The following is a 72,089-nucleotide window of genomic DNA, read 5'->3' as shown; positions in this document are numbered from 1 at the left end:
AGAATAGGCATTTTATGCAAAAAACAAAACTGCAGAGGCTCTGGAGGGTATCATCTTCTGAAAAAAACAGTCACTCTGTTTTTTGGAAGAGAATCCAGAATAAGGGCAGGCAGCCAAGTCCAAGGACTGGCATCTCTGACTTAAGGCTGGCTCACTTTTTGCAAGACAGCTGCACCCCATTCCTGGGGACTGTCCTTTGGGGGTCCCATTAAGAACCTGAACATGGTCATGGCTACTCCGCCTCCTTGGGTCCTGAACTCTAACTTGGTATCCAGAGCTCCAGGAGGAAGTCAAAGACCTGTTTGCCTTTACAGCTTCTTTCTGTGCTGGTGCCCGACTCTGACCTGCATAAAGATTGGCAAGTGCCTTGAGGAAAAACCCTAGGTTAGTAGCAGGGTCCTGCATGTTCCGCCAACCTCAGTGGATCCCAATCATGGTTCTATTTGTGTTTGTTTTCTCCCAAGTCCTGTGACATGCCCAAAATCTCTGCTTTGGGCTTTCTGCTCAGAATTACCTGGTTTCTCTACCTCTAGCCATGAGTTCACAACAGCCTTTAGGGAAACAGAAGTGCGTGGAATAAGTGGCTTATCTCTGCAAGCGTTCCCTGTCTCTGCCCAGCCTCTCTCTCTCTGTCTCTCTCTCTCTTCCTTCCTCTCTTTCTCTCTCCCTCCTTGTCCTTCTTTCTCTCTCTCTCTCCCTCCCTTCTTTCCTCCCTTTCTTGGATCTTGGTCTCTCAAGTCCTGGCTGCTTTGGAAGTTCCCAATGCCTTCAAACAGATTTTATTTATTCAAAAAATATATTACTTATTCACTTATTTATTTACTGTTTTTCTCTGCTTTTCTCGCTTTTCCTTGGGAGTATCAGTCCAGCTACTCTTCTGTAGCCTAACAGAATTATTCTTTCCATGTGGTTTAGCAGAACCAAAACTACCTACCAAGTCCTGGAGATGGAGAATAAAGCACTCTCCTTCTTATCTTTCCCTAGAATCCTCTGGTTGTTTTTCGACGAAGAATGAAAAACTGCTTTTTTATTATTATTATTGGTTTATGATTCCTGAAAGTCCTTCTAAACTTGTGTAATCTTTTAAGAACCCCATTTGCCAGTGAGCTGATAGCTACGTCAGAATAGTAGATCATCAATGGCAAAAGGAAATGTTTTAAAGGCTCTCTTGCGATCAATGATTTCTGAATCAGTCCAGCCTCTTCTGTATTCAAGCTGCCCAATGTGAGCCATGTTCTCTTTGTGCAGGTGCATCCAGCCCCAAAGGTTTGGGGCAGCTGATGCTGTGGGGCTGTTGTCAAGTCATTTTCACTCAGTCCAAGGCCGTGGCTAGACATACCAATCTGTCACCAAATTAAGTGCTCTGGGATTTTTTAAAGGTTGAGTTGAGAGATTAGATTTTCTCCCTTTGAGCTGTCATATTTCAAATAAAGGTGAATTGGCAACTTTCATTTCTGATGTATATTTTGGTCTTCTTAGGTTTGGTTTATGCTGGTGTGAGTCTATGGATATGTGGTTTATGCTGGTGTAGGTTTACATAACGATGTGGTCCCATGTGGTGTGAAGTCAGAGAAGTGAAGAACAGGAGACATGGGCACAATTCTTTTCACTGAAACCTTTTATGTCAAGGTGCAATTACATGTAAGATGCGACCTCCTCTACGTTGGTAGAGTTTATTCACTTAGAGTTTGAATGCCACACTTTATGTCTCGTTGAGTGGTCTCACTATTAATACCCCTTTAGTGTGCCATCCAGGCCCACAGCCAAATGGCCATTCTCCTTTCTTGTCCAGCAATATTCAGCCTCTCTTTCCCTCCTTTTAGAATAATGGGTCTTTGCTAGTCATGTAAGGATGCCATCATTTTCCTTCTGAGACAGGGCAGGCGTTACTAAACACAGTGCTGTCTCTTATATATTAGAGACAGAGCACTGCAGCTCGTGAAATGTTATCGACACAGTGGGGAGTGATTTATAATATGCATGATGATAGGGACATAGAATGGGCTGTTCCCTTTCCTCATGGGCAAGTCGCCGCATGTTTATTCATTGAACTCAAAGAGATACACCTGCATTTCAGCCATGCGCTTTGAGGAGCTTCCTGTAGGTTTCCTCCCAATTTGTATCTTCTTCATATCTGACATTTGCTTTAGAAAGTTATAAAATTTAATGTTTCAAATACACAATGGTCATAGTTCCTACCCCTCTTGTGTTTATTTGTGGTAGGTTTCACAGTGATTTGGATTCACAATTTTTAAAGGATGCAGGGGTTAATAATCTTGTTGAATCATTTAGTACTCCATAACTAGACCCTGTAGCATGGGAGCATATTCTAATAGTACCTTAGTTTAATAATAAATGAACTTTGTTAATCTAATCCTGGGTAATTCAGGAAACAGAATGTCTTCCTCTTAATGTCTTTCCCTGATAATGATGGAGATTTATATTGATAAAATTGCTTCCACGGAAGATGAAGTGCTCCTGATGGCTGCTTTCAATCACTGGAAGGACCATGAAAGTATGCAAGGTTCCTCCCAGTGAATGAAGCCAGCTTACCACCGTCAAGGGCAAGGGATCAGTGTGTGTTCACATGGAGGCCTCTCACCGAGGGAACCCAAGGGGACAGCACAGGAATTGCAGAGCCAGCACCCATGGAATGGGCAGGGATTTGGGTTTCATCCAACCAGCCAGCTGATCAATAATCACTGAGTATCTGTCACCCATTGCATCCCCTCCTGGGTAGTAAGACTAGGCCAGTGCCAGGCACCTGGAAATCCTTACCGTTCTGCAGTTGACATTTTGAGAGGCAAGTCAAACCATATATATAAACAATTAGAATGTCTAATGTGTTTCAGGAGATAAGTGCCGTGCTGGGATGAACAGGAGGATGGAGCCGTTGCTGGGCAGAGAGGCTGATTTTAGGTAAAACCATCTGGGTGCAGGAAAGAAGACCTCAAAGAGGGAATGACATTTGAGCAAAGTCTTCAACAAACTGAACCCAGGAAGAAAACATTCCAAAAGTCAGAGAAAAGAGGAAGTACGAAGGGCCAGAGCCAGGGAGGACATTGGCAGAGATGCAGCCTCAGAAGCGTCAGGAGCCCTGCAGCCACGATGCAGACAGAGAGATGGGCACCATGGAGCATACGGGGCAGAGAACCAGCACCATCTGAATACTCTGCTTAGGCTGTTGGGGTGACAGCTTCTCTTGATACCAAATAGGAGGCTGTGAACATCATCTTGCAGGAAAGGACAGTGGCTAGGACCACAGTAGTCACGGTACAGATGGAAAGAAGTGTCCAGATCGTAGACACATTTTGAAGGTTAAACAGACAGAATTTGCTATGGATTACATGTGAGTGAAACAGAGAGATAGAGAGACAGAGGATAGCTCCAACATTGCTGTCTGAACAGCTGAAGGGGTAGAGCAGGATGAATAAAGTAAAGAAAAGATTGAAATGGAGACAAAGGGCCACTGTAAGTGAGACATCCAGACGGAGCCCAGTACTCCCAGGGGAGCTCGCTTATGGCAGATTCCAGCCACAGGAGGCACCAAAAATGTCTCGTCTTTCATGTATACATGACACAAAATCAAGAGGATAAGCTGCTCCGATTTGAAAGCCACACGTTGTTCCTTTAAGGGCAGGGCTGGGAGAATGGGTTCAACCCTGACTGCTCTCCACCGTCCATGCAGGACCGCAGCCTATGGTGAAGGCTGCACACCCATGCCCTTCCCTGGGTGTTGCTGGCATTGGGGTTGACAGGAATCTGGCGCCCTGTGAAGAGAAGGCTGGGAGGGAGAAATGTTCCTGATGACCTTAGGACACAGCACTTCTCCCCTGTGGCGTGAGAGCCACTGTGGCCAAGGACACTCACAGAAGCTGTCATTTGGGATTTGCTGCCAAGCAAGGCTGTTGATGCGTCGAAACTGAAAAGCCTTCTTCAGCAGCGGGGGCAAGAGGGCGGTCCATGGAGACCCTCCCGAGTATGGATGCACCTTCTCTTAGCCTCACATGAACGGGGGCTCTTTAGGACAGTGGGCTGACCCTGGGAAGAAGCCCCATGGAAGCCTGCTTGTCCCCAAATCCCCCTACTCTTTCTCCTAAAAGACAGTCTCAGTGAGTGAAGTTCTAGCATTATAGATTTTTCCCTTTGTAAGTCTGACAGAATTTTTGGTTTGCGAACATTTTTTATGAGAATGAAAATTACTTTGGGAAAAGTCATTCATTTACCACCCTCACTAGTCCTTCCATGGGGACTGATTTCCAATACGAGCTTGAGACATATTTGGAATTGAGCAAATTCCTGCAGAGGGTAGGAGGACCAGGATCAGAGAAAAAGTGTGGCTGTCCATGCAGGTAATAGGGCCCCACAGGCTCGTGTGAATTACTTGAATTAACAGCATCCTCTGCTGTTGCTGAGGAGAGAGGAGTGGCCTTGGCTTCTCACTCATATTTTCCAGCCCTGACTAGTTTACCTGTCTCCAAGAATTGACCCAAAGTAACACCTTTAAAATGGAATGTATTCTCTCCTCTATTTTAAATAACACCTGGATGAATGAGTCTTTACAACAGATACGACTGGAAGGAGAGACGCTGGGAAACACAGAGGGAAACATGGGTCATTCGCATCTGCACCTGCGCGTGTGGCAGCTTGACACTGGAAGCTACGTTTTTCTATTCAGGAAGATGAAGCTCTCTGTGTCTGTGCCCCATCCCATGCCCCTGGCTACCTATTCACATCTGGGGCCAATTAGTGCTGTTGAATTTATTCCAAAATCCTCATGCAAAATAGAGCTGTTTTTGATTGTCTTGGAGTTGACCTTTCCCTAGCTCCTCTCCACAATGATTTCTTGCTTTTCACTGAAACTCTTTGAGAAGTTCCATTTTTTTGTCACTGGTTAGAGCAGCATTTTACTTTGCATTTCAATTCAATTTTTAGTGATGAATTTTGGATTTTTATGTCCACCTGCCAGCTACTTTAACCCAGAAAGTAGCAGCATTGAGCAGTTCCTGCCAAGGTGGAGGTCTACCAGTTGTCCCACGGTATCAACCTCCATTACCCCTTCTGTTGCATGGTCCTGAGACTGGTGAGCACCTTCACAGCTCAAGGGGCAGTGGCTGCTGCAGCCAGTTCTGCTGTTGGATAAATGTTTAGCCCTTTGAGCTTTACACCATTTTAACAGAAGGTCAAAGAAGCTGAAACAGTAAGTGATGGAAATTAAACTGGTCTTATCTATCCATATTTTAATGACTGACTTGGCATCCTAGTGTGGTAGCAAGAACCTTGGACTGAAAACAAATTTCACTTCACAGCTGTTTGGCTGTGTGACCTGAAGCTTCTTTTTTTGAGATGGAGTTTTGCTCTTATTGGCTGGGCTGGAGTGCAATGACACAATCTCGGTTCACTGCAACCTCTGCCTCCCGGGTTCAAGCACTTCTCCTGCCTCAGCCTCCTGAGCAGCTGAGATTACAGACGTGCACCACCATGCCCAGCTAATTTTGTATTTTTAATAGAGACGGGGTTTCTCCATGTTGGTCAGGCTGGTCTTGAACTCCCAACCTCAGGTGACCCACCCACCTTGGCCTCCCAAAGTGCTGGGATTATAGGCGTGAGCCACCATGCCTGGTCAACCTGAAGCAATTTAAGTGGCCTTTCAAAATTTCAGTTTTCCTATTGGGAAAGTGTGAGTTTGGGGAAAAGTCAGTAGCTTTTACATTCTTTTGTCCTGATGCCCCTTTTTGTAAAATCCAAATGTGGAAGCCATTAGATCATTCTATGGGGCACAGTTTGAAGACCACAGGACTTCATGATTTCTGGGATCTACACATTCTTCCAATCCCAGCTTCCAGCATCCTCTGGGTACATCAGAACCTCCCAGTAACAGAGGACTGTGTTGGCAGCTGCCCTGGGAACGTTCAGCCTCGCTGGGAATGGGTCCCCTCTTACTTGCTGGGTGACCATGAGCATGTTGATCCCATCTCAGAGCCCCCGCTTCCTCCTCCTCTATAAATAGGACCATGGACAGTAGCTGGGAGAATTCAATAAAGTATAGTGTACTGAACACTCAGCACACGCACTAGGAGGAACCAAAAATGAGCAGAACCCTCAATGATGTTTAATGTCCCCTAATTTGTCAAGGGACATTATATTGCATAAGATTTGCTTTAAAGAAAGTAAATTCCTTTCAGGCAAGTTGTTTGAGTCATCAATAGGTTTAAACCAAAGGAAGTTTTTGTCCTCACGATTTTGCATTTTTTAGTGCCTTTCCACAACAAATGTATAAAAGGAGTGTTATTTTTAAGTGTAACTATTTTGGAAACTTCTTACTTAAAAGCAATTTTCTACTACAAGTCAAAGGATTAAAGCAAAAAAAAAAAAAGGTGAATCTTCAGCAGCATATATTGTATATGTTTTCTAGAAATACTTTTTTAAAGAAGGCAGAGAATCCTAAGCTAAAAGCAGAATTTAAATATCTAGCATTCATTCAGCAGCTGTCTCTGTAAGGAGAGAGGGTTGAATTGTGTCCAAGTCAAGCATCAGATTTTCAGGGAAAGCAAAGGAGAAATTAGAAAGTGTGCAGGAAGCAGCAGAAATGGCTGTTAAAAGGTGATAGCCTTCTAAAATTGACGAGACTTCTTGGGTCAGATAACAGACCCAAGGGCTAGAGGTCTGAATTCAGGCATGGTTGGGGGAAGAGGAGGGGAAAGCGTCCAGAAAAAGTGGGTCAGTGCCAAGGGCGTCTCAGCCTGTTTGGGAGAATTCTAAATCATTTAGGTAAAGGGTTAGAGGTCAGAAAAAATGATCAGCACAGCAGTGAGGGGTCATCGGGACGTCCTTGGATGGAAGTCCTTCAACCCAGCAGTGTTGCAAGGCCTCGGGTTCCCGGTACCTGTCAGTTTTTGCAGCTCGAGGAGGACAGCCTGGGATCTCAAGCTTATGCTTCATAAAGTCGCCATCCTAAGCTTTGGCATGACAAAGTCTCTCTCCCTGACAACATTCCTTAGGGCCCTCTCAGCCCTTTTTTCAACGAGGATGCCACGTTGGCTCCCATCCTCGATGGGCCTGCACAGCTCGGTTTCATCTAGAATCCTGCTGAGTCAGTTTCACAAACACGTCCCGTCCTTAATGCCTGATCATCGCAAGCATCTGATCAAATTTCGTACGCCTGCCTTGGATGCCTTATCACCTTGGCCTGCCTTCAGCAAGGATTTGTTGTCATTTTGGTTGTCATTTGTTTGTTTGTTTGTTTTATTGAAACAAGGTGGGTTCTAGGCTTTATGATTAAACTCTATCCACAGGTTGAGGGCCAGATACTCTCTCACCACAAAGCGTGAGCGCATATAAGTTCAGTCCCATGTCACAAACATCTGTGGCCCTTTCAAGCCAGATGTGAAATCACATCTTAACCAAAAACACAATTTTTTAAATGTGAAATTTGGGAGTGCTTTTAAGATTTTATCTTTACCTACCATGACATTCCTCATTGAATCAGTCTCACTCTGCCAACTCAAAGCAACTGTATTTCATGCTTTTAAAAACCATCTAACATGCTACAATGCCCAAACCACATCCAGATTGTTATTGCATTGGGTCATTGCATAATCTTTCTGGCTTCGCATCACTGCCTCCTAAACTTCCCCGGTCACCCGCACAGTCTCTCCAGGAGCACTATGCTGTCCCAGAAAGCTCCTCAACCCATCCCTGGAGGGTGGTTCCTGCTTTCCAAATAGCCCAAGTCTCCTTGATTTCTCCCTTCATCCCCCAGTGCTTGGGGTACCCATATATTGTCAATGGGTATTAAGAAACAATGTCATCTAAAACCCCTTCCAGATGTGATTACATTTTAACTCAGTGGGAAATGGTTTATCATGCACTTCACGTGGAATATGAATTTTGGCATTTTAGGAAACTGTAGCCAGTGAATATGAAATAGAGGCTGCCCAAAGGGCTGGTCATCCAGGGTGCCACCTGCCAGACTTGTGGTACGAGTGTCCTGGGCCAGAGGAAACCCGCCTCTCAAGGGACACAGGAAAAGAACTCATCTGCCATCTTCTGCCTCAAAGACAGCATGGTTATGTAGGAAGATTGAGTGGGGTAAATATCTCCAAAAGAAAACAAAATATAAATAAATAAAACAGAACACCAAGTAGGAAAATATCAACTGTAAGTATACACCAGAGTGAATTAAAATCCACCATGGAGAAGAACACACATGCTGAGATGGGCTCTCTCCTTGGCCCTGCCTTCCTGAAGGCAGCGTGGGGAGAGAAGGAGCTGGCTTTTGATAGCAATATGGACACTCTGGGAGCTGTGCTAAATGTTTCATACTTTCCTTAATGTAATTCCCACAGCATCACCACAGTCATGACTGTCTCTGCTGTACATGGGGAAAAACTTGAGTTAACAGAAGTTAAACAGTTTGCCAGTGATCACACTTACATGAAAAAGCCAGGTATTCTATCCGTCTGATAACTTGAGCCTGGCCATTACATTTAGTTCTATTGTCTTTAAAATGAAAACCTTGGATTAAGCCATCTCTGCAGATTTTTTCAGCACAAAAAATGTTTACATGAGCCATGATCATAACTTTAAGGTGGTGTTTTACCAAAATTTACATGAATCATTATTCCCAAGAAATGTTAATTTGATTTGAAAAACAGAGTTTCTTGATTCAATAACTTAGAGAAACAATGAATACTTTTTCTTCCCTTTAAAAGATTTAAGATGCAAATTAACAAATGAAGAATTCTAAGAAATTTTGCTATAAGCAAAATGGTTTATCTTTGTTTAACCCAGAAATTCCTTAGCAATTCGTAATAGATTTTTTTTTCTTTTTCTTTTCTTTTTTTTTTTTTTTTTGAGACAGCATCTCACTTTGTTGCCCAGGCTGGAGTGTAGTGGTGCAATCTCAGCTCACTGAAACCTCTGCCTCCCAGACTCAAGTGATTCTCCTGCCTCAGCCTCCCAAGTAGCTGGGATTACAGGTGCACACCACCGTGCCTGGTTAATTTTTTGTATTTTTAGTAGAGATGGGGTTTTATCATGTTGGCCAGGCTGGTCTCGAACTCCTGTCCTCAAATGATCCACCTTCCTCAGCCTCCCAACGTGCTGGGATTACAGGCATGAGCCACCGTGCCCAGCCTCTGTAATAGAATTTTTAAAAGGTAGAATTTATTAATTCTTTTGAATAAATGCTCCATAGACATATTTTCAAACATCAGGATCAGAGTGTTAATTTTCGTTATAAAATTAAAGGAATGATTCAGATACGTGAGACAAAGAGGTAAAAAATCTGTATACTTGATCCATCATCACATTTCCTGCACTTGATCAAAGGAATGATTTCTAATGGGGGCATGACTTTGGGCTTTGGTGGTTCCTGGGGAGGGATTCCTTTAGGATTTGTGCTAGTGGCAATCTTGGGGGCTACTGACAAGGGGACGTAGTCATGAAACACGATCATGTTACTATGATTCCCTGCTCCCGGTCCACCATGCTTGCATTCTCTCGCAGGCTCCCCGCACTTCCGTGTGTTCCTCCTGCCTGTAATATGTGTTCCATGTTAGTCTGGCTGTTCACAGGGATGGTACGCTTCCTCTCCAGCTTCTCCTACAATGCTTACTTGGGGCTTACCTCAATTACTGTCATATCAAGCACTGGGTAACTTGATGTAATCTGTAAATAAATGGGACAGATGTGTACAGGTAGGAAACGCACAGGAAACCCTACGCCAGTCACAGGAGAGCTGGGCGAAATCATCTCCCCACGTGTAATGCCTTGAAGGGATACAGAGTTCCCTGCATCTTTACTGCAACAAATAAAAACACTGAGAAAATAGATTTAAATATATTTAAATTGAAGTGAGTTGGCCGGAATCTGAAAGAAAATTTTTGTGATTCCACATCATTGTCATTGTTCTTATTGTAGCTTCCGTTTTACAATGAATGGGGAAATCATCAAAATGATCCAAATATGGAACCCCAAAAAGTCATACCCTATTATATGCTGGGAACGTAAAACAAATTTCAAGGTGAAAATATACACTGATTTCTAAAAGTCATACCCTATTATGTGCTGGGAATGTAAAACAAACTTCAAGGTGAAAATATAGACTGATTTCTTGGTAATCTAAAAACAAATTTCAAAATGAAAATATATACTGATGTCTATGGAATATGCTTTGAAAGACAACTACAGAAACAGCTGAGATGTTCATTTTCTCATTTCTTTCCTTTTGAATTAGTCACACGTTTTATTTTGTGCTCCCCAAAATCACAGTATGTATGTGAACACACATGTGAACAAGTGTGTGAGGACTTGAAATTCTGTTGTTTGCTTTATTCTGATACGGGTAATAGACATGGAAGGATAAAAATACATAATTATAATACATGTAAACGAATCTACCTATCATTGCTATCTATCTAGTCATCCGCATCCAACCATTCATCCATTTATCTTTCTATAATCTGTCAAATTGTATCATATCTATCTAACCAACTCTATCTACCTATCTGTCTATCTATCCTCTTACCTGTCTATCTTTCTATTATTTATCTAGCTATCATCTTTCTCACTACCTGTCTGTCTTGCTAAGTAGAAGATGAGGACACTGGAAGTTGGTTACCAACATTTAATTCTGAGTTTTTCGTGGAAGGGTCGTCAGAGCAGAAACAAAAGTCCTCGCAACATTTTTTTTTTTTTTTTTTTTTTGAGACAGGGTCTTGCTCTGTCACCCAGGCAGGGATTTCACTTGTGTAAAGTTTGAGATTATATTTTCCTACCTGATTTGGATTTTAAACTTCCTTAAACACAGTAATTAAGTAGTATCTCAGAAAAATGTTTACAAGATCAGAATACCTTTTCCACGACACCCATCATCAATTGTTAAGTCATGTACCATTTTGCTTTGTCTATTTTTATTTTGAAATCTTGGGGATCACATATGGCAGATGTGGTAAAACTATAAAGAAATTGTCATATGGCCAGGTCTGACTTATTTTTTTGTTGTACTTAACTTGTCATTTTTATAATTAAAGAAAAATGAGTCTAAAATTATTTCAATTCAGTTTCAATAAGATTATTCTACATAGTAAATGTAACTAGTGTTTTATTTATTACATTATGTATTATCTATTTTTACTATTATACTTAACAATATATTATTCATAAATAATATAACATGATAAATATTAAATAGGATAAATAATATTAGTAAATATATTTAAAGATAATAAAATTAATATCTTATTTATTCTGTATTATTATTTATAATTATATATTACTTATATCACTGGCATTTTATCTTAATTAAATCAACTACCATGTTTCATTAAATATTTAAGAGAAACCTATGTGCATCATACAAGGATTTTTTTTTAGTGAGTAGTTATATTTGAGAAATAGAAAATAAGGTTTGGAGAGATCATACTAAAGAAAACACACAAAATGCATGAATGTCACAGACTACCACAGAACCACAAATTTAACTCAAAATTTTGAATGAAGTCTAGCAAGAAATGCAATTAATTAAGTGATTCAGAGATTCCATGAGGGAAAAGAAAATTACTCATTTAGGAGGGACACATCTATTTTAGTTCACTGGCACATTTTCCCCATGGGTCTCCCTAAAAAGGACAGTGTGTGACATGGTAAACACCGTTGATAAGAGTGTTCCGCCTGGAAACACAGTGGCCATTTCCATCGTGCCCCTTAAGGCAAGGGGCACGATGTCAAAGTGCAGTTCCATAGGAGAAGTGTCCTGGAGGGACAGGCTGCAGAGAAGACCCAGGTGGCTGGCAAGCTAAAGGGTGCTGTCCAGAGACGCAGCTCTCTTCCAGTCTAACTTAGAGCAGCCTGCGTTTCAGGGTGGATGACATACTCCTCAGGCAATAGTCCAATTATGTTTTTCAATGAATCCTTCTTGTAATTAGTCTTTTAATAAATAATGAGCATGAGTTAGTAGCAGGTTAGACTCCCCAAAAATATCTGGAATACAGCAGCCATTCCATGCTCCTGGCTTAAGGTAGAAGCTTGTAGTTTAACAAGATTTACAATCTCTTATGAAACCTTAGGTACCAGACAAGAATATATAGCTACGTACATAGTTGAATTCCCAGCTCACATGAAAAGGACAAAGGGAAGTAGAGCCTAAATGTTCCTGAAGAAGTAATGCGTTAATTCTTCTTGTGTATGGACTCATGCACCTGCAAGAATGCAACATTTTATTCCAGAGTCGAGTATAGCAGTGTTAATTTTCTTAAGTGGGTGTGACCCAGAATCCTCCTCAGCTTTATAAAGATAAACAAAAAGCAGCTTTAAAAACCATTGGAATGTACGGTAAACATTTAATTTGAACTAGAGAGTCCAAGGGAGTCCGAGGTTGCAGTGAGTCGAGATCACGCCACTGCACTCCAGCCTGGCGACAGAGCAGACTCCGTCTAAAAAATAATAATAATAAATACAAAAATAAAACAAAAAATAACAGAGTGCATGAAGTTCCCATGTAAAGCTACTAAGTCAACTCATTCAGTTAAATGTTGAGGAACATAGGCCAGACTTGATAAAGATCATTAGAATAATTCATCTGTTACTTTACATTGTGATAATTATTGAGATTTCAGAGTCAATAGCTTATTTACCTCCCTCCGAGCCTCTGTTGGTACAAGCACCTGGCCTAAGTACACAAGTGTCTTAAATTCTCTTCTTTCTGGCAGATGCAAAGGAGAGACCCGGGGAAGAATCCTCTTCACCTCAAAGGATCACCAAGTTGTCAGTATGCACGTTCATACTAGAAACACTAAGAAAAGGAAGCGAGACCAAGATCTTGTCTTCAACCCTTTGGAAAAATTATTATCAGATCTATGAGTGACCATTTCTTGGACTTTCATTATTGATTGCCCTGTTGTTAAATAGCAGGTCCTTAAAGAAATAATGATAGAGAATTCTTCCTGGGGTAATAGGATCTGCAATGTTCCTGTCTAAATTCCTGGAAAACATGACTGAGTTGGCCACCTGTCCACATGTGCAGCTTTATCACCACACTTCCTCACATTTTGTGCTTTGATAAGAACAAATTGGTTTTCATTCCTGGGCCTCCACATGTGCTTCGTGCATCAGTGACTCTGCAGGAGCTGTTTCCTCTTGACTGGAACGCCCTCCTTCACCTTGTTCATCCTGCAAACCCACCATGTACGCTTCAAGTCACGTCCAGACACCTCCTCTTCCAGAAATATCCTTTCTGCCCTCCTTCAACCCTATGAAGAAGTATTAATTCTGTCTTCCAAGCAAAAAAATTTAAAAGGACTCCTTAATATTTCTAGCAGCAAAATCAATAGGTTTCTAGTAGCAAGGAAGTCTCCCATTCAGTACGAGAGCCTCTCCTTATAATTACACCAGGCTGCATTGTTTCAGGCATAGCTGCATCTAAATCAGATCATATTTTCTTTACGCACTATAAACCAGTCTTAAATTAGAGTCAACACCTTATCACTTTACATCAAGATAGTGTAAAAATTCTCAATGTTTAAGTGTGTGCACTTTACACACAAGGAACTAATGCAAATCCAGGAAGGACGAAAATGCTGATCTTGTCTTTTGGTAATCTGCTTTACTTCTTTATGCCACAATTTTTTTGCACATTTTTTTTTGTCAGGCAGCCTGGTAACACGCTACAATTGATAGTGTAATTTAGTCTCTTCATGTTTCAATTGTATTCCTCCAGAAGGCTCATTTCCTTGAGTGTCTTCCAGCTGGAATTCAGAATTTCAAATGAAAGTTTAGCCAGGAAATTCAAGGGGTACTGAAGAAATAAGTCATTTCTTTTATTATAGGAGGGTTTCTAGGCAGATTAATGAAATGCAGTAACATGGATATTAGTTGTTAATAAGGGCATGGCACTTGGTCTACTGCATGTCATCTATCACCCATTGGATTTGATTGATGGGACACACTGTGTCTAATATGATGTGCATTGAACACTTTCCCTAAAGGATTAAAACACTGACATCTTGTGAATGAGAAGCAGTTTAATATTTCAACAAGGATGTTTCCACTGTGATTCATTACAGGTAAAGCATAATTTTCATACTAGTGAAACCAAAACTAGGTACTATTCTGTATTCAATCTTCTATCCCATATATGCTGCCTTCACAGTACTTCTTAGACAAGCATATCCTGTTTTTTAATTAGAACAAATAATCATCTGAGCCCAGATACACTGAGTGGCAAACAAATATTTTGAAGGATTGCCTGTGAGCATTGCTTCACGGTAGAAATGATTCCACCCGGGGTAATGTTTTCTTTGGAAACTGCTGTAAACTGACCTATCTAGAAAGAAGAGGTCTGGAAAATTGTGTGATGATTAGTATGCACTTAGCTCAACAAAAAGATAATAGGCTGAAAATATAAAGTAGGTCTCGTTTGCCTTAAGTAAATTCTGAGATGACAGGTCTATTACAACAATGCAGTTCAACAAATAGTCCTAATATAGAAGCTCTAACAGCAAGGGAAACATCTGAGAAACACAAGAGGATACTTCCGGGTTTTGTTCACTGTTTTCAAAGTACTGGGGGAGGAATATAATCCTTTTTTGATTCATCTGAATTCAGGAGAGAATGAGACAAAGTTGGGAAAGTATGAGAGGAAAACTATGATCGTGCTTAAAAATAGAAAATAGGAAATAAAGTGCTAGGCACCCAGGCAGACTTAAATACTGTAAAATGTTAAGGCTGTAAGTGAAATTAAAAATACTTTTATGCCATCATTTTTTTCCTATTTTACAGTCAAAGAGAAAAGTGAAGTTGCTTATTTAATGCCACAGAACTAGCTAGACCCTAAAATGGAATGATAACATCGACGGTCTTGCAGTAGTACCATGCTTTTCACACAGCAGCAAGGATCCATCTGTAAATATTAATACTGTCAAAATAATCAGAACAGAGACCAGAAACAGCAAAACACCTACTTAGCCACCACCTTTTAAGTGTAAGAAGTGTAATAATGGGTCCAAAGAAAAAGGTGGCAATTGAGACTAATGTAAGTCCTTATGCACAACTGCTTTGGGAAATTTCCAGAAGGAAAAAGTTTTCAGAAAACCACCATATGGCTTTGTTTTGTATTCATTTACTCCATCCACACTGACAGAATTTGTCCTGCATAAAACATGGGGGATACAGGGCAATGTCGCTGCAATGTCCCTGTCATCACGGAAGGTTCGGGCTGCTTCAAGATTGGCATAAGGTCTAGGTAGACCTCAGAGACTAGATACTCCATCCCTACTCCATCAGGCATGTGAAAATGGACCCAAATACTACAGTAGGGGAAAACTCTTATGCAGGTTAATCTATGAAATTTTTTGGCTAGTGTTATTTCATTCAGCTAATAACTTGGCCGTAATTTCCAAGAAATCCAAGTAACGCACTCTGCACTTTTTTTTTTTTTTTTTTTTTTTTGAGATCAAGTCTCACTCTGTTGCCCAGGCTGGAGTGCAGTGGCTTGATTTCAGCTCACTGAGACCTCCACCTCCCGGATTCCAGTGATTCTCCTGCCTCAGCCTCCCAAGTAGCTGGGATTACAGGTGCACACCACCATGCCTGCTAATTTTTGTGTTTTTAGTAAAGACGGGGTGTCAACACGTTGGCCAGTCCTGGCTCCGTGAGCTCCTGGCCTCAAGTGATCTGCTGGCCTCGATTTCCCAAAGTACTGGGATTACAGGCGTGAGCTGCTGCAACCCGCTGCACTCTGCTTTTAACTCCACAATTAAACCACTGCAATTGGATGCTGGGACAAGAGGATGCAATGAAGTAATTGCACAAGCAGCAGCTCCCTGAGTGATTCAGGGTGACATCAGCACAGGACCCATGGAAACCATCAGCTTCTAGACTGGCCAAATATAAGTACTCAGGGCCCTCAGGCCTCCTGGTGTTTGAATTTACTTTACACCTCTGTGCAGCCTGCTCTGGTCAGAGCTGGGCTCCGGCAGCGCCAGCGTGGAAGCCCGGCTTGGTGCTGTTGGTACAAATGTGGCTTTTATGAGTAACTAAGAATATCCTTCAAAATGTGGTTTGATTTTCCATAGAAAGTGCCCTTTGGGAACAGTTGTACCAGTGGCCACCCCCATATCCTGAACTCTGTGTCTTCACTCTCAGCCTAGGACACGGGTTAGGCGTCCCCATGGTGGAGATGCCAGCCTGGGTTGCTGGGTTCCTTTATTCATTCAACATGGGAAACGCAGCACTGTGTGTCTCTCATTGGCTGGCTGTCCCAGCAGGATCTACTCCAAGCACAGGTGTGGCTGTGATCCGCCTCACCTGTGCTGTTGGAGAGACGCTCAGACCCATGACTGGCCAAGGGTCTCTCGGCATGGCAATGCCATCATATTGGTTGTGACTGTTGTCACAGGGAAGTGGGGGGCAGAATCATGAATTCTGTTCAAGACCTTTTTATACCAAAAGGTCTAGCAAATAACTAAGGGAGGTGTTGAGTTGGCAGAAACCATAATGCTTGTTTGGAAACACAGTTGGTTCCAATGCAATGGTATAATAAGAAATAATTTGAACAAAACAGAAATTCTCAAATGTCATGTTTGCTTATGTCTACGAGGAACATTAGGTCAATGCAGAAAGCTACTCAGATGTACCACGCTAAGGAGGATCACACAAATGCACCCGCGCATTCAACTTAAATTTCTCCCTCATGTCCTGAGCTCACCTCTCCACAGCTGGGGTTAGGACGTACCTACCCGTATCAAATACCCTCTGCCACCACTTCATAACCCTCAGGACACCCACTTCCAAAAGCAAATGGGAGGTCTTTTTCAAAATAAACTGTCAGACTTATCGTAGTTATGTCATCTCCGCCACTTAGCCCATGCAAAACTGTGCTAAAGTCCTCATTCATTTTCTAACTTTTTCACTTGTCACTGATGAATTTTTGAGCACTGGGCCTACCCCCGTTTTCCCTGTAAGTCCTGTGATTTTGACTGCCTGATTTTACTCAAAGCTATGATTTTATTTCAGAACTCACTGTAAAAGTGCCTTGTGCCATAGTGAAAAGTCAGGATGAGAGATGGGAATTTGGGAGTCTGGGACACCAGAGTTAGAGGACGTCATCTGCGGTGTGCCTTCATCTATGATCACACAGTGTGATTTCTCAGGAGCTGGCTTCCTCCCCTGGGAGCACTGGGTCCTGGTCCCCATCTCCACATCTCACCTTCTAGCACAGGGCCTGGCTGTGGGAGCTGCTTGGTGATTTCCTCAGCGAACAGTTCCCGGAACAATATATGCCATTCTTCAAAATCCTAATCATTGTGAATAAAATGGTGTTTGTTGCAACTTTAACTGAGTCTGAACCAAGTTGTACGCAGGAGTTAAGTTCATTTTGTTCCTAAAACACGGGTTCAAATGCTGGCTCTAGCGTTCGTTTGTTTGTTTGGGGTGTGCATGTTTTGTTCCATTTTGGAGGCTCTGTAAAGTTCTCCAGATTCTGTCCCACTGACCCCTCCGAATAATGGAGCAGGTGTGGTCCACCCCATGGCCCTCTCTGGGGCCTCATGACAGTTAGTGCCTGAGCTGTGGTCCATGGCATCCACGGACCCACAGGAAACTTCCATATCTTTTTCACCCCAGTTGTGCCATTCCGGGCCCCATGAGCATCACACCCACATTCTCCCCAAGTCCCCAGAGCATTAGCCCCCATGGCAGTGGGGGTTCAGCTGGTGTGGAGGGCAGTGTGGCTTAGGCAGAAAAAACGAGGTAGAAAAGACAGTGGCTTCTTTAGAATAATGTTCTCTCTCTCCTTCTGTAGCCATCTTTATAGAAGGGAGGATAGGGGATTTGCTCAATTGGTTTTGTTAGAATCACCCGTTTTAGAAACATGTGCAATAAATAACATGGCTGGCACAGCAGTGAGAAAGTCTGAAATCCTCGAAGGTGAAGTTTTAAGCCTTTTGTCACAGCTGTGGGCAGAACAAGTGCCCTACGCATTCATGTCAGAGCTGGTGAAGTCGGGCGGGGAGGGATGTGGGTAGGGCCTTTCCTTACCGCCCTTAAAAACCCCTCCGTGTCCCTGCTAATCAGCTGCTTTCTCCCAAAAAGATTTTCTTTGTGCTTTCATTAAACGTGCTATTTTATCTGAATTATGAAATAGGCAAATGCCAGTAAATAAATGCTACCTCTTGGTGTCTCATAACCCACTCCCTGAAACTGCCCACCACTGCTACCTCCAGGACCCTTCCCAGATCTGGCCCAGCAAACATTTTATGACTGGCTCTCAAGCAGACGCACTTGTGTCCAAAATCCTTAGCAAATGGGCCCAGCTGGCTGCCTTCCTGCTTTGGTACGTAAAATTCAATGTGTGTAAATAATCACACTCCCCTCCATTCACTTGAGGAAGGTTATTGTATTTCACATGCTGTTAAAAACCCAGAGTGTCAAAGTCATGCTTTATAGCATCACCCCGGGCAGATATATCATCGTCAGACATCTCATTCCAATAAAACCTCTTTATGGGTGATAGATTTTATTTGTGAGTTTATGACAAATATCTGAAACATCAGGTATTCATGTTGTAATCACCTTTTATGGGCTTTAGTTTTCTCCCATGGTCAGAAAGAACATGCACACCATTGCCTAGGATTTAGAAAGGCTGAGACTTGGATACTCATTCGCCTTGGGCAGGTTGCTCAATTTCCCCATGCTGGATCTTTATAAAACCTACCTCACACAAAGGTTATGATAATTAATTGGGCATTAATTCTAGTGTCCTCTGAAGATTTAAAAGTGCTCTTTGTGGCTATCACTTCAATAGCTTTATGACTTTGGGTCCTTTTTACTGGTTTTTACTGATTTTTAAAATTAATACATTAAAATTAACTCCTAAATGAGAATGCTCTTCTGTCATTCTTTCAGTTTTGAAGAGGAACTTTTCAGGTTTGGCAATACAAACTGACATAAAAACATGCCAGGATTTGCATTAGTGAGATTTACTATATTTCTTTGTTCTTAATGCTAGAGGATGAGAAACCTACCATGCACACAGGCAGGCTTGAAATATATTCTGCAGATAGTTTGTTCTAAGAAATGCTGAGTGAGTAGTACATGTGATTGGGACGCCATTATACAATGGCACGTCCTGGGTTGTGGAAGGCTTGGTCCATTTCCATAGGGAGGAAGTGAGGACTGTCCAGGCAGCTGCTGAAGGAGGAAATGGCCAGCAAGGAGACAGATGTCCATGTTGTGAACTGTCTTTCTGTACAGGGATGAGGTCAGGCATCTGAAGCCAAAAACCCAGAGACTCATGAGTCCTCCTTTGGACCTGGAGGGCAATGTGTAGGGCCCGCCAGACACAGTCATAAATGCCTCTGGGTTTCTTGAAAGCAGACACTCTGGAAACAGGAACAGCATTTCTCTACCACGCACTCAGCATTGGGATAAACCAGGCCCGCAGATAAGGCAGAGAGGTTTCTAGAAATTGTCAAACTGGTCCTGGAATCTAGTTCTATGCATGCACCTGCTGTGTAATCTTGAGCACATTTTATGAGTTGTCTCATCAGCTGCATCCTTATCAATTGAAAAACAACAACAAAAAAGCATGATCTCTTCTGAGAATGGAATGCATTCAAATTTCAAATTGTGTATTATTAAGTAGAGGTAGGTAAAAAGTTAATTTTTTTTAAGTTGAACCATCTTACGGTGAAAAATGAATGCTTGTACACTGTTGATGGGCGTCTAAATTCATTTAACCATTGTGGAAAACAGTACGGCAATGCTTCAAAGACCTACCATTTGAACCAGCAATCCCATTACTAGGTATATACCCAAAGGCAAATAAATCATTCTACCATAAAGACACATGCACACATATGTTCATTGTAGCACTATTCACGACAGCAAAGACGTGGAATCAACCTAAATGCCCATCGGGGATAGACTGGATAAAGAAAATGGGGTGCATATACACCGTGGAATACTACGCAGCCATAAAAAAGAATGAGATCATGTCCTTTGCTGGAATATAGATGGAGCTGGAGGCTATTATTCTTAGCAACCTAATGCAGACAGAAAATCAGGTACTTCATGTCCTTACTTATAAGTGGGAGCCAAATGATGAGAACACATGGGGAGAAAGAAGGGAACAACAGAAACTTGGGCCTATCGGAAGGTGGAAGGTGAGAGAAGGGATAGGATCAGAGAAAATAACTAACAGGCACTCAGCTCAAATACCTGGGTGATAAAATAATCTGTACAACAAATCCCAATGATGCAAGTTTATCTATATAACAAATCTGCACATGTACCCCTGAACTTAAAATAAAAGTTAAAAATAAAAAGTTGAACCATCTAACATAAGAAAGTATATTTAAAAGGCATACACATTGCACGAAAGTAAGCTAATCATTAAATTAGATTTAGAAGTGGCACAAAATACATTAACTTGGGAAAATAACTACACACTTGGATGCAACATAGTGACCTTTTCCCTCAGCATGTTCACCGTGTCAGCTAACAAGCTTCCTGACTCCATTCCAGAAACAGCAAGCATCCACCCAATGATGCTCTCCATTCTGAACCATATTAAATTAGATACTGTATATTACAACTACGACAAGCAAAAGAAGCAATGATGGCAAGGAACTGCTCCTACATTTCACACACATTCAAAAAATTCAAAGTAAATCTCAGTTGGTTGAACTCCAAATAAGAAAACTCCAACAGTAAAACTCAAATGAATTCTCAGTGTTTAATCTGGCAACTAAGCAGTCATTGTAAAGAACTGTCAGCATTGCTAAAATTAAAAGTGCTACATATTCAGACATGAGGTAATCAATGGATCTAGGGATGAGCTCAGGCTAGGTATAGAGTGTCTACAAAAAATAAAAATTCCCCTCTGCTATTTAATTCTCATCACATTTTGGCCATGGATGAGGAAAGGAGTCACATTTCTTTAAAGCCTAAAACATTTTAATTATACTTTCCCTTTACTTTTTTCCATACTACTTTTATAGCAATCGAGCAGTAAGATTTACTTTGTAAAGTAAGGTGTATCTTTGTACCTGAAGTTTACTAAGCAGAATGTACACACTGACATACCAATTAATTTCTTAAGACCTATCATTTGCTTTGAATATGTAAAATAAAGAGATTCAAATGATATTTATTACTCACAGAGAGCCCTACAGTGTGTTTTAGGGAATGAAAATAAGTGTGTGACTAGAAACAGGTGTACAATGATACGTACACTGGCAATTTAGACAAACAAACAAAATAAAGTGCTTTTGTGTGTGTGTGTGTGTGTGTGTGTGTGTCCAGGCCACTGGAAAATAAAAATGCACTGAATAAAATCCAGAGGGGGATAAGTTAAGGGTGAAATGAGCTAGAGGAAGTCTGATCGCAATAGGCCTGCGCTGCCTTGATGGACGCCCGAGGCTGGGGAGGGGAAGCCGGAGCTGCGGCCGCAGGGGGCGCTCTGAATGCCATGGGGGAATCCGTCCTGGGGAATCCGTCCTGAACTCCATGAACCGTGTCCTCTGCACCACGTTCCGCGGCCCTGCAGCTCACATGCGACTGGAACGTGACAAAACGCAGAGCACGAAGCGGATGCTTTGAAAGCAACTTGGGGTCGGTTTCTTGATGCGAGCGTCATCAAACGTCCTTTGTGCCCAAGCTGCGTAGTAGGAAAGAAGAGAATTCACAGTGAGGAAGGAAATGGCGCTCCCGTGGTGAGGCTGACAGACCCTGCGGCCATCTCGGTGCATCATTTCCAGGTTCACAGGATGCTTTGGGACTCGGGAGTGCTTTAGATCCAAGTCTAGGAAACTGAGTCTGTGGCCTTGCATGGGAACCTTTCCCGTTCCCTTCAGCACCGCAGCTCCACCACCCCAGCGCCTGCGCCCCTGCGCCCCTGCTCCCCTGCTCCGCTGCTCCCCTGCTCCCCTGCTCCCCTGCTCCCCTGCTCCCCTGCTCCCCTGCTCCCCTGCTCCAGAGTCTGTTTCTCAAGGTGTGGTCCAGCAGCAGCAGCAAGCCCCGAAAGGCTGCGGAAATGCAGCGTCTCAGGCCTGACCAGGATTCACTGAATTAGGATATGCATTTAAAAAGAACCATCGGGTAACTACTTGCACTTTAAGGTTGGAGAATGGCCATGGATTAGGAAATGAATAACATTTTTTAAAACCTAAAATGTTTATTTTATTTTGCCTCTACCTTTTTCCATACTGCTATTGGTACATATACACATATTCCATGTACATATACACCATGGAATACTATGCAGTCATAAAATAAGAACCAGGTCATGTCCTTTGCAGGAAAATGGATGGAGCTGGAGGCTATTATTCCTAGCAAACTAATGCAGAAACTCAAATACTGCATGTTCTCACTTATACGTGGGAGCTAAATGATGAGAATGCATGGACATAAAGGGGAAGCAACAGAAATGCTTGAACCTGTCAGAGGAGGGAGGGTGGGAGAAGGGAGAAGATCATAGAAAATAATTAACGGGTACTTGGCTCAAACGCCAGTGTAAAGCCTGGATCCTTTCTCCCGACATTGACATTTGTCATTATTCAAAGCTAAGCCGGCATGGGGTCTGCCCTTCCACGCTACTGCTGCACGCTCAGCATGTGTGCTGGATGGACAGGTGCCGCCTCACCTCTTTTCCACACTGGGCTCAAGGAAGGAAGGAGCCTTGTTTATCTTCACTGTCTGCAGCATCTGGTCTAGTGCCTCTCTGAACAATGCGTTGCATGAATGAGTAAGAAACTTTGGAGAAAAATTCTGTCCCCTCTTTCCAGAGCTGCAGAACCCAGATGGCGTAACTGTGACACTGCAGGCCACCGTTGCAGCAAGCTCAGCAGAGATGGGCAGAGCACAGAAGGAGCTGTAGTGAGCCAGGCCCTTGGGGTTCTCAGGAAAAGGAAGAACTGTCAGTCTGAAGAGGTAACAATACCAGGCGCTCTCGTAGGCAGCTTCTCATTGCCTGAAAATGAAAACGTCATTTCTCAGCTTTATATAAGTCTCCAATTTGACTCCAAGCTACTTTTCTGAGCACTTGCTCCCAAGCCATCTTTTGTCCAATCCGGGGCATGTTTCAGGCGCATGAGAATCCTTGTTGCTGTTTACGCGTGGGCCCTGTGTCTTTCAGCCTCGATGTCTTTACGTTCATTTTCCTCTTATGAACTGAGCCTCCTGACCACACACACCTGCCATCGGCCTACCTTTCTTTCTAGATAGGGTTTTCATCGTCCTTCACCCAAAGAATCGTTCCTTAACATCTATCCAGAACTTTTACCAAAATCATTTGATATCATGATGCTTGCCCTTATCAGAGTGAACGTGGTTTATGATTATTCGAATCTATTAGAATCAGTGACGATCTTCCATGAAAGTTGGAGCCATTTTTGTGACTTCCTACTACCGACTTCAGGGTTGTGCACGTACTTCATCCTCAAAATACTTTCCGTATTACATTGGATAGAATTTGCTTAGTGGAGCAGGTTTGAGACGGACTGTGCTCTGCTAAAACCTTGGGACTTGAACAACTTTGGAGAGGTCTTCATAGGACACTAGAAAGGAAACCATGAATTTCATGTGAACAGGACATATGAAGACTTTAAAAAGTCATTGCAAATACATGTACTTGAAATTCCTCACAAGTGGAACTCCAGTAGGAATGTGCCCTGGACTGGCCTTGTATCTGTCTCCTTCTGTCCATCCCTTCTCTGTGCAGCTTTATTCATTGCATCCAAATGCTCTCAGTGTGTATCCTCTAAGTAATACACATACTAAACAAATAGTTCCTTCTCCTGGCTGCTTGAAGAACTCAGCAGCTCTTTATACTCAACGCCTTGAACAATCCAAAGAAGTATGGCTTATTTGATCAAGTAATTCACACTAATGTTGAAGGGATATAATGTAAATACAGAAGGCAAGATAATAAATAAAGATGCAATCCTGTAACAGAAAGTAGGTTTGTACATTGTGGTGTATTAATAAGTGCTCAATTTCAGACACAAAGTAAGACAATGAAACACAAAAATCATAGTTAAAAAAACACCTTTGGCTGGACATGGTGGCTGATGCCTACAATCCCAGCACTTTGGAATGCAGAAGTGAGGCAAGTGGATCTGTTGAGCCCAGTAGTTCAAGTTCAGCCTGGGCAACATGGCGAAACCCCATCTGTACTAAAAATTAGAAAAAAAAAAAAGTGGTGATGCACACTTGTAGTTCCAGCTACTTAGAATGCTGAGGCGGGAGGATTGCTTGAACTGGGGAGTTCAAGGCTGTAGTGAGCCGTGATGGCACCACTGCACTCTAGCCTGGGTGACCTGAGTGAGAGCCTGTCTCAAAAAACAAAACAAAAGCAAACAAACACTTTCTAGAGCATTAAAATAAATAAAATAGGAAATAAGAAGACCTACCATCCCGAGATATAACTGAATTAACATGTTTTGTAGAAGGCCACTTCTAGCATAACCGAAATAATATAGAAGGTGTGATCTAGAATTGAGGAATCATACTAATTAAACACGATCCTCCCTTTTGTGTCTTGTGGTTGTTCAGGTAAAAAAAAAATCAATTATAATCTAGTTTTAAACTGCAAACTGCACAAACGGTTTCCTTAAATAAGTTCCCATCTGTGTGGTGATATCTCCCTATTCGAATCAGCTAATAGTTGAAGATCTAGTGACTCACAAGTGCCTCACTTTGCTTCTGAAATCCAGGAGAATATCTCACACTTGCTCCGCTTTAATCTTTCATTTGGTTCTTTCACTGTCATGGTTGCTCTTGAGGGGATGGTCCATCACATCTGCTAATCGCTGCTTCGTTAAATGAAATCAGAGGATTCCAAAGAGCAAATGCTGAAAGCATGCCTCCGTGCCCAGGCCTGTTCAGCTCCCTCCCACCAGTGGAGTTGAGTTTTCATCTCTAGTCACAAGGTGTGTCTCTAAAACTGACAGAGGCGCATGGCGCTGAGGGCCAGGGAACATGGTGGAGATGGACGGGAGCTGTGTGTGTTCATCACGGAGAGACCTTCCAAGTTTATTTTTGCAGCTGTGTAGAGTTAGAGAGTGCTGTGGTGTCACCGTGAAAGAGGACGTTCTCTTCCCTCCATTAAGGTAATAATAATAAAATTCTTAAAAAACTAAAATACAAGGTGTATTCTAAAAGGAAATGTTGACAACCAAGCCAAATGGGCAGATCAGTATCGGGATGCATGGTGACTCCAGCAGATTTCCTTCTGTTTGGGGAGATAGTCAGATGCTGAGAATTAAACCAACTTCAGATTTTTTTTTCTTTGCCCAAAGGCTGACAGAAATTAAGCAAGAAAAACTACTAAGAAATTCAATCCTGGTTTTTGTTTTGTTTTCATAGGTTATTGGGGAACAGGTGGTGTTTGCTTACATGAGTAAGTTCTTTAGTGGTGATTTGTGAGATTTTGGTGCACCCATCGCGTGAGCAGTATACACTTCACCCAATTTGTAGTCTTTTATTCCTCACCCCTTTTTCTCTCTTTCCCCTTGGGCCCGAAAGTCCATTGTGTCATTTTTATGCCTTTGCATTCTCATAACTTAGTTCCCACTTATGAGTGAGAACAAACAATGTTTGGTTTTCCATTCCTGAGTTACTTTGCTTAGAATAATGGTTTCCAATCTCATCCAGGTTGCTGTGAATGCCATTAATTTATTTCTTTTTATAGCTGAGTAGTATTCCATCGTATACACATACCACAATTTCTTTATCTACTCGTTGATTGATGGGCATTCGGGCTGGTTTTACATTTTTGCGCTTGCAAATTGTGCTGCTATAAACATGCATGTGCAAGTATCTTTTTCATATAATGACTTCAAGAATCACATTTTCCATCAATTCGGACTTGTGGCCACGTCCTCCCCTAGGGAGTCCCTAGAATGTAGCCATTAATGGACAGAGTTGCACACCCTCCTTAAGTATCTTAGACCAAACAGGCAATGAGGGAAGGTTCATCTTCCACCACTGGGGAGGAACAAGAGTTTGGGAAACAGAGTGTTTTGGACACAGATTTATGACTGCTTTTCAGAAGTATTGAATTGAGAAGTCAATAACTATTAGGAAATATAAATAAAGAAGTCCTATTTTTGCTTACTCTGTGTGGTATTTGGCCTCACCAATGTTTAGGCCTCCTAAATACACAGCAGGAATGTGGTATGGCTTTTTGCCAGAGGATGCAGTCCAAATGTAATAACACACAGTTTCTTTGCTAGGCTGGAGTCAATACATTACTTCATTTTTTTTTAAGAGGTTGGTATAAGTATCATCTATTGATTGTAGCTTCAGGTATGAGATGGAAGGTTCTAGTCTGTTAACAAAATACACTGCCAAACAAAACAAAGCAAAATGTCCACGTTCCTCTGTTTTCAAAAGAATCAAATCATTCTGTGCATCAGAGAATGCCAAGACCAGCTCGGCTGGGGAGACCCTAACCCAGTGGTGCTAGAGGAATTAAAGACACACACACAGGAATACAGAGGTGTGAAGTGGGAAATCAGGGGTCTCACAGCCTTCAGAGCTGAGAGCCTCGAACAGAGATTTACCCATGTATTTATTAACAGCAAGCTAGTCATTAGCATTGTTTCTATAGATATTAGATTAACTAAAAGTATCCCTTATGGGAAACGAAGGGATGGGCCGAAATAAAGGGATGAGTTGGGCTAGTTATCTGCAGCAGGAGCATGTCCTTAAGGCACAGATCGCTCATGCGGTTGTTTGTGGCTTAAGAATGCCTGTAAGCGGTTTTCCACCCTGAGTGGGTCTGGTGTTCCTTGCCCTCATTCCAGTAAGCCCATAACCTTCCAGCGTGGGCATTATGACCATTATGAACATGTCACAGTGCTGCAGAGATTTTGTTTATGGCCAGTTTTGGGGCCAGTTTATGGCCAGATTTTGGGTGGTCTGTTCCCAACAAGAGAAGCTATGCCTGGGATTTACTTTGGAGCATGTACATGGACGTTTGCAAAGAGATTAAATGTGGTGCCCTCAGGAGGCCAAGGGTCACCTTGGAAAGAACATCAGGTTGAGAGTCAGGGACTGCTTGCTTCATGCCAGGGCCACCTACACCAGTGGAGGAGAAACCACCACTACCACTGCAGGAAACTGCACAGGAAGCCTCATTGCTCCTGTGGGACATATAGTGCCCTCTTCCGCTATGAAGATAGCATAGCGATTTCTAGAGGCCCACTGCATTTTTTTAAAAATGCATAAAAACAACATTCCAGGCTGATTGACAACAGTGGACAACTTCATTCAATCAATAGATATCACTTCAAGTACACATGGTATAGACTCAGATAATATACGAGAGAAATAGTTTCATTTGCAAAGCTTCTGGTTTCAAATCCAGGCTTAATTCTGTGGCCACAGCCAATATCATTATAAACTTTCAGTGGAATTTGATTTGGAAATCCTTATGGTACAATCAGGAGTTTACAGCCATTCTGTAATTCCTTGACCATGTGATTTTAGAACACGCAATCTGGTGGGATGGCAGATGTGATGGTTAATATTGAGTGTCAACTTGACGGAAGGATATAAAGTATTGTTCCCGGGTGTGTCTGTGAGGGTGTTGCCAAAGGAGATTAACATTTGAGTCAGTGGACTGAGAGAGGCAGACCCACCGTTAGTCTGGGTGAGCACCATCTAATCAGGCAGAAGCATGTAGAAGGAATAGACTGCCTGATTCTTCTGGCCTCCATCTTTCTCCTGTGCTGGATGCTTCCTCCCCTTGAACGTCAGATTCCAGGTTCTTCAGCTTTGGACTATTGAACTTACACCAGTGTTTGCGAGGAGCTCTCGGGCCTTCGGCCACCGACCAAAGGCTGCACTGTCGGCTTCCCTACTTTAGAGGTCTTGGGACTCAAACTGGCTTCCTTACTCCTCAGCTTGCAGATGGCCTATTGTGGGAATTCACCTTGTGATCATGTGAGTCAATTCTCTTTAATAAACTCCCTTTAATATATACGTCTATCATATTAGTCCTGTCCCTCTAGGGAACCCTGACTGATACCCTGGAGATGACAGGGCAGCCATCTTGGATGCTGTGTCATTTTCTGGTCACCCTCTGTCAACTTGGGCAGAGGAGTATTGTCTTTCTACATATTTATGTATCCAGAGAGGACATGATTCATTTACTTAGTGAGTAACAGAATGCTAATACAGAAAAAGAGGGCAAACACATATATTAATTAGTTAGGAAAAAAATAAACCTATATGCCTAGGAATGAACACCACCATTATAAAAACTCATTACTTTCAGTTGCCCCCTTTTAATAATGTGTATTGGAAACTATTTGCATCATTAAAATGTCACTGAACTGGAATGGAAACAGCATGGTGGATTTGAATGGTTAATTATTATCTCTGAGGCAAAACACAAATGGCTCAAATGGTAAATATTCTCCAAGTAAAATTATTGTAAAATGCCCATGGTAATTAAGCAATATTTTCATTAACCAATAGCCTGCAAAAGCTTGTTAGCTTGATTAAAAACTTCACATATCTAACTTAGTAAATGATATATTCACATGTCCAGAAGATTACATGGTAGTGTTTTAAAAGTCTGGCAAATTCAAAACAAGAATTGAAAGAAAAAGTGAAAGCAAACTACTTTTTTTAAGGTAGCATTACTTAAAACAAAAGTACTTCTGAGTTACTTAACCAGAAAAATGATATCCTAGTAACTTTGTTGCACAGTATTAAAATTAGACAATGTGATCTTGGCTGAGCACCAAAACGGTCTCTTCTGAGACGCTCTCATGATCCGGAATTGTTTTCAGAATAACAGGAAAAGGGAGGAAAGTTGAGCTGAAAAACCCATCTGCTTCTAATTCAAAATTCCCAATAAACTCTTGTGCACCAGCTCCAAAAAAAGAAAGCCAAATTAAAACGTTGCTAATTTGAGGGAGCAAATGGAAAGATACTCTGAAAGATGAAGTCTCCTTTCTTTTAGAACGCCACTTTCTCGTCGTTACTGGAGATCCCATTGCCGTGTGTCTGGCTGATGTGGGGAGGTCCGGAGACTGTTTTTAAATTAAACATGCAGTTTGTCTGAGAAATGTGTCTTTCCTAATTGCTTGTTAAAATTATATCTAACCTGGAATAAAGAACCTTGTTTGTAGGCATCCCATTTGGAATTTTTTGTTTCATGGGTATTTTCAGCGTCTCCTGATTCCCGGTTTTTGAGAGGCACTCACTGAATGCTCTGTTTGTGGGTCTGCCCTCATGGCTCTGCGTTCAGGCCTGTTGCTGACCATCTGTCTGGGCTCTGTCTCTGGGCTGCCCTTGTGCTAGAGTTGTTTCCTAATTTTGCTGTGGGGTGGGAGAATGTGGGGAACAAGAGTAACTCAGACACGCAACAGAAAATGAAGGTTTCTTTGGTTGCCGATGCTTTGCTGTGATCTTTTGAAAATCCAGTTATATGCAATATTCCACCATGTACAGAGCAAAGAGAAAGATGTATTTCTTCACTACAGCTTGTAGCTTTTTTCAGCCTAACTTAATACTTAAGTGTCTTCGTAGAAACACGGGATTTCCAAAGACTGGCGTATTAGCATGGCGATGAGGTTCCCAACATGACACATACGTTCTATCTATTATCTATGCATAATATAGATTTACATATAAATGAATACTAATTGTAGAAATGGAGAAAACAGTCAAGATTTAAATATGCAAGCAAAAGAGAAAGGCAAAATCAAACAAACTTACAAACATAAACCACTTCAGTTTCAGTAGCACAGCACTATTGAATTTTTAAAGATTTTGTATCTAAATTGGGAAAAGAAAGAGGTTTGAGTGTTATAATGAACCTTGGGTTCTTCAGTGAATTAAAGAGTAAATTATATTTTAAATTATAATTGAAAAATGAATATTTAGACAATATCCCTGAAGAGCTTAAATGCATATGAACGGGCTAGGTTTTATAAATAAAACACAATATAGACTGGCTTTTGCAGGGCTGAAGTCCAATTGATATAGTTGAAGTCAAAGTAAAATATAGAGACAAGTCTCTGAATCGAATGTTTTATTTGGCAATGACCAAACTGCAAGTCAGGGCATCAAGGTACACTGGGTGGTCTTCAGGATGCCCAAAGATCAAAGGGGAGGCTGGGGATTTATTAGAAAGAGAAGTGTTACCTACTGCTTTGAAACAAAGTTCATTGGCACTAGAGATGCTTTGGGGAGCTGGCAAGTTCTGATAGGTGAGCAACAGGTCACAGGTCATCTTGGCAGCTACCAGGTAAAGCTGGTCCCAGCCAGGCTTGTGGAAAATGCAATTCTAGGAGCAGGTGCTATTTACCCTGAGTGCTTTCCCCCTCAGCCCACGACTCTGATTTAGTTTGGAATGATATGAATGACCCAGTTTGTATAATCAACTTTCACCACATCATTTCACACACAATGGTGTTGGGAAAGTTCAGTTCTAACAGGGCTCATTACTGAGTAAAAGTTCAAATGCCAGATGCTGCTGGTGGGTTAGAGGGTCCAGAACAGAACCATGTGCATGAAAACCCCAACATTGTAGGGCAAAAATAGACCCAGTGCTAGTCTCTCTCCCCCAGGACCAGCATGTTGAGTTCTACTGTCATTTAAAATAATATTCTAATATCTTTCCGATCTTAAAATAATAGATTCATTTCTAAAAATGCAGGAAAAAGAAACTAATATAAGGATTAAAAATAAACGTCACCATAATTATTTTTACCAGGATACTAATAATATTCACATATATTTCTTCTCATTTTTATATCTATTTCTAAATACCTACAGATGTTTGTGAATATAGTTTTAAGAAAATTCAATCTATTCTGCATCACACTTTGATTTTCTACTTTTTCTTTCTTTCTTTCTCTTCTAAATTGTTTTCTAATTTACACAAGGCACTGAATGATTCTGAATCAAGATTGGCTGCATTTCCACTTCAAATTGTACAATGTAGAAGACACTGGGTGCATTTCACAGAAAACATGAGTCAATGATAGAGTGTTATCTTCCATATAATACAAAAATATTTTTATAACATAAGTAATGTCATCCCAAGTAGCATCTTTCATATAAAAATGCTAAAACTGGCAATGTGTTTTAAAGATTTCTGGCATTTATATTATATTTGTGTAAGATATTGCTGAATACCACATTTCAGCTTTTCTTTCTAAGCTTTAACACATAATCCTGTTTTCAAAACAAACTACACATATCTACACATATTTTCATTAGTGAAGTAGTACTCATCTTCTAGGAAATCCAACTTTAATTATAATCATCAAATAAATATTATTCTAATGTTTTTAAAACCTAAGAAAAAGCATGCTTTACTTCAAAATCAGCAGTGCATAGAGATTTTTAATTTTTCTTTCATTTTTATAAAAATCAGTTGCATATTTGAAAGCAATTCATAAGCCCTGTGGTTTTTTTGGAAGGTGCTTTTATGACTGTTGTAAGAAAATGTTCTCCATGTCAGTAACAAATGGCTGTCATGGAATTTTGGCAGCAAATGTTTCAGCCGTCCACATGAAATGGAGGAATATTTCTCCACTGAGATTAGTTTCTGTTATACTGTGTTACTGGAGAGAATGATAATGGAATTTCTCTTCTGGGCTTGTCATGGATAAAATATTGTATCCATTCTATCACATGAAAGGGAGGAGTAAGATCAGACAATATTTAAAGAGAGCGGCTTCCAGGATGGAGTCTTCCAAGGAAAATGCGGGGGTCCTGGTGATACTTTAAAAAGTTATCTTGTTGGAAGCCAGCTCTGTCTCACTGCTCAGGACAATGTTTGTACCGTAAACCTGGAGACAGTTCTAAATGACAAAATGTCAAATAATATGGCCATAGATCCACAGATTCAGGGTCTGTTCTCCCCCCAGAAAAACAACATACTTACAGAGATAGGTATGACCATACAATTAATATGTAATCATTCTGAAGGTTTAGAAAGGGGATTAATTGCATTTGGCCAACAGTAATGAAAGGTGCCCCCAACATCTTGACTCTGGCTTGCTTTCTCTGCAATCTGGTCAACGCTTCATCTTAGACGAGCACAGTAGATCTGCGTCGCCCTGTCCCAGACTAAGTGGGGGTGACTTTGAACACTGGCCGTGTGGTTCTTGGAGAGATGACATGTCACAGCAGGCTTAGTTGGTTCCAGGTATACACATACATGTGCATGCACATACACAGGTACACAGACGTATGCACATACACTTGTGTGCACCCATATACACACAAGTATGTGCACATATGCACATGCACACACATCCACACATATACACACAAATATGTGCACATACACATCCACACATATACTCACAAATATGTGCACATACACATGTGTACACACATACACTCACAAGTATGTGCACATATGCACATGCACACACTCATGCACACATATATACACAAGTATTGCCCAAAGCCACATGCACACATATACACACAAGTATTGCACATAGCCACATGCACACATAAACACACATATACACACAATTATGTGCACATACACACATGCACACAGTCAAAGACAGGCAGGCCATTTCATGCCACCTCCTTCTAGACTGTCAAGGACACAGTTTTTTTTTTTTTTTCATCCAGTTTGGCTTTTTCATCAAAATATTTTTAACAAAAAATTCATGATGCATCTTTTTTAAGTTTCTTTTTTTAAAACAATTTCAGTTCCCCATTCACTTTAATCCAGTGATTTTTCAGAAACAAATGAACTAGCCACACTGCTTCTCCTCTTATGCCAATTGTCCTTGGAGTCTTTTTTTTTTTTTTTTTTTTTTTTTTTTTGAGATGGAGTCTCACTTTGTCTGCCAGGCTAGAGTACAATGGCACAATCTCAGCTCACTGCAACCTCTGCTTCCTGGGTTCAAGCGATTCTCCCGCCTCAACCTCCCGAGTAGCTGTGATTACAGGCACACACCACAATACCTGAGTAATTTTTGTATTTTTAGTAGAGATAGGGTTTCACCATGTTGGCCAGGCTGGTCTCGAACCCCTGACCCTAAGTGATCTGCCCACTTGGACCTTCCAAAGTGCTGGGATTACAGGCATGAGCCACCACACCCGGCTGTCCTTGGAGTCTTTGATCTGTGCACTAAAGAACTGGCAAAGCCAATAATGTTCTCTCTCCCTTTGAGGATAAGAATTCTTTGGTCCACCCAGAATTTGTGTGGTCTTGCAGCTTCTAAAAACAAGTGGGAGGAAGAACAATGAAAACCTAGACACTACTGTTTAGCAAGTCTTCTTTGAATAGCATCGTGATTGGCTGCACATTGGTTTAACTTTCCTTCTACTTTGAGACTTCTGCTCCTGGATCACCAAAAAAAAACAACCCGAACTTGGTGTTCTAGGGCCCAGCAGCAGCCTGCAGTCCTGGCCGCTGTCTGTTCCCCTTCTTATTCCATATTTCTCTGTCTCCCTCACACCACGTGCTGAACTCAAGTCTGAGGGGACACTTATTTCTAAACCCAAGTCATGTCTATGGTAACAGAAGAAGCTGAGCAGGGGTCAGCTGAAGCTGCTGTCACTCATTCCTCTCAAGGCTGGGGTCCCTCATCTCCCTGCCTTACCTTCTATGGGTGTAAGGTTGCAACTCAGGCCCACGTGGAGGTCTGTGGAGTAATGTTGGTTGTCCTCCTCCAACCCTCAGCTGTCAGGTGGCCTGAGCTGCTCCAGGCCAGTGGTTCTCAACCTTGACAGCCTGCTATAATCCCAATGTCCAAGCCACATCAAGGCAGGGAGAGGACACATGTGTCTGCGTTTTGCCATCAGTGTCTACACACGCCAGCTCTGGAGTCAGACAGGCCTAACTTTAAATTCATGCTCTGTCACTTCTGAGCAAGCAGCAACTTTTGTCATGATGCAATTATTCTCTATGAAAGTGGTTCTACCACCTTAAAAATGGAAAGATTAACTCACGAGATTATAAATAACAAGGCTTAAAACAACCCAAAATATAAAAAACCAAAAATGAGAGAGAATGGATGGGGAGATATATTTTAAAATACCAGTGTATATAAGCGGGGTTTCCATAAATTTAATCTAACCATGGACATATTCAAAGGCACATGGACTTGTAGGAACATTTTCTAGAAAGTTTAAGTGCAGAATATGCGAAGCCTGTCAGAAAGTTTAACGGCACACGCACAAACAGAAAAACAAACTTCTTGTTTTCACTGGGTGTTTGACAAAATCATTTTGGGCAAGGCATGAAGGTGACATGGGGCAGACAGAAAACAAAATTGCTCTGTTCCACGGTTTTTAAATCTTCTTCATCAGAGAGAATAACCTCCCCAGTTTGGAAAGGTGAGGTCAACCTGTTCAGATGGGCTGGATCAGGGCGTGCACTTCAATGTTTCCATGAACACAAGGCCCTGTGCTGCCTCAGGAACCTCCACGTGTGCAGGAAACTGACGATTCTTCATGAAAGGAAGACGTGCCACAGACTGGCTGTTTTCCTGATTTTCAAGGAGAAATTCTGCTGTTGAGCCTGGAAAAAATTCTACAGCAGTTTATGAGGCACATACAATAATTTATAGGGGTTTGCAAAAAACAGCAGGTTTTGCTAAGAACAGATGTAGAATGATCACTCTTTTGAAATAGCAATGCCAGGCGTGCAGCATCATCTCTCCATTTTTTTTGTTGTTGTTTCTTTGTTTGTTTTGTTTTGTTTTGAGATGGTCTTGCTGTGTCACCAGGCTGGACTGCAGTGGTGCGATCTCGGCTCACCGCAACCTCCACCTCCCAGGTTCCAGCCACTCTCCCACCTCAGCCTCCCCAGCAACTGGGATTACAGGAGCACACCACCATGTCTGGCTTTTTTTTTTTTTTTTTTTTTTTCTGAAGAGGCAGTTTGTTTTTTAGTAGAGGGAGAGTTTCACCATGTTGGCCAGGCAGGTCTCCAACTCCTGACCTCAAGTGATCCACCCGCCTTGGCCTCCCAAATTACTGGGACTACAGGTGTGAGCCACCGCACCTGGCCAGCATCATCTGGTAAGCATATTTTTCTTAAATCCTGCGTGGTGGTTGACTCAGATTCAAGGAGTGTGAGTGTGGCACCTGGCCCCCGCTCCGTTGGCAGAAACCAGTGAGAGGGAAGGAAGAGGCTCTGTTGGAGTGACATGGATCTGACAATCCCAAGGTGACCCCTGCCTGGAGGCTGCCTTGTGTCAAAGTGCTCTGATTTGGTTCGGGGACAGGGTACTGTGAGTGTCTGGGATGATGATGACTAGGCTATCACAGCAGGGCAATCCCCAGAGGAAAGTGTCTCAGGAAGGAGATAGCATGGCCACACTTGAGGAGGCTGGTGAGAAGACGTTTCCACTGGGTGCAGTGATATGGAAAGGGCTGGTAAAATCGGTAAGAGCCATTCCGGGGGGCACAGCAGGAAGGCATCACTGGACAGGAGATGAGCAAGAGGACACTTCCTGACGATGATGGCAGAAGGAAAGCAGGTGTCGACTTTTTCTCTCTTCTGAAGCAAAATAAACAATTCCAAAGGGATTGTGTTAAAGACACAAATCTGTAATGAAAGGGATAATGCAACAGGTAAAAACATCATCACACTTAAAAAAAAATTCGAAAAGTAAAAACATTGGCACACTTAAAAAACATTGGTAAATTTGTATAGATTTAGGGGGTACAAGTGCAGATTTCTTCCAAAAAAAAAACTTAAAAAGAAAACACGGTGGTTATGCACAACATAAACCCGCAGAGAAAACATGAACCCGCAGGTTTAGAGAAAACATAAATCTGAAGAATAGAGAAACGTATTCAGAAACTATGCATCCAACAAAGGTCCAATCTAATCTCTAGAATCTACAAGGAACTCAACTCCACAAGAAAAAAGCAAACAACCTGATTTAAAATTGGGCAAGGACATGAACAGACATTTTTCACTGTGCAGCAATGAAGCCTGGGCTTTCATTGTACCCGTTACCCAAGTAGTTAATGCTGTACTCGGTAGTTAATTTTTAAACTCGCACTCCCCAAAGCCTTCTACATTTTAGAGTCTCCAGTGTCTATTATTCCACCCTGTAGGTGCATGTGTACCCACTGTTTAGCTACCACTTAAGTGTGAGAACATGTAGTATTTGACTTTATTTCTGAGTTATTTCACCTAGGACAATGGCCTCCAGTTCCATCCCTGTTGCTATAAAAGACAATTTCATTCTTTTCATGGCTCAGTAGTATTCCATGGTATATATACACCACATTTTCTTTATCCAATTCTCCAATAGTGGACATGTAGGTCAATTTCCTATCTTTGCTATTGTGAATAGTGCTGCAGTGAGCACATGATGGCAGCTCTCTTTTTTATATAGTTACTTCTTTCCCTTTGGGTAGATACCCAGGAGTAAAGTCACTGAAATGAATGTAGTTCTACTTTTAATTCTTTGAGAAATCTCCTGGCTGTTTCCCATAGAGGTTATTCTAATTTACATTCCCACTAATGGTGTATAAGGGTTTGTTTTGCTCCACATTTTGCTAACATTGGTTTTAGAAATTTTTAAGAATAGCCCTTATGACTGGTGTAAGAAGGTGTCACAATTGTGGCTTTAATATGCATTTATCTAATGATTAGTGATGTTGAGCTTTTCTTCATAAGTTTGTTGACTACATGAATGTCTTCTTTTGAAAAATGTCTGTTCATATCCTTTGCCCAATTTTTAATCAGGTTGTTTGCTTTTTTTCTTGTGGAGTTGAGTTCCTTGTAAATTCTGGAGATTAGATTAGACCTTTGTTGGATGTATAATTTGCAAATATGTTTCCTCATTTTGCAGGTTTATGTTTATCTATTGATTTTTTTTTTTTTTTTTTTTTTTTGCTGTGTTTACTTTAATTAAGTCCCATTTGTCTATTTTTGTTTTGTTGCATTTGCTTTTGAAGACATGGTCATAAATTCTTTGTCTAGACCAATGTTCACAATAGTTTTTTCTAGGTTGTCTCCTGGAAGTCTGATATTTAAGTCTTTAATTTATCTTTAGTTAATTTATGTACGTGATAGGAGGTCTGAGTCTACTTTCATTCATCTGCATGTGGCTATCTAAGTTTCCAAGCACCATTTATTGAATAGGATGCCATTTCCCCAATGTACATTTTTGTTGACTTTGTTGAAGATCAGTTGGGTATGTGACTTTATTCTTGCTTCTCTATTCTGTTTCACTGATCCGTGTGTCTGTTTTTATAACAGCACCACACTGTTTTAGTTGCTATAGCCTTGTAGTATAATTTAAAGTCAGGTCATGTAATGTCTCCAGCTTTGGTCTTTTTGCTTGGGGTTGCTTTGGCTATTCAGGCTCTTTTTTGAGTCCATGTGAATTTTAAGACTTTTTTTCTAATTCTGTCAGTACACTTTTAAAAGCTACAAAGCAGATGTATGACAGTAACTACTGACCCAGAGAAATAGAATCCAAACCTGGATGTGAGGAAATATTTAGCTAATTATTTATTTAATTATGGTCATAAAACAAGGAACCACTTAATATTTGAGAAAAGCCTCTAACTAACATGAAATCAATTGAATCCAAAACAAAAACAAAATTGCAAACAATAACAAAGGAAAATCACTTGAAAGAAATACGATTATGCAAGGAGAAGAAAATTTCCAAGGATACAAGCAAAGAAAAATTATTAATATACTTGGGGATAAAAAAATATTGTATCTGTGAAGCAAGAATATGAGCATTATATTATATACAAATGAAATATCTGGAGACCAAAAAATAGCACTTAGAAATTAAAAGCATGATATAAAAAATAATCAAGAGAATGTTTGGAACTTATGTTGAGGAAATCCACCAGGAAGAACAGCTATACAGAAGAAAAAAAGGTCCAAGAAGAGAAAAAAGATTTAAAAAGAAAAAACATATAGAAATCTAGAGTGCAAAATTGAAAAGAGAAGCATAATCTGTCTTTCATCAATAATAATCATAATTAATAATTGAAATAAATAAAAATTAAAAGACCTCTAGGATTATCTAGAAATGGAGTAGTGGTTTCCTCAGCAAATGAAGCCAGCTTCAGATAATGGAGAGTTCTGTTTCTGGGCACCAAAGAGGAGAAGGACAGCCTTCGTCCTGGTTTGCTTTGCCTCAGTTTCTCTGCTACCAACTCAGTGATGAACACACATTTTCACCACTGATTTCAGTGGCTTTTGGAACTTAAGGAATACACTGCTTTAAATTGTTCTGCAATTATAAACTAATTGGAAGTAAGGGCCTGCACTTCTGGCTTACTTCATGTTGACACCTGTTTGGCATACACTTTGACTTTGTAACTCACCCACATAACCCTTTGACCAGTTGAAGCAATGTCATGCCCCATCACTCTTCTAGTTTCAGGAGAGAAAAAAGAGAAGGTTTTGTTGGATAGTGATAGCCTTTATTTTAGCAACAAGTCCAGCCACTCTCTTCTTACAAATGAGCAGACCTCGCCCACTAAAACACGAGGAGCTGGTTTATCAGCAAGACTCAAGCCTTTCCCCGCCCCCGGACTTGGGCTTCACTGCCTGCCCTAGGACATCTGGGACTTTGCTGAGTTCTTGCTTCCCAGCAGGCAGATTTCTACCATTTTTTCTCAGCACACCCATAAATCTTGAAATTCCTCTCTGTGCACAGCCAGAAATGATATTCATTGAGAGGCAGGCAAAGCCAGTTAGACCTGCTGCCTCTCTCAACTCTCCCTTCTTAAGGGACAAGCAGGTGGATTATATCAAGTCACGAAGGAAAATCACAAATCCTGTACAGAATATTTTAAAAAAACACCTTTTGTGTATGAATTAATTCTGCATTTGCTGCCTAAAGAAAATGTAAAGCCTTCCTTAGGCAAGACACTGCTAGTACCACAGTGAATTACAAAGTAGATAATTAAACAGTCCCTTGCTTTCACTAGCTTTCCCTAATAAGAGTCAGAAGCATACACACTGGCAGATACAAAACATTCTACAACTAAAGCCCAAGTTTGAGCTCTGTCCATCCAGGAATGTCCCCGAGTAACAGTAACAGGAATGTCCTAGGAGGCAAATTTGACTCAACACCTGCACCATTGCCTCGGGCTCATGCTTGCCAATTTCGTGTTAGTGGATCTGCTTACTCATCATCTCGTCATCATAGCTAACACCGATGGCACATTTCAGGCACCGTGGTGCCCCTGTGTTCCTCTGCTTAATTTTCCAACACTGAGACAGTAGCTTTCTTCCTCTCTATGCCCAGGTGAGAATCTGGAAGTGCAGATAATTTGCATAGACTGTCCCAGGTCAAACAGGATGGGCCAAGGCAGGAAGAAACCCCGATCTGTAGGATCCCATGCCTTCATCATGAATGTGTGTTACAGGACAATTCACTCCTTCATGTTGTGTAAGGACATCAAGGAAGGAGGAAGGCAGAGAATTCCAGGGGAGGAGAATTTGTAGAAAGCTGCAAGGTTTGTAGATGCGATTTTACCTTTTTGTTTCTTAAGAAAATGTTTGCCCTGTCTCAGTCTTGTAAATAGACTGCAAGTTCATGAGACAGTATGTTTATTTCTTGATTTGAGAGATGATTCTGTGCTATCACATGATCCTTAAACCCTAGGGGCTCAACAGGATCAAGACTTTGTTTCACACATTCTACCTTTGCAACATGTAGAGGAAGGCTCAGCTCTATCCCTCAAGTGTTTTGTTCTACCCTCCAGAGCAGGAGGCCATGAAGACACTGATCAAACAGGGGCCAAACGTGCAGAGTAAACCCAGGCTCATGTTAAAATTCCCGTTGGGTTCAGCCCACAAGTAGCACATGTCACTTGCATTCACAGCACATTGGCCAGAAATTGTCATATGTCCCCACCTAAGGCTCAGTGGCCTGGGAAATGGAGAGAAACATGTGGCTATTGTATAGGCAGTGAATAGACTTTTACTTGCTTACCATGGACCAGGCATTCTATGGTCTTTTAAATACTAATTCACTTATTTCTCATGTCGACCTCTAAAGGGTTGCTATCAAATCTTTTTTTTTTTTTTTTTTTTTTTGAGATGGAGTCTCACTCTGTCACCAGGCTGCAATGCAGTGGTGCAATCTCAGCTCACTGCAACCTCCGACTCCCTGGTTCAAGCGATTCTCCTGCCTCAGTCTCCTGAGTAGCTGGGATTACAGGTATGTGCCACCATGCCAGCTATTTTTTTTTTTTTTTGTATTTTTAGTACAGACAGGGTTTCACCATGTTGGCCAGGATGGTCTCGATCTCCTGACCTTGTGATCCAGCCACTTCAGCTTCCCAAAGTGTTGAGATTACAGGTGTGAGCCACCAGGGTGGCTATCAAATCTTAAAATGCATAAATGACCAAGAGATGAAATTTCTTCCACATAACAGGAACAGAGAAGGGCACAAAAAAGTCACAGTTCATTTGAATTAAGGAGAAGCCTAAATTATAGGATCCTACAAGTCTACCAGCAGCAGCAAGGGGCACTGGGCAGATCAGAGTGACCTGTCACGGCCCCATCAATTGTTCATGAATGCGGGTGGGCCCCAGGTCTGCATTCCTCTCCTGTAACCCTCATTTGCATGCATGGCTCACAGAGTGAAGGAAACTGCGCAGGTCACTCCCTAATTATCACGGGCTCTAAGTCAGGAGAATGTTAATGACTGTATAGGACTTCACTGTGCTCAGGTGTTTTGTCTTTAGTTTGGTCCCATTCTAATCGATCTTAAAAGTGTTATCAGGTTATCATATTACACAGAGTTCAGTTATTCTGTTCACTGTATCATTAGTTAGGAGTCTTTGTGTGCAGGCAACAAAAACAAACTTTTAGCTTAGAATGAGAGTTTGTTCTAAGGACTTAGGGGTGTCTCGTGGAACCAAGGAATAGGAATTCAGGGGAGCTACAGGAAGACACTGGAACCAGGGCTCTGCTTCCCATGCACATTTCTTTCTGTAAGTTGCTCTCTCTCTCTCTTTTTCTTTCTCTCGTGTCCTTTCTTCCTTCCTTCTCTCCTCTTTCCCTTCCTCTAGCTGTCATCTCTCATCTCTCAATCCATCCATCTATCCATCTCTCTTTCCGTCTCTCTCCATCCATCCATCTGATGTCCTATTTTGCTAATTCATATAACAGGATTCAGCAGCCTCTTAGTTCCCAATTGTTTGTCTATTACAGTTCTAACCCTTCAATGATAAAGACTGAATTCCAAATCAAAGACTGAGAAGACGATAGCCCAGCTTCCAGGAGGTGTCTGTCCCTAACCAACTCAGCCATGGCCAACCTGTGGGATTACAGCTATGGACATGGGTGTCAGAGGCCTGTCCCTCAGATGGGGAAGGACCTTGCTCTCTTTTGGTGAAAGTTAAATGAAGCGTCATTTGGGTAAAACCTCCACACAGTGCCTATGTTGGGGAGTGCTCTCTCAGTGTTAGATTGTCTACTTCCTACCTGACTGCCTTCTCCCCTTTCCTGTCCTGTTTGTTAATCTTTGTGTTATAGTTACCAATACAATAACTGAAGTTTCTTGGGTGTTGTTGAATTGCTTCTGGATGGCAGACTAAGTACTAGAGGAAAGACAGCAGCCATTTGGAGAACTGAGCAATGTCAGCAACAAATACGAGCAAAAGCAAATTAAATCCTTCATTTTAAAAATGTAATGATATAAATAAAACAAGGAACCATAACCAATTTTTCGTAGACGCCAGAAATGGATATTTCACTCAGAGCAATATTTGTTCCCCAAAACAAATAAAGCCTTGGCTGGCAACAGTAGCAAATTCCTTTTCTAGCTAAACCACTGGTTTCTTGCCAGCCTGGCCATCCTTTCACCAGATTTCCGTTTCTTCTGAGACAGAAACCCCTGGGACGGCCACGCGTCCACACTCAGAGCTGAGCTCACCATAAAGCTGTTCATCTCCAGGAGCCTGGGATCCAAATTGCTTCCTGTAACCACCGACAGCTGTGCCAGAAATGACCTGGAAACCTTTTGATTGAGTCCTGGAAAGCCCAATGACCCTGCTGCCTCCCATCCTTGTCCCCTCCTTCTGCAGATGTTCATCCTTAAGCCTTTTCCCTCGGGGTGTGACCTGCGCTTCCCAGGCTATGGGCTTCCAGTCATCTGGAGTGTGTATCCCTCAGAGCCGTGACCCACACGCCCACACAATGGTGTTCCAGGCACCTGGAGTGTGTATTCCGCTCCATCTTCAGGTTAAATGGAAACCTAGACAAGGGCCACACCACTCTCCTCTCCCCTGAAGATTCCTGACCCCGCCTCACGGTCAATTCTCCAGTGAGAGCAGAAGTTTATTACCTTCCCCATCAAGGAGCAACCGTTTCTACCACTGCCTCTAAACCCCATCTTATCTGGAGTACAGAATCTATATACTTTGTAATGCATCATTTCAGCCTGGGCTTTTTAAACTATCAAAGCGGCTCCTTTTCTTGTTTTTATATATCAAACTTTCTTTTAAACAATTAAAAATTGTAAGACAGGAATAGCCTTCACACTGAATAGAAGGATAGGTGAAGAAGTATAGTCACTTTGACAAGCTACCATCAGCATTTCACAGTTCAATAGAGGTGATACAAGATCACAGGAGGTAATATCAATGCACAAGAATTCTTCTGAAGAATTTGCAGATGGAACCACTTACAATTCCTGGGAATAAAAGGGTTGTGTCATGAAGCTTGGTATTAGTGAGTTGTCAGGGCTAAGTCAATGGAAACCAACCCAAAAAATCCTCATAGTGTATTTGCTGTTAAATGGATTGTTCATTGGCAGGGGAAATAATGAGAACTTGGGGTGGGGACATAGTCCATTGGTCTGGCTGTCCTTGGAGGCAAGTGTAATAATGGGAGTGGTTTCTCTGGGTGTCACCTCCCAGAATGGGCTGCGTTGATCTGATTCTTAACTCTTAGTCAAGGCTCCTGAATTAGAACACGCTTCCTTTCAGAAGTGTAAATATTTAAAAATATATCCTTTTTTCCTTGAGCATTCATTTAACCTTTTTCTCATGTGCTGTGTGTATTCTTCACTGATGCAGATTAGAGAGTTCAAAAAATGCATCATAGACCCATTTAAGCTATATGATTAACTGCTAATATATGATATTAAGTTGTAGGGTTTTATGGAGATGAGCACCTATAATTATATTTGATGGTATATGATAATTACCTGTTTGGTTGAATTTTAAAGTATGATGACTTAAGAACATTCATCAATCCATATATGGCTCAAAGTCTGATATAAAATTACAACTCATTTTAATTGTTTTTTAAGTAATCAAACTGACATCGCTCATAACATAAAGCTTAAAGGAGACTGACTGATTTTGTAGAGATGATGTTAATAACAGTGATTGGAGTACTAGTTGAAAAATACTTTTTAGAAAATGGGAAATTCTAATCAATATTTTCCAAATGGACTAATTAAGTGTGAATGGAATGTTTCTACATTTCCAATAAAACATACAAAAATTCAGCTTGGGCAGGGCATGGTGGCTCATGCCTGTAATCCCACCACTTTGGGAGGCCAAGGCGGATGGATCACCTGAGGCCAAGAGTTTGAAACCAGCCTAGCCAACGTGCAAAAACCTGTCTCTACTAAAACTACAAAAATTAGCCAGGAGTGGTGGCGGGCGCCTGTAGTCCTAGTTACTCCAGAGGCTGAAGTATAAGAATAGCTTGAACCCAGGAGGTGGAGGTTACAGTGAGCCAAGATCATGCCACTGCACTCCAGCCTGGACAACACAGTGAGACCCTGTCTCAAAAATATATATATATTCAGCTTGGATTCTTGTTCCTCTAGAAGACCAGAGCACAGAAACTTCCATGGAAAAGGTGTTGTTAATAATGGCAGCAGAGAAGTCAAACTTTCACTACCTCCTTAGAAAAATCTTCACAACTTTCTTTAACTACTCAACCACACCTCTCCTTTTTCTTGTACCATTTTTGGCCTTTTGGAAGGTGGCTCTCTCTCTCCACTACCTAGTGGCAGATTCCATCATAGACACAAGATTCCTCATGTCACCTGACAACAAGCTCCATATCCCATTGGGTCCAGACACAATGTTTCTTGATGTTTAAATTGTCCTTGGGCCTTTGAAATATTCCTTGCCCCCATGGTTTCGCTGCTTCCTCCAATGACTCACCTCATGAAGAATCCTGAATGACACTACACAGCTGACATGCAGCTTAACCTAGAGTTCCAGTCTCCTTCCGCTTTGAGGTATACATACCTAAAATGTTGACACTTTGACCCCATAAATGAGGCAGGACCACATCCAACGATGAGACCTATGTAGCATCTGACCTTCAGGATTCTAGCACCCCAATTGCCTCACATTTGCAATTTGAACAAAGAGGAATGAGCCAATAGTGTGATCAGAATGGCATGAGGAAGGCATCCTGCTATGTGCAGGGATGATGCAGGTAGACGGAGTTCACACCAAAGCTGACCTAAGCACCAGCTCAGAAGACACGGCTGCTCAGCTGCTGGGGTGACAAGGAAGAAAAGGGTGGGGGTTGGGGGAAGGCCAGACAGAAAGCATACATCATGCAGGGCCTGACATGTATATTGTGTGCCGAGCAAATCTCACTGGAAAGATATACTTTCCGTATCCTTAATTGTTTCTGTTCAATTCCTGCTACTGTCTATGTTTCATATAAGCTGATGAGAAAGTTAGAAGATGGTAGCTCTAACAGAATAGACATGATTTTTTCTTTCTTTTTTTTTTTTTTTGGTGAGGCTAGCATTATTTGGAGCTTAGTTAATAAAACAGGAATTCTAGTGTTTTAACAAAACTTTACATTCTGTTTAAAAATGCATTAGTTAGGTCACACACAAATAAATTCTTTTCCGTTTGCACATGTACTGCCTTGCTAAAACACAGTGAAATATAACGGTATGAAGACAACTCTGTTGGAAAAAAATAACTTAATGCTCAATTTTCTTTTTTTTTTTTTTTTTTTGAGACGGAGTCTCGCTCTGCCGCCCAGGCTGGAGTGCAGTGGCCGGATCTCAGCTCACTGCAAGCTCCGCCTCCCGGGTTCACGCCATTCTCCTGCCTCAGCCTCCCGGGTAGCTGGGACTACAGGCGCCGCCACCTCACCCGGCTAGTTTTTTGTATTTTTAAAGTAGAGACGGGGTTTCACCGTGTCAGCCAGGATGGTCTCGATCTCCTGACCTCGTGATCCGCCCGTCTCGGCCTCCCAAAGTGCTGGGATTACAGGCTTGAGCCACCGCGCCCGGCCAATGCTCAATTTTCTAATTATTACTAAAATTAATCTTTCCTGCTACAATTTTAGAATACTAATAAAATTATTAAATTGAAGACTAGCTTCAGCTGACAAAAGTGCTTAATGAGGAGGGTGCATAGATTTTATGTACATAATTGAAGTTTCAAGTTGAGGACTAATTTTCTAGTTAACCCTTCTGGGAGTTAAGAGACTCAATCATTTATACTCATTGAACAGATTCATGAGCCAAGAATCTAAGTGGTGATCTCCAAAAGAGGGGTGCAAATCAAAGATGAATAGGATATCCGCAACTCTGTTTAGAGCTCTTAAAATGTATGTGATATTGTCATGCAATAAAACAAAAGAGATGGTGTCATCTCGAGTCTAAAACAAGATCATTTAACATTAGAATGTGTTCCACAGATATCAAATACTTATTGAACCAACAGTGTATAGGATGCTGAAGTGAAGCCACCAAAAAAGCAGATCATGATTGCTGCTCTCGAGTAGGTAACAATCTGCTAAGAAAACCGGATAAGGAGTTTCATCATCTGAATCAGGGATGTCAGTAACTCAGTCCACTCCAGAAGAGTTCAAACCTGTGAGTCCGAAGTGGCTCCAAGTTGGCAGAGAAGGCTTTGTGGAATAAGAAGGGCTTGTTCTGGTACCCAGAGGATGAGGAAGATGATGGATACAGTTGTGCTGGAACGGGGAGCCGCCACCTGGTGATTGTGCACGCCTGCTGAGTTGAGTGAAATCAAAATCACAATGACAGCATGAAGGGAAAAGCACCCTGCGAGTGACGAATTTAAAACATCGAAGAGAGAAAGGCGAGGCCAGGCAGTTTGACACGACAGTGCAGGTGGAATGTTAATAACCGCAAGTTCAGAGTGCCACAGCACTGCCACGCCATGGAGACCCTGAGATTTTATACCAAAAAGCAAAGGATTTATACCTTTTCTATAGGTAGGTAAACTGTGTGAAGTAGGTAAACTGAAGTGAAGACATGTTGGGCCCCTAACTAATTCGACCATGAAATAGAAGTCAAATTCTGAATCAGATATTTTACATTATCAATTCATTTAAAAAAAAAAAATAGCAAGTTAGGGAGACAATGGGAGACTGAGCGGGACATGTGAGCAGGATTTCAGGGCCAGAAGCAGAGCTCCCAGCCTGCAGCACCCTGAGGCCTTATTGAACGCAGTCAGCCTGGGCTCTGGTGTCCTCTGGCTGGTGACAGCACCCCTCCCTCACCCCCTAGAGAGTGTCTGCTAAGACAACTTTTTCATGAAAATAGGGCTCTCTGCACAAAGATGAACTGTTGATAAATTTTCTCCAAACCTAGGAAGGCCAAGGAACCCTGATTCCGAGTGGGGGAAGAAAAATGATGTCTTCTGAGAAATTCAGACCACAAGCTGATCCTCGTGGAAACGTGTAGTCTGAGTTTACACAGCTTGGGAACTCCACTAAACATGAGGCTAGTCATTTGGTCAAACTTGTCCAGGGCTGGCAGTGAACCCAGGCACTTGGCAGAAATGTGAGTCCTCCATACCCTGAACCAGAGACTCAAAGGACAGCTACGGATAAAGTTGCAAAGGTCTCTTATCACACAAGGAAACAAGTTCTAGATCCACAAACAAGTGCCAGCAAGGAAAACAACAACAACAACAACTGCAGAAACTAACCAGCAAAAATATTTCGATATGGAAATATTACACACTGAATACAAACAGGCATTTCACTATGTTTAATTAAATAGGGACTCATAAAAAGTGACCTGAAAATAATCAGGAGGTTTTTAAAAATTAAACTTTCCCATGCTAATTGAAATGAGAAATTCAATGAACAGGCTTATCATTGTATTGGGAAAAAGCTAAAGAGTGAACTAGACAGCAGATCTGGAGAAATTACCGAGAATACCATAAAAGCAGAAAATAAAAGTAGCAGAATATCATGTGATTTAGGGTCAGGAAAGGATTGTTTTATAAACAAAAACAAAGCAAACAAAGTATCTTGGAAAAGCATGATTCTGATGAATTGCATTCCTCAAAATGAAGAACACTGTAAAGAAATCTAGTAGCTACAAAAATAGAATATATTTTCATCGGTCAAATAAATAAAAATAATATTTACATTCTAGTGTTTAGAAGAATTTTCTGTAAATAAAGAAGAAAAAGACAGCAACCTCTAGTAGGGAAAATACAGGCTTTATATATACATATGCATATATAACACGTACATTATATATATGGTTTGGTTGTACATATACAACATGTACTATATATATATATACATATATATATATATATGACTTGGTTCTGTGTCCCCACCCAAATCTCATGTCAAATTGTAATTCCCATGTGTTGGAAGAGAGGCCTGGTGGGAGGTGACTGAATCATGGTGGTGGACTTCCCCTTTGCTGTTCTTATGATATTGAATGAGCTCCCATGAGATTTAGTTGTTTAAAAGTGTGTAATTCTTCTGCCTTTTCTCTCTCTGTCCTGTTCCACCATGGTAAGATGTGCTCGCTTCCCTTTCGCCTTCCACCATGATTATTATGTTTCCTGGGACCCTCCAGCCATGAGGAACTGTGAGTCAATTAAACCTCTTTTCTTTATAAATTACTCAGTCCCAGGTAGTTCTTTGTAGTGATGTAAGAACAAACTAATACTATATGCAAAGGATATGAAGTGACTATTTGTAGAAAAGGAAACTGAAAGACAATGAATCAATGTTCAAAAGCTTTATTTAGAAAACAGAACGATGCTAATTTAAATAATATAATATCACATTCTGCATATGGACTGGCTAAGCTTAAAAAGCTAGGCAATGCCAAGTATCACAGATGTAGGAGAGATGAAGGCCCCATTCACTGTGGGTGCGCTTGTAGACTGGAACAGCCATGCTAAAGAACAACCTGGCACACCCTAGTCAGGCTAAGCATGTGCAAACCTTACCCAAGTATGTGCAGTTACCCTTGTACACATTTACGCTATGGAAATTCTGATGCAGGTCAGTAAGGGAACGTGTTCATGGGTGCTTGCTCCAGCATTGCCTGTGGGTCAGGCAGACAGGTGAAACATGGGGCAGTGCCCTGTGGAGTATTATTTATGTTGGGACCAGCAGATCCTCTCTGCACATTATTAAATAGATGAGTTTTAAAAACACCATGCTTAGTGAAGAAAAAAAGGATAAGAAACAGAACGAGGTATAAAACATGATACCGTTCACTTAAATTTAAAATGGATTTGCATAAAGCAAAATACACATTATGCAAAAGCACATACCAGCAATATTATGTGGATTAACTACTTTACAATATTTTTCCCAAGGGTGGAGTAGAATGAGGTGAAGAAGGTGTTAAAAAGGAAGTTTTTCAAAAAAAGAAAAGTGAAAAAACTCAGAAAGAAAAAAATAAATAAAAAAGGAAAATGCCATAATGTATATGACAGAGGAACAAATAAATTTATAAATGGAGCACAATACAGAGCTGAGAAATTTATATATTTATATCTAACCAGGTAAATAGAGACCTGAATAAAACATACAGTAGAGCTCACTTTGTAGGTCAGTAAAGGAAGAATGGACTTTTCAATAAATGAAATGAGATTACTGCATCAAACCCCTAAAGACGTAAATGTTAAAGACAAATTTAGAAATTTCAGAAAATAATGTAAAAATAGGTCTATGCTCACAGGGTAGGAAAACATGTTTTAATAGGAGATGGAAAATTGCAAATTATAAAGAAGATAAATTAAACCACATCCTATTATGCTAAAATAATTTAGGTTACAGTGCATTTGAAAATGAGGCTAATCAAGATATCATAAAAACAATGAAAACACAAGCACAAAGCAAGACATGATTATTTTCAATACATAGATCAACAGGAGAAATTCAAGTACCCAATAGGAAAATAGCAATAAAGAGTAATTTCACAGAAGAGGAAATGCAAATAACCAATGAACACATGAAAAAAAATCCTACCACCAGTAGTAACCTGGGAAAAGCAAATTAAAAACTAGATGAGATGCATGTTCTAATCCAGTGGATTGGCAACCATTTTTTTAAGTCTGAAAATATCTAGTACTGATGAGGATATGTAGTGATTGGAACATTTTTCTAAAACTGGTAAGAGTATAAATTTCTACGACTATTTTGGAAAATCAGCATTATCCAGTAAAGCTGAAATTGTGCATTCTCTGTCACCCAGAAATTTCATTTTTATGTATAAACTCCAGAAAAAAACTCTACCTTCCACCTCATCTCCCAGAATATACATATATATGTACATATGCATATTCATACCAACGTTCATAATAAGGACATAGCTGGAAATAACTCAAATGCCTGTCAACACAAAAATGGATTGAGACAGTTCAGTAGAATCCTTTTTTTTTTTTTTTTCCCTTTTGAGCCCAGGTTGGAGTACAGTGGTGCGACCTCTGCTCACTGCAACCTCCGCCTCCTGGGTTCAAGCGATTCTCATGTCTCAGCCTCTGAGTAGCTGGGACTACAGGCATGTGCCACCACGTCCAGCTAATTTTTGTAGTTTTAGTAGAGACAGGTTTTCACCATGTTGGCCAGGCTGGTCTCAAACTCCTGACCTCAGGTGATCTGCCCATCTCGGCCTCCCAAAGTGCCGGGATTACCATGCCCGGCCTTTAGTGCAATCATTTCATAGAATATTAGTCATCAGTGAAAAGAAGAGAATCAGAGAGACACACAACAATGCAGATGCATCTCACCCGGTAGGATTCCATTTATATAAATTTCAAAATATGCAGAACTCAATAAAAAACACAGAAATATGCACAGAAACCTGAAGAAAGGGAGGGAATTATAGATAAGCATTCAGGAGAATGGTCGCATGGGCGGGGTGGGGCAGGTTAGAGGAGGTGCCTGCAGGGCCTTCAACAGTGACGTATGTCTGGGCACATATGCACACTGGCATGTTCTTAAACTGACTCAGGTACACAGGTATTTCTTGTACCATTATTCTTATTGCTTAACATGCATTTTATAAGTATCATTTGAAAGCTATTCATTATTTTTAAAAGCAACATTTTTGTTTGCTTGTTTTGTTTTTTGAGACGGAGTCTTGCTCTGTCACCCAGGCTGGAGTGCAGTGGCACAATCTTGGTTCACTGCAACCTCCACCTCCTGGGTTCAAGCGATTCTCCTGCCTCAGCCTCCTGAGTAGCTGGGATTACAGGTACATGCCACCATGCCTGGCTAATTTTTGTATTTTTCACTAGAGACGGGGTTTCACCATGTTGTCCAGTTGGTCTTGCACTCCTGACCTCAAATGATCCGCCCATCTCGGCCTCCTAAAGTGCTGGGATTATAGGCGTGAACCTGTGCACCCAGCCCAACATTTTGTTTTTAAAGTTTGTGAGCAAGAAAATGCCCAGGGCAGAATATTACCAAATAAACAACATGGAATTTGTGATTGGTCAGAAAAGGGTCAGTCAGGCATGAAGATCATGGATCGTATGAATCTATTTATATGAAATGTCACGGCAGGTAAATCCACACAGATACACAGCAGATTTGTGGTTGCCAGGGGTTGAACGAAGACGAGAATGGGGAGTGACTGCTTCATGGATATGTGTTACCTTTTGGAGTAATTAAATGTTTTGGAACTTCGTTGAAAGTGGTTATTGCACAAAGTTGTGGACATACTATATGCACGGAATTGTACACTTTACAATGATTAATTTTATGATATGCAAATCTCACCTCCACTTTGAAAACGTTTTATTAAAAAAACCAAAACAGTCCAAGGTCTTAGTTCCAGCTTTGTTATTTACTGACTTGGGGAGTTTTCTCTCAGTATGCTTTCTTCTTTATTTAAGAAGCATATAGATTCCTGCCACAAGGTGAACGTTGTGGGAATAAGAATGTCATGTGTGTATCGTCCCCACATATGGCAGAAATTTAATAAATGGTAGCAGTCCTTACTTTCATTGTTAATGGAAAAGTCTGTAGACTGTACATTGGGAAGACTTGCGTTTTTAAATCTTTGACCCATAAATATGTCATTTTTCCTAAGCTCCCCAAAACAGCAGTAGCAGAAAGTATGACTGTTTCTTGCAAGTATGAAAGTCACTATTTCACATAGAAGATTTTAGCCAAACAATTTTCTAGATCAAATGATGTGTTTTACACACACACACACACACACACACACAATGGAAAAAACTAGCTTATTTAATTCTTAAAACATACAGACATACACATGCATATAGATGCACACACATATATATATGCACATATATAGTATACATATACACACATACAGACACACATATAGACACACACACAGACACACACATATACACACAGATGCACATATATATGTGTGTATATATGTGTGTGTGTATGTGTTAAGAATTAAGTAAAATAAATTAGTTTTTCCATCATGGGAGAAAAGCTCTGAAGAAAAGAAAAAAAAATTAGCAAATGCTAAGAGTACAATGTAACAGAATTTCTATACAGTAGCAATTTAAAATTTATAATTGCATAGGATAAGGAAGTAGCTCTTTGCACATTATTCATCTACACTGTATAGGAGCAGAGTAGGAGACAATTGATGTCATAATAAGAATTCAGGTGCATTTTCATTATTCATAGGCTAAAGCTCTTCAACTTCATGAAACGAGTGAAATAAAAGGCAAAACAAAAAGCATCACTCCTTTATAGTTCTTTGTTCAGCAATTATTCAAAAACCTCAAAAAAAAAAAAAGACATTTTTTCTAGGAAAGCTCAAAAAAACAAAACTTGGTGATTATACCTAATAAGCTTTTTGTTTTATTTTGGTCTTTTGTCATACATAGTGATATGGGTCTTCAGTCTTCACTTTAGTGAGCCAAAAACCTCAAGGACTTTGCTTATACGGTTTTATTGCAGTTGACTTTAGCAGCAAATAGAATTAAAAATGATGCTACTACACTGAATATTAAGTCTATGTATAATTCATATTTGACATACTTAAAAATATTTGACTGGGCGTGGTGGTTCACGCCTGTGATCCCAGCACTTTGGGAGGCTGAGGTGGGCGGATTGCCTGAGCTCAGGAGTTCAAGACTGGCCTGGGCAACACAGTGAAACCGCATCTCTACTAAAATACAAAAAATTAGCTGGGCATGCCGGCATGTGCCTTTAGTCTTAGCTACTACAGAAACTGAGGCAGGAGAATTGCTTGAACCCAGTAGGTAGAGGTTGTAGTGAGCTGAGATCGTGCCGCTGCACTCCAGCCTGGTCAACAGAGCGAGACTCCATCTCAAAAAAAAAAAAAAAATTATTAATTTTGGATTTATTTTTTGAAAAATAACAACATGGTCTGACATGTAAAGACCTTAAAAGATCTCACTTCCACCTTCAGACCAAGAAAAAACGGATCAAACTGAAAATCAACAACTCTGCTTCTATCCGTCAGAGAATTGCAGTCACAGCGCAGACTGCTGCGCCCCAAACTGGAAAGAGGGGTAGATACTCGGAGAGAGTAACAGTTCACTCGTGGCAGAAACCCAGGAGAAGAAGCTGACACATTGGAGCCAGGACTGTTTGGGTTTGTGGTTTAGAGTCAATCATTTTTTGTTTGTTTGTTTGTTTGTTTTTAAAGACAGGGTTTCGCTCTGTCGTGCAGGCTGGAGCACAGTCGTGCCAACATGGCTCACTATTTACCTCAATCTTAAGGGATGTTCACCCACCTCTGTTTCCATAGTAATTAAAATTAAAGGCCAGGAGTGCCCTCTGGCACCTGGCTAATTTTTTGTTTTATTCCTTTTATTTTATTTATTTAGCTATTTTGAGACGGAGTCTCACTCTGTCACCCAGGTTGGAGTGCAGCAGCATGATCTCAGCTCACTGCTACCTTCATCTCCCGGGTTCAAGTGATTCTCCTGTCTCAGCCTCCCGAGTAGCTGGGACTACAGGTGCGCACCATCATGCCCAGCTAATTTTTGTACTTTTAGTAGAGACAGGGTTTCACCATGTTGGCCAGGATGATCTCGATCTCATGACCTCATGATCCGCTCCTCGGCCTCCCAAAGTGCTGGGATTACAGGCATGAGCCACCGTGCCCAGCCTTTTTGTTTTATTTCTTATTGAGATGAGGTCTTGCTATGTTGCCCAGGCTGGTCTTGAACTCTTGGCCTGAAGCATCCCACCTCAACCTCCCAAAGCGCTGGGACTACAGACATGAGCCACTGTGCCCTGCCAGTGTCAGTCATTAATTTTGAAAAATTCTCGGCTGGGTGCGGTGGCTCAAGCCTGTAATCCCAGCACTTTGGGAGGCCAAGACGGGCGATCACGAGGTTAGGAGATGGAGACCATCCTGGCTAACACGGTGAAACCCCGTCTCTACTAAAAAATACAAAAAAGTAGCCGGGCATGGTGGCAGGTGCCTGTAGCCCCAGCTGCTCGGGAGGCTAAGGCAGGAAAATCGCTTGAAACCAGGAAGCGGAGCTTGCAGTTAGCTGAGATCCGGCCACTGCACTGCAGCCTGGGTGACAGAGCGAGACTCGGTCTCAAAAAAAAAAAAAAAAAAGAAAAAAGAAAAAAAAAGACAAAGAAAAATTCTCAGCTATTATCATTTCAAATAAACAAATAATATTTTTCTCAGGTATGAAAGGTTGGCTCAACATTCAAAAAGCAATTAACATAATCTACCACTTCAACAGTCTAAAAAAGAAAAATCATATAATCAAGTGAAAAAGAATTTGAAAAATTCCAATACCCATTCATGATAAAACACCTCAGCAAACTAGCTGTAAAGAAGAACTTCCTCAAGCTGACATAGAACATCTACTAAAACCTACAGCTCTCCTCTTAATAAATAATGAAGAATTGAAAGCTTTCCTGCTAAGATCAGAAACAAGGCAAGGGTATCATCGGCTCTCGAAATTTCTATTTAACATCAAAATGAAAGTTCTAGCTAATAAAACTAACAAAAAATAAAAATAAAAAGTTATACAGATTGGAAAGGAACAAATAAGCCTCTCTTTGTTCATAGATGACATGGTTATGCCTGTTTAAAAAAAAAAAATCAGCAACTACAGAAAACTGAAATGAATCAGTGATTGTACCAAGGTTGTAAGGTACAAAGGAAATATACAAAAGTCAATTGCTTGCTATATAACAGTAATGAACAATTAAAATTTAAAATTAGAAACACAACATCACTTATATTAGCACCCAAAAATGACAAGTATAAATCTAATGAAAATATGTACAAGAGCTATAAGTAGAAAACTCAGATAAAAGACATCAAAGAAGATGTAAATAATTGGAGAAATATTCCACATGTGTGGATAAGAAGACTCAATGTTGTTAAGATGTCAGCTGTTCTCAACTTGATCTATAGATTCAATATGTTCCCAGTCAAAATGCCAGCAAGTTAATTTTTAGATATCAACAAATTCATTCTAAAGGTTATATGGAAGGATAAAACACCCAGCATCGCCAAAAGAGTGTTGAAGAAGAACAAAGTCAAAGGCACTTGCTGTTTGACTTCAAGACTTATTATAAAGCTACAGTAATGAAGACTGTGGTATTGGTGAAAGAATAAATGAATAGATCAATGGAATAGAATAGAGAGCCCAAACATAGAATCACACAGGCAATATACATATATTTATGGTATACAATAAAAAAGCTGTTATTCAAGGATTTGCTACCATTTTATGTATGTGCATAATATATAGAAAGTTGTCTGGGGAGATGTACTAATAAGTGGTCAAGGTAAATGTTTTTGGATGGAAAGATGGCAAATAGGATTTTTTTTTTTTTTTTTTTTTTTTTTGAGACGGAGTCTCATGCTGTTGCCCAGGCTGGAGTGCAGTGGCGCGATCTCGGCTCACTGCAAGCTCCGCCTCCCGGGTTCCCGCCATTCTCCTGCCTCAGCCTCCTGAGTAGCTGGGACTACAGGCGCCCGCCACCGCGCCCGGCTAATTTTTTGTATTTTTAGTAGAGACGGGGTTTCACTGTGGTCTGGATCTCCTGACCTTGTGATCCGCCCGCCTCGGCCTCCCAAAGTGCTGGGATTACAGGCTTGAGCCACCGCGCCCGGCCCAAATAGGATTTTTAAAAGTATTATTATGTTTATCAGTATTTCTACATCTGTCTTTTGCAATTAAAATATTAGGTTTAAAAATGTTATTATTAAATTAACACAAAAATAAATTACACTGATGTTTTATAGGAGAATTGTATGTAAAATAAAACAAAGGGAAACATACAAGAACTTAGTAGAATATGCTTCCTTTTTCTTACTTTGTATTCGGGTGCTGAACATGCAGGTTTAGTCCATCAGAGGCCTCGACGGTGCCTTTATTCATCTTCCAACCCGCTGGTAATAGCGTGGCTTCTCATCGTTAGAACATGATCCTGTTCCTGCCAAGGGTGAACTCACATAAGGTTTATCTGCACTATTTCATTTCTGTCCCTCCCACATCAAAGTATGCTATGACCTACATAAGGACTTTAAAAATGAGTTATTTTTTACCCTCAATCCTTCCTGTCATCTCATGAGCTCATGGTCTTCCCAGCAGATAATTTTAAGCCACGTTTGAGTTTCTCCATAGAACTTGTCTTGTGCCATATTTCATTTAAAGATGGATATCCTTTTTCTCAGATAAGAACCATATCATCCAGCCCTCTTTGTTATCTCTTTTTTTGGGAAAAGTCCTAGCACCAGTGGGCTGGCACCCAAGAAGCCCTAAAATCATCCCAAACTGGCTATTCTCGGTTAATCCATCTGTAGACTGTGGTCCAGGAGGATAGAAATGCAAATCAGTTGCAAGCGAGTGAAGTCCGAGCTGACCAGTGTATTCAGAAAATAGGCTCCTGCCATTAAATGACATTTCCAAATAATAAAAACATTCAGATGGTAAAACCAAATCAAACTTCAACCGAAAATAAGCTTCCTTACATTCCCCTTTTGCTGCAGAGAAATCCTCCTAAAATGGTCCTGTGCCCCTGGCTACTGGGGAGGCTGCCTCCTTCCAGGCCTGAGGTGCCACCTGAGGCTTCCCACATGACAGATGTTTCTCAGACAAAAAAGAAAGCAGTGCTCCTTCGGGACCCAAAAGACCTTTCTTCACATGGTAAGGCCTTTAAAACGAGTAGGGTGGACTGTGGAGGCTTTAAGGAGGGAAGTGAAGCTGCCAGGTAGCCAGGAGGTTCTCTGGAGTGGGTGGAAAGGCCCAGCAGATGTATCTCTAGCCCCGCGGGGGAGGCCGCCCTGGGCCCCTTGCCCTCACGAAGAAATGGGGATACACTCAAGGGGGCATCCACTTGCTTTTTGGTTTTGTTTGTTTGTTTGTTTGTTTGAGACAGAGTCTCGCTCTGTCGCCCAAGCTGGAGTGCAGTGGCGCAATCTCGGCTCACTGCAATCTCTGCCTCATAAGTTCAAGCAATTCTCCTGCCTCAGAAGCTGAGTAGCTGGAACTGCAGGTGTGCGCCACCACACCCGGCTAACTTTTGTATTTTTACTAGCGACGGGGCTTCACCATGTAGGCCAGGCTGGTCTTGAACTCCTGACCTCGTGATCCACCTGCCTCAGCCTCCCTAAGTGCTGGGATTACAGGCATGAGCCTCTGTGCCCAGGCTCCACTTGCTCTTGACCTGAGGGACCCCAAATCTGTGCATTCTGAGTTTTCCGACCTTTCCGACTAAATTTTTGGTTCATTGAACCCTCTTTCAACCGTTTGGCAACTATAATCCTGTATTTTCAGCAGCAGTCCTTTTTGGCCGGGCATGGGGGCTCATGCATGTAATCCCAGCACTTAGAGAGGCCGAGGCAGAGGGATCACTTGAGGTGAGGGGTTCAAAACCAGCCCAGCCAACATGGTGACACCCTCTCTCTGCTAAAAATACAAAAAGTAGCCAGGTGTGGTGGCTCATGCCTGTAGTCCCAGCTACTCGAGAGGCTGAGGCAGGAGAATCTCTTGAACTCAGGAAGCAGAGGTTCCAGTGAGCTGAGGCCACACCACTGCACTCCTACCTGGGCGTCAGAGTGAGACCCTGTATCAAAAAAGTAAAAACTAAAAATTAAATTATTAAAATATTTTTAAAATATTTATAAAAATATGTTTAGACTGGTTCACAGAGGAAATAGGGAAGGGGCTCTGCCCTGTTCATAATTACACAACATGGGTCCTCCTCTTGCTATTCCAGGGGCCACGCTCTGTCCAGCAGGAAGCCACATGGATTTTCTAAGACAAAGTAAATTTATAAAATTATAACTATTAAAGCATTTAGTTAATGTTGCTCAGATTTAATCACTTTAAAGGGAATGTCTCAGCACACTATATTTTTAAAATTTTGTTTAATTACATCTTACAACCGGGAAGCATGAGATATTAAGGCACAAACCAAAGAATGGTCAAGAAAAGCAAAGGTGGACAAAGTGAAGAAGGAGTCACAATTTGAATTCTCTGAGTTTTCAAATTGCTTCTCTTTCTTGGCTTTGCCTAGTTAGTTTTTACCTTTGGTGAGCCACTGCCTTGATCTGTTCTCAGTTTAGATGACTGCGATATGAAGGCCTAGGTAAGAAGTATGACATATGAAAATAAAAACACAGTCAAGAGAGAATTTGAGGGACGTGGTTGTCACTTCACGGAGCCCTGCTGAAGCTGAAAAGAAATAGATCAACAAAGCAGGGCTATGCGGGGCCTTCACATGCGACGCCCGTGCGCCATGCTGTTCTTACAGGGAAGTCAAAAAGCCTGCTTCGGCCGGGCGCGGTGGCTCACGCCTGTAATCCCAGCACTTTGGGAGGCCGAGGCGGGCGGATCACGAGGTCAGGAGATCAAGACCATCCTGGCTAACACGGTGAAACCCCGTCTCTACTATAAATACAAAAAAAAAAAAAAAAACTAGCCGGGCGCGGTGGTGGGCGCCCGTAGTCCCAGCTACTCGGGAGGCTGAGGCAGGAGAATGGCTGAACCCGGGAGGCGGAGCTTGCAGTGAGCCGAGATCGCGCCACTCACTCCAGCCTGGGCGACAGAGGGAGACTCTGTCTCAAAAAAAAAGAAAAAGAAAAAAAAAAAAAAGGCTTGCTTCATTTCTGGGAATAAGTGATTCATTTGTCACCCTGGAATCCAAAATATACAAATTCAACATGGAAACATAGGCAGGTAAATGTGCGCGGTTTAAGTATGATGCTCATAGAAAAGTAAAAGCTAACAAGAACACAGCTGCCTAGCACACTTGAGAAATAATGGCATCAGATGATGAAGGTTTCCCACGATTGGAAAATGGATTTGGTTTTTGCATTTAAGTTTTCAACAACGAGCAAAACCATTTCATCGAAAAGTACCAAGCTGATGACAAATAAATAAATAAATAAATAAATAAATAAATAAATAACAAGGACCACACAGCCTGAGGCAGCTGGCTCAGCACAGCAAAGTCCCCACTGGAAGTCAAGCAGGGGGAAATCTCAGGTCTATGCTTAGCTGGTGGGAAAGGGATCTTCCTGTTGGATTCCACAGCTCAGAAACCAGAGTACAAGCTGGCACTGACTCACCTCACCCCCGCGTTCCCAGCATTGATAAAGAAAACTGGCTGTGATCAATCACCCAGCGCTCCCCTGCACAGTCCTTCTGAGCCGCTGCGCATCTGGTACCGCAGAGGGCGCCTCTCACCTCACGCGAACTCGCTGCCCCAGGATCATGGTGAAACAATCTCAGAAAATAAGTGGGTCCTCGGCCAAAGTGTGTGTTGTAACCGCGTGGCCGTGAAGAGTTGTTCGAGTTGGGGAGGCTGCGTGCTGACACGCAGGTAAACGTTTGCATTGAGTAGTTTATATCAACAGGAGCATCTTCATGTAGTAAAACCCAGTCCTTGGATGACGAGAATCCCAAATGCAGCAATGACTAGAGCTGGTGGAAAATTTGTTCAGAGGACAAATTTAGTCTAGAACACATTTTTTGTTCTATCTAAATGGTTTCATCTAAGATATATAATGTTTATATATTATGTACATGTGTTATTTTTGTGGAGAGTGTTAATATAAAACATAAAGAAGTTTGAAAATTAGTGTAAATATTCAAGTATTTTTAACATCTTAGAAGTATATGAAAACAATGAAACACCGTTTCTGCTGAAGACAAAAGAGACCCATAGCTTTAAACAGCACCCACAAAGCTTTATCCATGGGACACAATCAGGATCGTCTCCTGTGTCAAATGGCAGACGTGGCCTGGCCCCTGAATGAGATTTGGTGAGGTTTTAGTTTCTCTGAAAAGACTTGCAGAGAAAGGGCATGAACTCTCCCCTCCATAGGCTGGACAATAATCTAGATACCACCAACCCTGGAGACCCCGGCAGCCAAGACTATGTACTTTCAGTGTATATATTTAAGGTACACAACATAATGTTTTCGTATATATATACACACACACACACATGTGTATATATATGTATATATGTGTATATATGTATATGTGTGTATATATGTATATATGTGTATATATGTATATATGTGTATATATGTGTATATATGTATATATGTGTATATATGTGTATATGTGTATATATGTGTATATATGTATATATGTGTGTATATGTGTGTATATATACATGAAAACAAGTGATTACTACAGTGAAGCGAATTATTCTATGTATTATCTTTGGTAGTTACCTTGTATGTGTGTCTACGTAAAGTGAAACGGAAGAGGTTCCCTTGTGCCCCCTCACAGGGCGTGTGACGGGGGGAGTGGCTTGCTTCTTCAGGCCCCCTCTGCTCAGACCTCTAGGGGAGTATACAGATGGGGTCAGGGTGTGGGGCGCCGGGCCCACAGCAGTGTCTAGGTGTGGATAAAAATTTTGTTGAGCTTATTCTGTGAACATAAACTGATAAAATAATATAAAGGGACTGAAAAGTAAAATCTCTTGGGAACTAAGAAGCATATTCCCAAATAAATGACTCAATTCGAAGATATAATCAAAAGAAAAATTACAACTTTTAGTAATGAAGAATACTCTTTCTATCTAAAACTGTAGAACAAAGTGAAAGCAGTCCCCCGAGAGGGGGAAAAAGTCACATAAAATATCGTCTTTATTTTCAACAAAACTAAAAAATCAAAGGGAGTTTGTCCTCATCCTAAGAATCTAAAAAATTCCAACAAAAAATGAATAAGAAATGTAAATTGATATTAAAAACTAAAATTAAAAACAAAAAGTTACCAAAAATTTAAAAATTCAACTATAATTCTTATATCAAAGTGATGATTTTTTTCAATATTTTATTGTGGACAGTACAAATGACATAAAACATCCTAACCATTTTCAAGTGCACCATCAGCCTGCAAGTCGCGCTAAGTACATTCACACTATTCTGAAGCCATCACCACCATTTCTCTCAGAGATTCATCTTGTAAAACCGAACCTCTAAACCTTATCACACAACTCCCCATCCCCTCCACTCTCAGGCCCTGGGAAACACCATTCTTCTTTCTGTCTCTATAAATCTGAGTACTCTAGGAACCTCATGTAAGTGAAGTCATATAGTGTTTATACTTATACTTTATGCTTATTTCACTCAGCATAACCTCCTCAAGGCTCATCCATGTTGTAGCTTGTGTCAGAATTTCCTTCCTTTTTCAGGCTGAATAATATTCCATTGTATATATTGACTGCATTTTCCTTATCCATTCATTGGTTGACAGATATTCCACATTTTAGCTAATGTGAATATTGCTGCCGTCAACACCAGGTACAAATTTCCCTTGAAGACGCTGCTTTCACTTCTTTCGGGTATGTACCCAAAACATCCCAGTTATACTTATTTGTTCATAATGGCCATCCTAATAAAAGTTAATTTAATTATATTAATGCCTCATGAACTTCTTTAAAGGAAAAAGAGAGAAGGCAAAAATAAACCAAATTATGAGAGAGAAACAAGGAAGAACCATACATACAGAAGTGATTAAAGCAGTCATAAAAATATATATGAAACTTTCTGACAAGACATTTGAAAGTTTAGAGGAAATGGATGATTTCCCAGCAAACTATGTGTTGCCAAAATTCACCCAAGAAGAAAGGGGAAACTTAAATACATCAGTTACCATAAGAGAGTTTAGAAAAAGACACTTAAAAATCTACCATTGAAAAAGGCACTGAGAACAGATGGGTTCCCAGCTGAGGTTTATGTAACATGAATTTTATATAACCTTTAAGAAAGAGAGCTTTTCAAAGTTAAATTATTCCAGGCCTTAGAAAAAAAAGATGAAAGGCCTCCCCAATTCATTTGACAAAGGCAATATAGGTCTTTAAAAAATCTGATAAAGATGGAACAATAAAGAAAAATTGTACCTAGATCTGGTTTATGAATACAGATGAAAAAAATTATTAAGTAAGAGGAATTTTATTTCAGCAGTATTTTCCTTTATTTATCTGATTTTATTAGTTTGTGTTGGTGTTGCTGAGCACCTAAAATGTTCTGTGTACTTTTCTCTGTATCAGAAATGCAGAAGTAGAGTAAAAAGAAAAGTCTCCACCACCCTTCATGGTGCTTCCACTCTAGTGTGAAGCCAGAGACCAGAAACAAACTAAGAAGAAAACACATACCTAATACGTTAAGTGGTGGTAAGTGAAATGGATGAAAGCTGAAATAAAGAACATAGGCAGAGGCCGAGCATGGTGGCTCATGCCTGTAATCCCAGCACTTTGGGAGGCCAAGGTGGGCAGATCACCTGAGGTCAGGAGTTTGAGATCAGCCTGGCCAACATGGTGAAACCCCGTCTCTACTGAAAATACAAAAAATTAGCCAGGAGTGGTGGCGGGCACCTGTAATCCCAGCTTCTCAGAAGGCTGAGGTAGGAGAATTACTTGAACTCGGGAAGCAGAGGTTGCAGTGAGTCGAGATCGCGCCATTGCACTCCAGCCTGGGCGACAGAGTGAGAAACTGTCTCTAGAAATAAAATAATAATAATAACAAAAATGTAGGCAGAGAGTGTGTTGGGAAATTGAGATCACTCAGGTGATGACTGAAAACTTGAAACAGATGAAAGAGCATTGGCTATGTGGAAATGCATGGCTGGGGGCAGAGGGAGAAGACACAGCAGACTCTAGGGGAGAAAGACCGTGTGCTGGATCAAAACAATCCCAGGAGAAAGCACAAGAGAGCTCACCAGAGAGGCTGGGGAACCAGATCATGCGGTACACCTGGGCAGTAGTAAGCCTGCCTTTTAGGAAGCCATAGCAGCCATTCCCTGGCCTCCCTTTCAATAGAATTACTCTTGCTGCTGTATTGGAGGGGGAAAAAATCAGGATAATTTTGCAATTATCCAGACAAGGTTCCTGGCACCTTGGATTAGGGTGGTGACGGTAAAGATAGTGAGAAATGATGTGATATCTTTTTAAGACAAAATCAAGAGGATATCTTAATGGATGAATTTGTGATGTGGGGAGAGAAAAAATGGTAAGAATGACTTCAAGAACTTGGGCTTGAGAAGAAGTCTACATAAGGAAGAATGATAAAGAGAGACTGGAAGACTGACGGATGAACAAGTATGGGTAAGGATGGGGAGAGATCAGAAACTGATTTGAAGACATCAAGATTCTCATACCTACTAGACATCCAAATGGCATCACATAGAGCATTAGATGTATGGGACTTGAGTTGATGGGGAGAGGTCTTGTCTGGAAATAAACATTTGGGAGTCTCTAATATAGAGTTATTACCTAAAACTGTAAAATTACATGAGATTTCTAAGGGAGTTTGAATAGAAAAGGAAGATGCCCAAGGAGGAATTCCAAAATTAAGGATTGTTTTAGTGCAACTCTAGAGGCCAGAATCCTAATCAGAGGGAGCTCAATAGAGAATGGGGCTGGTCATGGTGGAGCACACTTCTCATCCCAGCACTTTGGGAGGCTGAGCCAGGTGGATCACTTGAGGTCAGGAGTTCCAGACCAGCCTGGTCAATATGGTGAAACCCTGTTTTTGCTAAAAATACAAAAAATTAGCCGGGCGTGGTGGTACATGCCTGTAACCCCAGCTACTCAGGAAGTTGAGGCAGGATAATTGCTTGAACCCGGAGGTGGAGGTTGCAGTGAGTTGAGATCGGGCCACTGCACTCCAGCCTGGGCAACAGAGGGAGACTCTGTCTCAAAAAAAAAAAGAAGAAGAAGAGAGAGAGATAATGGGAAGGCAGGAAATGGAGAAAGTAAACGCTGACAGCTTGGAGGGTTTCTTCTGTAAGAAAGGCAGAAAAATGGGGCAGAAAAGTAAGATAAAGAGGGGGTTTTATTTTTCAGCCCTTGGAGAAACAGCAGCACATTTGTATATTCGTGGGGAAGATTGATTACTCAGGGCAAGAGAAAGGCATGCTGGGAGCACAGTCCCTGAGCAAGTGGGAGGAGGGGGACGCACAGGTCGCAGGGGAGGCAGCCTTGCTGACAGTGGCCGGAGAGGGTGGAGACGAACACAGGTGATCAGCCTGCAGTTTCTTCAGACTGTGGAACAGAAGGTGACATCATCGACCAAGGGTAGGAATGGGGAAAAGCGTAGGAAGTTTCTGGAAAGAGGAGTGGGAGAGGAAAGGCTATGGAAGTATAGTTTGATTGGTGGACAGCTTTCAGAGCTACCTAAGGTCTATTTATTTTCCCCCAGCCGCATTCAGCTGGATGGGTGTGGGCATGGAGTAGGCAGAAGGATGAGTCACTCCTTGGTCACGTTGGATCCATTATCCAAGCCTAAAAAAGAAAATTAACACAAAGTGTTAAAAAGATATTTAATAAAATCCTTGTTAGCCATTCTTATGTAAAATTTTAAGTGTACATAGAAGAAGTAGATTTGAATTGCTTGGGCAAAATAATGACTATCTCTATAAAACAAGTGGAATTATTCTTCTAAATGATGAAGTGCGAACTCTAGTTTGATTAAAATCATAAATTAGACATGGATTACTACTATTACCATTATAACACTATTTTCTTCAAAGATCTATTTATTGTAATTAGACACAGAGTTTCATAAGTGGGACAATGTTTGCAAAAGATAAAATTGTCTCTTTTTATGACATTATTTTATAACTAGAAAAACCCATAAAATGATATAAACAATTAGAATTAACAGAAGAGCTAGGTAAGGCAGACAGATATAAGATAAATATATAAAAGGCATTAGGGTTTTTTCTAGAATAATAATATAAACAAAGAAAAATAAGAAAAAATTCCCATAATAGTGAGACAAGCATAAGATTTTAAGGAATGAAATTCAGAAGAAAGAAACAGAACCCTTATTAAAAATGATAGAATATCTTATTGAAGAATATAACATATTATATGAGTAAATGGAAAGACAGAGAATATTCTAGAATGAGAAGTCTTTGATATAAAAGTGTGAAACTTTTCAAATGTAATATACAATGATAATTATTGTATTAAGTTTCACTTGAATTATATGACCATAAAATTTATATGAGAAAATAAATGTCAAAGAATAACCAGGAAATTTTTAAATAGAAGCCTAGGAAGGAAGAGATTTGACTTACCAGATATAAGAAAAACTATAGAGCCATTACAATAAAATTAATGTGGTGTTAGCTGGGAGATATTTAAATAGATGATATGAGACATGAATATATAATAAAGATAGCATTTCTATTTAGTGAGAAATGGATAGACCTTTTAATAAGTAGAATTGGCAAAAATAGCTGCACATCTGGAAAAATATACAATTTGAACACTATTTCACTTCCTATAAAAATAAATTCCAAGTGATTAAACACTTGAATTAATAAAATAAAATAGGCCAGGCGCGGTTGCTCACGCCTGAAATCCCAACACTTTGGGAGGCCGAGGTGGGGGGATCGCCTGAGACCAGCCTGGCCAGTGTGGTGGAACCCCATCTCTACTAAAAATACAAAAATTAGCTGGGCGTGGCGGCCAGCGCCTGTAATCTCCTGCTGACTGCTGAGGCAGGAGAATCTCTTGAGCCCAGGAAGCAGAGGTTGCAGTGAGCTGAGATCACGCCACTGCACTCCAGCCTAGGAGACAGAGACTCCATCTCAAGAAAATAAAATAAAATAACACAGTTTTGGAATAAAGTCTAAGTGAGGAGACACAAATTCAGATGGCCCTGAAAGCTCTCCTCTCTGCTTTTGGCAGTTGATTAAGAAACTGCTTCATTAGATCTATGTTGGAGCTCCCTGGATTCTGACAATAGGCATTTGCTGCACCCATTCCCTGTACATATGTAGGTGACAAGGGAATCCATGTACACTCAGCCCAACCACAACTCTGCAGGATGGCAAGGGTCCCGTACTCCACCTGTGAGTTACCTTCATTCCATTGACTTTTGTGCACTGGATCTTTAAAGCTGCCTGTATTTTTGTGCACTTTGTGCAACTCTAGTTAATGACACGTTTAAGCTACAGACTTAAGAATACCATTTAACTAAGGTTGGAATCTCAGAAGCTGTATAAAAAAAATGATGCGCATTCCCCAGCTCACAAAAATAAAATCATTGTGTGATAAAATGTATCACAAAAAAAGTAAATAGAGCAACAATTATTTGAGGGGAAATTGTTAATATATAATCATAAGACGATCTGATAGATTCACTTGAAGGGGACAAATAGTCCAGTAGAAAAATGGGCAAACAGTGTGAAAAGGCAATTCACAGAAGTGCATAGCTAAAGAGGAGCACATTTATGACATTATGTTCAAGCTTACAATAAAGACAAGCAGATTATGGTAACAATAGGCTATCATTTTATACACAGGAAAAAAAGTAACTGCTATTTCTAGCCAAGATACAGGAAGTGGATATTCTCATACATTGGCCACTGAAATGTAAATTATTATAGCTTTTAGAAAAAATTCATTACATATTTTGATCACATTTATAGATTTATGTAAAACTGTATGTGTGTGCTAAAAAAAAATTTAAAAGAGATGAAGGCTGCAGGATGATGAGTGATCAGGAATTCAAGGGTCACACTACAGATTTCTAGTCCTAGGGTAGAAAGACCTGCTCCAGACTGCACAGGGTGGATAAGGTGGAAACTTTTCTAGCAGTTGACTGTGTTCAGTTAGAACACCTTTAGGAACTAGGCAAGGAAGAGAGGAAATAGCAGATTCTTTTGGATGAGAAGTCCAAGTTAAAATGCTGTTTATCATAAATTCCACTTCTATCTAGGATATACAAAGATGCAAAAACATTGCTCCCACCTTAAAATAAGAAAAAAATAACAAGTAACCTATAAAATCATGATTTTTCTTGAGCCCATCTGAGAGCTGAGATGGCAAGAAAACCAAGAAACCTGAAATCTAAGGAAGGATGGGCAGCCCATAGAGAACAGGGAGGCAGCACGGTGCCTGGGCACAGGAGGGGAAGCTGGGACATAGAAGGAGATAAGCAGAACAGTAAAATCCTCAACACAGTGTTAACGCTTCAATGTGGGTCCGTGTGAGAGCACAGAACTCCTCAGAGCCACAGACACAAGAGGAGTTCCAAACCCCGTGCAGGTGCTTCTCCATGGCCCTCCTTTGGGGTTGCTGGCAAGACAGAGGGACAGAGGTGTGCTTGTGGGGAAGGCACAAGGTGCAGTGCCTAAAGCTGCTGGGGGATGGGAGGCAAGACCTGGCACCCCATGGCACAGGTGTAGACCCAGAGAGGGTGGAGGAAGGATACAGAAACAAGACACTAGCCCCAGGGGAGAGGGAGGAAGCCATCCCAGGCAAATCCGCTTTACCAAGACGTTGCACCGAGAGGCACAGGAACTTCCCTCTTGGACGAGGGGCACCAAAGATGCAAAGTGGTGTTTGGCTGCCATGAAGAGATCAGAGGACTTGGGTAGAATCACTGAGACCCAGGCACACTTAGGGCCTGCCTAGGACTGAGGCTGAAGCAGAACCATGGAGAGGTCCCTTCTCTGCTCACCCCCACGTCTTGACCAGCAAACTTGGAGCAAGAAGTAGAGCTGTGGGCCAGGAGGGGGAGGCCCAGAGTGGCAAAGAAGGTTCACCCATGGAAGGCTGGAAGCTGAGGGTGCAGCAGGACCTGGAAACAAACACCCCATCACTCTAGTCTCACCGTAAACCCAAGATGATTCCGGTAGAAATCAAAGCCAGTGCTAAAAGGAGGGTAACCATAGAAACAACAAAAGACCCAAACACAGCTCAACTGCAGACTAGATTGATGCAACTCCCACATTAACAGCCTAGCTGAAAGGCTGTGCCCATGAAGGAAACCAGAGTATGTCATTCCAAAATATGCCTTTTGACATAAAACGTATTTTTGAGCTAAAGGCAATTAGGAAGCAGCAGACGAAGGAAAAGCTCTCTCTGTCCTTTGCTTTCTACCTAAAGACAGGATGTAAATTCCCCTTTACTGGAGACAACTGTTATTAACCAGAGATGGCACCAGAGAATCTGCAGATAAACCTTACCCCAAGGGTTTCTTCCCATCTATTCACCTTCCCACAATTTTCTGCCTTTGGAAGCCTAAGGCTGTTTTTCTTTGTCCCTTCATTTATCTAGAAATTTATTATTCTTGGTTGAAGATGTTCTATGAGTCAGACTTCTAAGCCATTGCCTTAAGTTACCTTTCACTGGGGTTTCTCCAGTGTCATGTGTGCTGTATACATTAATAAACCTGCTTATCTTTATTTTGTTAAACTTTGTTTTATTACAAGGGTCCCAGCTATGAATTTATGAGGGTTGAGCAGAAAGTGTATTTCCTCCCTGACACCCTTGTCAAAGAATAAATAATAATAATCTTCATATTACTCTTCTACACATAGTATCTGACATTAATTAAAAGTGATGAGCAAAAAAAGCAAGTGAGGGAAAACAAAGCATGTTCAAGAGACAAAATGATCAATAGAACCAGACTCATAGGTGGCCCAAATGTAACTGTGAGACAGAGATTTGTTAAAGGCTGTAATAGAAAAGGTGGACAACATGTGAAAAGATGAGGAATTTCAGTAGAGAGATGAAAATTTCTAAGAAAGAGTCAAATAGAACAATAAATATACAGATAAAAATCCAATGGTATAATAGATGAAGAATGCATTTAACAAACCCATCATAAACTCAATACAGCCAAGGGAAAAAATTAGTGAAATTGTGTGATAAGTCAATGAAAATTAACCAAGCTGAAACACAAAGAGAATAAAGAGGGAAAATGTAATTTTTCTCATTTATTAGTTATTCCCCTACATGCCTGTAGGCTCTCTGAATCTCGGTTTTATCTGCCTCTCTGGACCTCAGTTTTAATAAATGTCACACTGTATGCATTAGTCAGGGTTCTCTAGAGGGACAGAACTAATAGCATACATATATATATATATATATATATATATTCTATTTTATATAAAGGGGAGTTTATTAAGTATTAACTTACATGATCACAAGATCTCACAATAGGCTGTCTGCAAGCTGAGGAGCAAGGAGAGCCAGTCTGAGGTCCAAAACTGAAGAACTTGGAGTCCGATGTTAGAGGGAAGGAAGCATCCAGCATGGGAGAAAGATGTAGGCTGGAGGCTGGGCCAGTCTCGCCTTTTCACATTTTTCTGCCTGCTTTACATTCACTGGAAGCTGATTAGATTGTGCCTACCACATTAAGGGTGGGCCTGCCTTCCCCAGCCCACTGACTCAAATGTTAATATTCTTTGGCAAAATCCTCACAGACACACCCAGGATTAATACTTTGCATCCTTCAATCCAATCAAGTTGACACTCATTATTAACCATCACACTATATATTCCATTTCATTCCTCTTCACCTTCCATTCATATCTGAGTATCACTGCAGGGATAAGTACTAACAAGTATGAATGGGAAGCAGTTGAAGCATCACCTTTAACAAAAATGGCTAAAAGACATTTAATGTATACCCTGGTCACTAGGCCTGTCAAGGTAAGCAACAAACATATGATAGTTTGACCCCCAGAAAGAAAAGTGAGGGGGCATTTACATGAATAGATTGTGTCTTATACCCATCACTTAGCTCTTCCCTGTGTAGATTTGATTTTCCAAAAGTCTTTCGCCAGGAGTCAGACCTATGTCAATAACAGCCTTAGACAAACAAGCTTCTGTATTGTCAACTGTAATAAAGAAAATTTTTTAAAATCTCAACAAGACAATAAATGTAAAGAGCCAAAAACAAGGTCTAGAACCAAATAGGTACCTAATAAATGGAAGTTGTGGGTGCTATAGCTATTACCTAAAAGTTATTTTTATTATGCACTCATACTCTCAAACAACAAAGAGTGGCTAACCATCACATATTGTACACAAGCTATAAAATCTCTGTCTCTGGAGAGTAAGATAAATATCCATCGGTCTGAAGTGGTTCAAGTGAACCCTCCCAGCAGGGCAACAGAGGCAACACCTCATTTCTAAGGTGGCTGTCAGCTCTCTCATTCTAGAATCTTCCTACTCTGCTTCTGTGACATCTAAAAGCCTCCTCTTCATTCACTTCCTGGGTAAGTGTACTCCTGAAACAGGATGGGAACATCCGAATATATTGTTCAAAAGAAAGTTGTGCCAATAATTACAGATAAAATTTGGAAACATATATACTAGTCCACTTAACTATAAGAATAATACAATCCTATTTAGCCTCTGTGCAGACAGAACAAATAAAATATTTTAATAAACTCAGCTGGTTTGTAAAAATTAGCCAACTAAACCTGAAGCTAAAACAGCTAAAATTACAATTTTGAGCCAATTCTCTCTCACTCTTTGTACTTGCTGTACATTAAGAATGTAAGATTATGTTTAAAAATAACTTTGTGCAAACGCAGTGCATTAATGGTTGGCCATATTTTGAACCAGTCATGTAAATATGAGCATAATAATTAATAATAATTAATTTTAACTGCAGAATAGCAGATTAATCACTTGTGCAAACTTAAACTTGCACATAATTTGTCACTGTTGATGTCATGGAAGCTCTAGAGTAACTTTAATCCACACACCTGCATTTAAATTATTTAATGATATTTTACATCACATTAATCAAACATGATTAATCATCATATAGGAGAGAATAGAATTTTGGCTTGTATAGTACTTTTATGAGCCAATTAATCATCATATAGGAGAGAATAGAATTTTGGCTCATATAGTACTTTTCATATTTGGGATTGCACAAAGTGCTTAGCAAATTAATGACTTAGGTGTGCAGTGACTGGTAAATCCTATAAGGTCATGGCCCCATTATCTCTCACAGGCAGCCATTGGTTGTAGAGCTCATTTTACTATTGCAATAAGGTCTTTTAATGTCAACATTTATAACAACCATGGAAGGAATAGCAGGAATTCTCACAATACCTCATTAAATAACAAAGCTATGACAATGCCAAAAAAAAAAAAAAAAAAATTCAGACTGTGGGATTTAATCTGCACTGAAACTCCCACTCTGTGGCTCCAGAGCAATAGAGAATGTTGGAAACTCTTGTTCGGGGTGAAGCTTCTCATATTTCTTGTTCATGACAACATCCAACTCAACTGATTGCTCATAGTATTGTCATTTCTTTATTTTAAAAATAATTGCAGAATTTTAATTACCATTGAACACATAATTTGAGGGAATTTTATTGGTGTAGCTTACACACTGAAAAGCACACTCATCGTAAGAATATGCACAATTGAAATGCAAAAAGTGAATAATTTTCACAAAGCAATCAACTCTGTGTCACCACTGCCATGACCAGGAAATAAAACATTGCTAGCAGCTCAGATACTCCCATGCCCCAGAAGTCACTATCCTCCCCAAAAGCATCCACTATTCTGTCTTTCACACTTGAGATGAGGTTTGCATTTGAAAATCGCAAAGAAACAATCTTGTTTTTTGAATGTACCACAGTGTCCTCGTTCTGCTCTTCATATGCATTGGTTGTTTTGCCTTTGGAGTTGTTATGAAGAGTGTCACCATAAACATTCTTGTACACATCTTTTTATGAACATTTGTCCTCATTTTGGTTGGATAGATTCCTAGGAGTGGAACTGTGGGTGATACTGAATGTGTATGTCCCATTTTAGGAGAAACCACCACACATGGGCTGCACATGCCAAGGTTTCCACCAACAAGGGTTGAGCATTCAGGCAGCCCCCATCATTGCGACGGGCTGCCATTGCTCATCAGTGTTGACTCAGCAGTTCTGGTTGGGGAGCAATGAGGTCTCATTTGATTGTAAACTGCATTTCCCCATGACTAGTGATGTGGGACATTTTTTATATGCTTATTGGTGACTCATGTAGCCTTTTGTGTAAAGCACCTGTTCAATTCTCTAGGTTTTATTTCTATAGGATTGACTGTCATGTTTAATAATTTTTAGAGCTTTGGCTGGAGACAGTGGCTTACACCTGTCATTATAGTGCTTCGGGAGCTGAGGTGGGTGGATCGCTTGAGGCCAGAAGGTGGAGACCAGCCTGGGCAACAGAGTGAGACCGACCCCATCAAAACAGCAACAACAAAAGTTTAAATTAACCAGATGTGGTGGCATCTACCTGCAGTCCCAGCTGCTCAGGAGTCTGAGGCAAGAGGATCACCTAAGCCTGAAAGTTCAAGGCCGCAGTGGGCCATGATCACATACCACTGCACTCTGGCATGGGCGATAGAGTGAGACTTTGTTTCAAAAATAAATAAATAAATAATTTTAAGAACTGCTTTACATATTCTGGATGTAATTCTTTTGTGCCGTATGGATTACAAATATCTCTACCTAGTCTGTAGCTTGCTTTTTCAGTCTCTTGACGGTATATTTTGATGAAAGTTCTTAATTGCAATAAAGTCCAATTTGTGAATTTTTCTCTCATACTCAGTGCTTTCGGAGTCCCTTTAAAGAATTCTTTACTCATCCCAAGGGCACGGAGATACCCTTGTATTTTTCTTTG

General features: G+C 40.9%; 1 long non-coding RNA gene across 1 annotated transcript; it reads right to left on the bottom strand.

Moving 5' to 3' along the window:
- Positions 1-34,181: 34,181 nt before the first annotated feature.
- LOC144331383 (uncharacterized) lies at positions 34,182-55,620 on the bottom strand. The gene is made up of 2 exons (XR_013398480.1): positions 55,503-55,620; positions 34,182-35,554 (listed from the first exon to the last, which is right to left on the bottom strand). It is a non-coding gene; the product is annotated as an uncharacterized LOC144331383 (long non-coding RNA).
- Positions 55,621-72,089: the final 16,469 nt, after the last annotated feature.

The sequence above is a fragment of the Macaca mulatta genome, chromosome 9, assembly GCF_049350105.2.
Source record: "Macaca mulatta isolate MMU2019108-1 chromosome 9, T2T-MMU8v2.0, whole genome shotgun sequence".
NCBI classification, from domain to species: Eukaryota; Metazoa; Chordata; class Mammalia; order Primates; family Cercopithecidae; genus Macaca; species Macaca mulatta.
The sequence above is the reverse complement of the archived record's forward strand: the minus strand, read 5'-3'. Positions and strand labels throughout refer to the sequence as shown.